At 39.0% G+C, this 72089-nt stretch overlaps 1 protein-coding gene and 1 pseudogene across 1 annotated transcript; one reads left to right on the top strand and one right to left on the bottom strand.

Moving 5' to 3' along the window:
• The first annotated feature begins 42854 nt into the window (after positions 1 to 42854).
• Positions 42855 to 51137, top strand: LOC134805512 (uncharacterized; annotated as a pseudogene).
• A 2398-nt stretch (positions 51138 to 53535) lies between these two features.
• LOC134805511 (uncharacterized) lies at positions 53536 to 57864 on the bottom strand. Its single transcript, XM_063778803.1, has 2 exons — positions 56878 to 57864; positions 53536 to 54077 (listed from the first exon to the last, which is right to left on the bottom strand). The coding sequence occupies exons 1-2, from the start codon at positions 57668 to 57670 to the stop codon at positions 54064 to 54066; spliced, it is 807 nt and encodes a 268-aa protein (XP_063634873.1). The 5' UTR covers positions 57671 to 57864; the 3' UTR covers positions 53536 to 54063.
• Positions 57865 to 72089: the final 14225 nt, after the last annotated feature.

Below are 72089 nucleotides of genomic sequence, written 5' to 3'. Positions count from 1 at the left end.
AATGACTGCGAGCGCTCAGGCGGGCGTTCGGCGGCCCTCTGTCGGTTGTATCATGGTCTAATAAAACATGGTCTTCCATTCCCAGAGTGACACGGGCCTACGTCACAATAACATTGCCACTTTATTTCAACATAACATGTTACATGGGTACATTATACCTATGGTTAATAAGTTAAAATATTTCTTTATAATTTTATAATTTTCATTTATATGTATTTTATCTTAAATTTTACAATAACACGTCATTTTTAATTACTCGTTAGCAATATCTTCCGATTAACGAAAGAAATTTCAGACTTTCGGGTAATTCTGTTTATACTACTGGCAACACAGGATAGCGCTGTGCACATTTGACAATTCGGATCTAGATAACTTCATGCCCTGACCGTCATCCTTGTCGAACGCGTGTTAATTGTTATTTCCTTCTCGCTCAGTGTCAGCAGTCGCAGTGTTTTCCAAACTTTTCACGTCGTAAGCTTGGTAATTAATGTGTAACTGTAAATCATTCAACGAAACAGAAGAAAGAAAGAACGTGTCATAAACGTCAACGTCAATAAAATTTATTTTCATTATTTTACTTCATTATATACGTATTTTCTTTGATATATATTTATAAATTTGCTAAAATACTATTCGATAATGGTTCTGTGTAGTAAATGTAGCACGGTGACCCACAGAAATTTTCTGGATTGTTGTTCCTGCCACTCCAGGTACTGCCTAGACTGTCTAGAAGAAATGGGCGTAAGTTTTAAACGGTTTACCCTTATGACCATAGAAAATAAAAGTAACTGGAAATGCCGTCACTGTAACCAAAATTATGGAAAGACGAATATCGTTAATAAAACCAAGAAGTCAATTACTCCTATACCGAATCCCAGTACTTCCAACGCTCCTTCTGTTCCTATCTACGAAGCAGATAACTCCATGTTTGGAAACATCACAACACGGCGAGAGCGGTCTCCATATGTACTAAATACTAGTGTGCAGTATTGCAATGAGACTTTCCGCGACGACATTCTTTACTTTGAAAGTATTCGATCTATTGTACGCCAGGAAATTGAAGAATCATTTAATGAACGTCTAATAGATAAAATTTGCAAGAGGGTGTCAGATGAATTAATCCCGACACTTATTAATAAGATTACTGCCGTACTACACAACAATGTTACAGGACTAAGTGAGCACAATGCTCCCATTGCAACTGCCGGTCCCGTCGCTACATCTGCCCCTACCTACACCTCCACCCCTGCTGCTCCCGTCGCTACATCTGCCCCTACCTACACCTCCACCCCTGCTGCTCCCGTCGCTACATCTGCACCTGCCTACACCTCCACCCCTGCTGCTCCCGTCGCTACATCTGCACCTGCCTACACCTCCACCCCTGCTGCTCCCGTCGCCGCTTCTGCTACCACCACCGCAACTACCAATACTTATCCATCCTACGCCGCTGCCGCCGCCGCTGTAACCACCACCACAGCACCAGCTTCTCCTATCCTACTACCAGTCCAGCCCGTTAATATTCGCTCCAGTCCCAAGGCAAGAACAAACAACGATTCCAAACCTAACAAAAACAAAGACAATCAAGTGTCTACTACTCCTGCCGCACCGCTTAAGGTACCACCATCAACATCTCGCGAAACAAATCCAACCCAAAATGGCCTATCAGAAATTAACGACCATAGAAAGTCACTAAAGGGAATCACACGGGGCTGTGCTACCACTTGCATTTCTCAACTGCAAGCGTCTGAATGGATGAGACAAATTCACCTATATTATGTGAAGTTGGGAACCCCCGATGATGTAGTTAAAAATCATTTAAAAGTTATTACAGGTTATGATTGTGACACATTTAAAGTTGAATGTCTTAAATCCCGCGGTCAATATGCTTCATTTAAGCTTACTGTGCCATCGAGTCTGTTAGATAGAATTATGATCCCTGATAACTGGCCAAAAGACGTATGTGTCAAACCTTGGAATCAGCCCTTTCGACAAAATTACGCAGACAAAAACAATACATAACAAAAACCGCTTTACTAGAATACAAATAATATACCAAAATGTTAGGGGACTACGTAGCCGAACCTCGCTCTTTTATAGAAATGCCCTCGCAAGTGCCTGTGACATATTTGCGCTCACTGAAACATTTCTAACTAGCTCGATACAAGATGCTGAGCTCTTCCCGTCGAACTACACCGTGTTCCGTAAGGATAGAGCAGGCGACGCGGGATGGGGAGGAGTTCTGCTAGCAGTGAAAGATATTTACAAACCTCAGTTAGTAATGCAAATTGATGGCTTGACACCAGACATGGAGATATTATTTGTTATACTTCATATTAAAAATAATAAAATTCTTATATGTGTAGCATACCTACCGCCAAATTATAATAGAGATCAGTATCTTCGCGTACTAACGTGTATTGAGAATGCAATTTGTACATTTTCTACCATAAAATCCATTATTATTGGCGATTTCAACCTCTCCTCATGCACAAAAACTGTAGTTGACCAATTTAACTGTTTCACCGAATTTTGCAAACTTAGGCAATTAAACAAAATTTGTAACGAATATGGAGGCATTTTGGATTTAGTTTTAACTAGTCTCAGTGACGTGTGCGTGGGTAGCGATGTCGAGCCGTTGATACCAATAGATCCATATCACCCACCTTTAGGAGTGACTGTCACCCTGCCAAGAGGACAGGCAAGACGGACCACATTATCTTCACCGTCACGTAGTGTTGAACATAGTGATGCTCCGACCGGATGGAATTTTTTTAAAGCTGATTTCCCTGCCTTGTATACAGAACTAGAGTCTATTGACTGGTCTGATGTTCTTAATTCAAATAACATTGATTCTGCGGTAGACGTTTTTTACAAAAAACTCTACGGCGTTTTCAATGTTACTGTGCCCAAACGTTTACCCAAAACTAAAGTATATACATATCCATCGTGGTACACACCGGAAATCAAAAAATATATCGAACTAAAATACTATCACTTAAAGAAATTTAAATCATTAGGCCTACAATTTAACCTCGAAATGTTTAAATACTACAGGTCTCTCGTAAAGGAGTTAATTAACAAATCTTATAAAAAATATCTTCATGATATTGAATGTAATATAAGTAAAAACCCTCAAGAATTTTGGAAACATGTAAAAAGTAAACAACAGAATAGAAACATAATATCTGAATACATATATAAAGGTAAAACAGTCGTTGATCAAGAAGCAGTCGATGCTTTTGCGTCCTTCTTCAGCTCCGTATTCCAGCCTGAAGCTCCGCAACTAGATCCCAAAAAAGCGGAACTGGAGGCTGGTAACAACAATGAATCTATGATTGCTATCCCAACTATCAGTATTTCAGAAATCAGAGCCGCTATTCGGAAACTCAAACCTAAGTCGTCAGCTGGGCCTGATGGTATACCCCCGTTTCTAGTCAAGGACTGTGTATGCTTGTTAGAACACTCGTTACTTCACATATACAACCTATCACTCAAGCTGGGCGTATATCCATCCCAATGGAAGGTCTCAAGAGTGACCCCAATTCTTAAGATAAGTAAGTCCTCCGATATCACAAACTTCAGGCCCATTGCTGTATTGTCCGTGTTTGGAAAAGTGTTTGAGACCATTCTAAACCACTGCTTACTTAATCAGATAAATCGTAAATTAGTAGATTGTCAACATGGATTCCGCGCTTCACGATCCACTACTACCAACCACATTTGCTTCTTTGATAGCGTTTTGCGCCAAATGGATACTGCACGACAAGTTGATGTTGTTTATTTCGACTTCAAGAAAGCTTTCGACTTAGTTGACAACGATACTCTCCTATGCAAACTGTCAGCCTTAGGTTTCACCCCTCAACTTCTTGTTTTCTTCTCTGACTACCTCAGGAATCGCACACAATATGTCCAATTAAATTCTTACCAATCTGAAAGGTATTACACTCGTTCCGGGGTTAGTCAAGGTAGCACTCTGGGGCCTACTCTTTTCTTAATCATGGTCAATGATCTGCCAAGTAATATATCAGGCGTGGAATCACTATTTTATGCGGATGATCTTAAAATAATTCAACCGGTCGTAAATCCATCCGACTGTACGGTACTCCAACAAACAATCAACATGGTTGACAGCTGGAGTAAAACAAACCGCTTGTACCTAAATGAATCTAAGTGCAAAGTAATAAGTTTTAGCCGGTCTGTAGATTATATCCTCCAGACATATACTCTTACTAAGAGTGACGTCACGGACGGTGACACACACTGTGACGTTCGCGGTACTTCTATTGCATATAAATAGTAAACGTGAGATTTATCTGCATTCGCAGTTAACGGTGTGTGAATCTGTGATCCCTTAAGTTGTGTGAGTGTGCGCAACAAGCGCGCGCCTGAGATAGTGAAACTGATAGCGATTGATTACTGTGCATCACTTAGTGTCTTTTTGTGTGTAGTGGGTAGGTGCCAATTTAAGAAAATACAATTGGTTGATCACTAATCTCTTATATATATATATATATTTTTTTTCCCTGAACTATACAGAATTTGGTACCATTCTTGCAAACTTTTAATAACACCAATTTAGCCCGAACGCTATCTTTTTGATAAAAATTACATAGACACTGGATTAATATTGGCGCCATCTAACGGCCCCCGTAGGAACTTTTTAAGCCACCTGTGATCGTAATCGTTAGAGCGAAATGGTTGTCTGCGCTGCGGCTTGTGGAAAACCCCTTGGGGCGACAGGTGTCGCTAAATGCGGCTGCGGGCAGTCTTACCACAAGGCCTGTGTGGGCATGGGCCAGAATGCACGCGTCGCGAGTGCTTGGGCGTGCCCGGCGTGCAAAGCTACGACCCCTCGGCGTGACAACTCCGACAATACGCCGGTGAAGCCGAGTGGGGCCAGCGAGGACGATGCGTCGCTGGAACAACAGCATGACGTCGCTGAACAGCTGCGCTTGCTTCGCGCGGACTTTGGATCTGTGCGCGACGAAGTTGCGGGCCTGCGCCAAGAGGTGGCGCACTTGAACAATCTCCTCGGTGGTCTCACTGGCCGTCTTGATGTCCTGGAGGAGAAAGTCAGGCGCTTGGAGGAGCGGCCCGTGGACTCCGCCGGCAGCGTCCTGGACGGCGGATTGCAGACAGGAGCGGCGGAAGAGCTGCAGCAGACGGTGGCGCGCCTTCAGCTAGAGCTAAATGACCGCGATCAAGACGCGTTGCTCTCCGATCTAGACATTGGCCACGTTCCTGAGGCGAAGGGAGAAAACGTTGTCCACACGGTCACCGTCCTCGCAGCCAAGCTGGGTGTCACCTTGGAGCAGCGCGACGTGGTGTTCGCCGAACGAGTCGGTGCGGCGATCCGGGGCGGGGAAGGAGCCGATGGAGAGGCCGGAGGCCGACCGCGTCGCGTCGTAGTTAGGCTTGCGCGGCGACAGCTGCGGGACGAATTGCTGCAGGCCGCCCGGGTGCGGCGAAACTTCACCTTCTCCGATGACAACCTGCCGGGCCCCCCGCGCCGGGTCTTCGTCAACGAGCGCCTCACACGCACGAACCGTCTGTTGTTCCACAAGGTTCGAGAGCTGAGTAGGGAACATCAGTGGAGGTTCTCGTGGACAAGGCGAGGCCGGATCTATGCCCGACAAGGAGAGGGAAAGCCAGCTTTCTCCATTCGCTCTGACGCAGACCTGCATCGTGTTTTTGGAGTCAGCACCGTCTGAGGTCTGGGAGGGCGTACGCAGCATAGTTAATTTTAGTGTCTGTAAAATTAAAATCAAAGTAAGCAGAGTAGTGTATTTCCACCTGTCATTGTTTGTCTTTTATGTATGGTATAGTGGCGTTGCGGTTTTTAAATCAAAGTATTTTTATTTATTTATATTCTTAATTTATTCTCTTTATTGCGGGTTGGTGGGTTTATATACAATATATATAACTAAAAAAGTTTTTACATGGCCCTGTATTCTATTTATATATACATGTCTCAACTCTTGCGTACTTTTATTTCATCATATTCAGTAAGTCGCTTAAAATAGGTTTGTTTAATGCAGGTTCCCTAGGTACTAAACACGACGACATCATCGTGGCTGTGACCCGGTCGGATGTTGATGTGCTGGCTATAAATGAGACGTGGCTTAGGGATTGTGAGGATGGGCGTGCGCCGGTGATTCCTGGGTACAGACTACGTCACATACCAAGGCCACAGGGCACTCGATCGCGCGGGGGTGGCGTAGGTTTCTACATAAAACGGAATGTAAATGCTCGCACTTGGCCTCACCCTGTCGATCCGCAACATAGTTCCATTGAACAGATGTGGATCACTCTAACCCTTAATGGCAAGAAATTGGTCATTGGTACGGCGTACCGTCCACCATGGACAGACATTGACCTATTTTTCGATGCAATTTCTGACTCTATTAGCTCTATACCTGACTTTGACCATTTGATTTTAGTAGGTGACTTTAATATAGATTTACTTAGCTACATAGACGTAAAAATCGCGAAATTAAATACTTTCCTAAATAGCTTTAACCTTTCTCAACTAGTTACTCAACCTACACACTTTACTGTGACTAGCCAGACGCTGATAGATGTGGTTTGTACTGATTTGAGAGCCAAAAATATTACTATAGAGCATGTAGGATCACTCTACGGGCACTGCCTGGTAGCCTGTGAGTTCTCAATTAAACTTGAAAAACCTAAACCATTTCACTTGACTTATAGGCCTTTCAAAAATATTGACCTTGACAAGCTGGATGTGGTCTTGCGGTGTGTGCGGTGGGACCTGGTGTCGGAATTAGATGATGTTAATGCCATGGTCGCGGCTTTTAACCAACTAGTTCTTTTGATTTTTGATTGCCATGCCCCTCTTAAATCTATAATTGTTAAAGGGTCTTCTTACCCCTGGATCACTGATACGGTCAGGCTTATGATGCGTTTGCGAGATAGTGCAGCGGCTGATTACCACAAAGACCAGACTGAGAGCAAAAAGAAGTACTACAAGGACCTTAAATCAATTGTAAACAAAGCTATATTTAATGAAAAGTCAGCATACATTAATCTAAATATAAATAATAAAATTCACAATTCTAAATTACTATGGAAATCTCTCAAATCAACCTTAATCCCAGATAAAAACAAAGACCTACCTTCTCACTTCAATGACCCTACCACTATAAATAAATATTTTTTGACATTACCAGATACTTCAAAATTGCCCATATCAGTTTTGACTTATTTTGAGTACCACAGGTTTTGTGATTCAGTTTTCCAGTTAGAACCTATCAGCTCGGAACAAATGTTAAAAATTATTAGGAATTTAAAGTCTAATGCTGAGGGTGCTGACGGTATAAACCTAAAAATGCTTCTTTTAACACTCCCACACACTACTGACTTAATTACAAAATTAATTAATACCTCCATTTTGACATGTACATTTCCCAGTGCCTGGAAGTTGGCCGTTGTGCAACCGCTGCCTAAAACCGCTAACCCATCTGAGCTCCGAGACCTTAGACCGATCAGTATATTACCCTGCATCTCTAAAATTTTGGAAAAGGCTGTGTGTTTTCAGCTCACAAAGTATCTTGAGACCAACAATATTCTACCGGATCTACAGTCGGGCTTCAGAAGGGGTAGAAGTACAACTACAGCTTTGCTGGATGTCACCGATGGTATATTGTGCTCTCAAGATAAGGGAATGTGCACTCTGCTGGTTTTACTTGATTTTTCCAGGGCTTTTGACTGCTTAAATATAGATCTACTTCTGTCTAAGCTAAGTTTTTATGGATTCGAAAGCAAAACTGTAAGATGGTTTGAAAGTTACCTCAGGATGCGCAGTCAACTTGTAAAAATAAACTGTGGTGGCTCCAACTTAACCTCTGACCCAATTAACTTAACCAGGGGCGTCCCCCAGGGCTCAATTCTCGGACCTATCCTGTATATCTTATACTCTGCCGACATTGGCTCACGCATCACTCACTGTAAGTACCACATCTATGCAGATGATGTTCAAGTGTACATTTCATGTAAGCCATCTGATGTTGACGATGCTTTAGTCAAACTCAACACTGATCTCCGTAACATAGCTTCCTGGGCTTCAGATAACTGCCTGCTGCTCAATCCGAACAAAACCAAGTACCTAGTCTTCGGTAGCAATCATCAGCTGGCTCGTATCACACCCTCTGTGAGAGTCACACTGTTGGGAGAGCCCATTGAGCAAGTTTATGAGGCTAGAAATCTGGGTCTCATGATGGACAATGGTCTCCGTTTTGAGAAGCATACTGCTGATGTAGTTAGGAGTTGTTTTTATAAGCTCAAGGTGTTATACAAAATCAGACCTTTCATTAATGAAACACTGCGCATTAGGTTAGTAGAGTCACTTGTATTATCAAAGTTAAATTATGTAGATGCGGTAATTGGGCCACGACTTCTTTGTAAAACCAAGAGACTTATACAACGTATCCAGAACGCGTGTGCTCGCTATTGCTTCTGCATTCCTTTGCGGGGCCATGTGTCACCATTCCTTAATCAGCACAATATTCTAAAAATGCTCCACCGCCGTAAGCTGCACCTTGCTTCTTTACTCTTTGGAGTAATTAACTGTCAGACACCCATTTATCTGTACGAGAAGCTGTCCATAAGCAGGCCACGCGAGGGTCGGCGGTCTGCGACCCGACTTCTTACTCCTAGGCACGCATCGGCAGCCTTCCGGGGCAGTTTTCGCTACGCGGCCAGCCGATGTTGGAACAACATCCCTCCTCCCATCAGGAACCTGCAAAGTATTAATAGTTTTAAAATAACCCTAAAAAAATTCATGCTTGAACACCAGCTTAGCGAGGAATGCCTCAAACTTGAGACAAGCTGCATTTAAATATTCATGTATGTATAAGTACTTACCATCTTTTTCTGTCCCTTCCGCAACTGCCATTCAAACTCATTTTTATTGTTTTACGTAGTTCTTAATTTAATTCTCAATATGTTTTGTCGTAGTTCTAGTAATTGTAGTTAGTATGTATTATTTTCGCTTATAAAACTTTCCAACACGTGAACTATGGCTCACGTATATTTGTTGTTTTTGCTTAACGCGTTTTAATCCTTGCTGTGTTGTAACAGATGGCGCCAACTGCTCGACACTTATGTCACAATTGGTCGCGTTCACATTTTAGTCTTTCGCCATTATTTCTTTTGGTTTTTATTTTATTTCCATAAAATGTAATTATTTTATAATATTAATGAATTACTGTTATTTATTTATTTCCAACTCGTTTGTTTTTTTGCCACTGTTCATTATTTAAATGTTGTGTACTATCCGTTTCCGTGATTCACTCGTCCATGGCCCCGACGGAAGACCAGCGTTGGCCCATCAAGGCTAACACCATGCTGAGTCGGGACCATTTCGTGGCTATTTACTTGTTCTGTTATGTAATGATATGTGTTGTAATGTTAAGTGTAAATTTTAATTTTCGTTCTTCTTTTTTTCTCGTTTGTCTGTTACCAATTTTTTATGCCACGAATAAACTATTTCTATTCTATTCTATAACATTCCCCTTGACCGAGTAACAGAAATAAAGGATCTAGGGTTAACACTCGACACTAAGCTAAACATGCACTCACACATTATAAATATTTGCAAAAGTGCCTACAAAATTTTAGGGTTCATTATTAGAACGACTTCTGAATTTCGTGACCCTAAAATCGCAATAATTATTTATAATGCCTATGTTCGCAGCAAGCTTGAGTACAATTCTATCGCATGGGACCCTCGGGAAGCAAAATATACCATAATGGTCGAGCGCGTCCAACGTAAATTTGCTAGACATCTTTACAAAAGGTATTACGGATACTACCCATACTTATTTCCGTCATCCTTTGTATTGGGAATGGTAGGGTTAGAGTCTCTCGAGCTAAGGCGTAAGCAAACGCTTGCCTTACACTATTGTCTGCTTTTAAGAAATCGTATTGACAACCCATCCGTTCTGGAGCGTATGCGTATTTTTACCCCAGACAACTACATAGCTGCAGTAGGGCGTAGCGCACGTAGAGCCAGAAACCTTTTTGCATATCCAAATGTTCGCACCTATCACGGTTCAAACGCACCCACGTACCGAGCAATAGAATTACTAAATAACTTCATAGCTACAGTCCAAAACGCAGACATATTCGCAGACAAGTGGCCGTCCCTACAACGTAGTATCAGGATTTTTTTAAACTCTACCTATGTTATTTAATATCAGATTCTTTTTTTTATCTCTATGTAACTTAGTAATACATAATATGTATGTTCAATTATAAAGATAAGTGTGTAATACAATAAGTGTACCTACTAATTTTATGATACTGACTGATACTGACAACATATATGTACCTAATTAACAGTATAAGTGCCTTGGCTGGAGCTGTAAACTTATACATAGTGTTTGAATAAAGAATAAAGAATAAACTGTGAATTAGTTTTTTAAACGTTTGTCTTGTATAGATAAATAAAGTTTAATTTAATACATTAGATTTGTTTTATTTTACTATGTTTCTACATGAATAACTTAAAATTAATGCCGTTAAAATAATTTTCACCGTTGGTTCAAATTCTCCCACATTTCAAAGTTTGAGAACCTGTAAACAGCATGATGACGTAGGCGCGTGTCAGTTAGGTCATACGCGAATCTCGGAATGGAGTACCAGGCGGAGTATATTATTATACCATGGGTTGTATCATGGTCTAATAAAGTGGCGGAGTATATTATTATACCATGGGTTGTATCGTCGACGATACGCCGAGCGGTAGGCATATAGCGCGTGGCCTTGAGCGTGTGACGGAGGCCTGGTATAATTCATGACGGCACTGTGCAATGAGGGGCAATTAATTTACTGTCGTTTAATTTTCTTGTATTATTAAATCAACATAATTATTCAATTAACTTTGTTGATATCCGTACCCTCTCTTCTAAACTTAGAGTTAATTTGGCAAAATCCTTCCTCGGTGGCTTATTCATGTCACAACGTATCAAATTCAGCGCCATCTGTTAGTTTACCACGGTACTCTATAGTGGTAGCACATATTTGGAAAAAGTTTGCCCCTCTTTCCTAAGTAGCGCCATAAGATTCAGGGGCAAACTTAAGTCAAGCGAGTGTTGTGGCTACCCCCCTTTTAGGGGTTGAATTTTTATAGCCTATAACCTGGCCGGGGATGTTCTCGATAGATTAGTAAAGTTTCCATCAAAATCCGTTCAGCCGTTTTCACGTGATGCGCGTTCAAATAAACAGACAAACAGATAAACAGATAAACAGACAAACAGACAAAAATTCTAAAAACTGTTGGAACGTGTTCTGTTATCGATTCTAAGTATCCCCAGCCAACTTTTTTTCTAATATCTTCCATGTACAGACTTTCGACCCTCTTCAGCTTTATTATATGTATAGATGTACAGTCGCCATCAGATATATCGGGGCGGATAAGGCGCTCACAAATATCTGAACACGCCTCTATTGTCAAGGCGTTAGAGTGCATGTTCAGATATTTTTGAGCATCTCGGCCGCTCCGATATATCTGATGGCGACTGTACCTACTACGAAACCAAGAGCTTTTCGCTATTTTTTACAAATTTGAACTACATTTTTATTAAAAGGTATTTCAGTGTCAAAGCATGTACCCACTGTACCCAGGTCACGAATAGAGTTTACATTTTGTAGGATTTGGCCGTTTAATGTGTAGGATCTATCAATGGTCTGAGACGTTCTTGAATATGTCATTACTGCTCATTTACTTGAGTTAAGGTGTAAACTATTAATAGCACCCCATCGATATACGCTATTAATATCCGTTTGGATGTATTCTCATATTCATCATATTAAAAAAAAATCACAGATTTCGTGCCTCACACGACTATCGAGCACATTGGAAATGAATCTACGGAATTCGAAAAAATATTGTCGCTGAGCGACGAGAAAGTCTGGATAAGGAAAAAGTTACAAAATAAAACTACAACGTTGAATGATAATTATTTTATTCTTAGACTAACACAAGTATCCTGGACATAACGCATGTGAACAAACAAATTGCAAAATTTCCACACGCGTATCCAAGTTTGAATAATTGTCGCCGTGGCGCATAAGTATAGGTACATATTTCATTTTTCGATTAATAAGCAGGATATATTAATGTTCAAAGTACAAGAAAATTATTACACGGCAAATCCGTAGTCAACTCGAGAAGTGGTGATCGGCAGCGGCCCATTTGCTGCAAGATATGAAATTTTCTTGACAGCAGTTTGACGCGACGAGAGATGACCATAACAGCGTTTGTCTATGTTGCACCAAACCTGAGTTCCAATAGGTGTACTACCAGGGTTCAGCATCAGCTATCGTGGGTAATGCTCATCATGACGAATCGGGTGTCCAAAACAGCGTGTGCCTATGTTGCACCAAACCTGAGTTCCGCTAGGTACAACCAGGGTTCAGCATCAGCTCTATCTTGGGTACTACTCTCCTAAGTGCTCATCGAGACGAGTCCGATGACCAAAACAGCGTGTTTATGTGTACTGCTCCCTCTCCCTCTCCCTCTCCCTCTCCCTCTCCCTCTCCCTCTCCCTCTCCCTCTCCCTCTCCCTCTCCCTCTCCCTCTCCCTCTCCCTCTCCCTCTCCCTCTCCCTCTCCCTCTCCCTCTCCCTCTCCCTCTCCCTCTCCCTCTCCCTCTCCCTCTCCCTCTCCCTCTCCCTCTCCCTCTCCCTCTCCCTCTCCCTCTCCCTCTCCCTCTCCCTCTCCCTCTCCCTCTCCCTCTCCCTCTCCCTCTCCCTCTCCCTCTCCCTCTCCCTCTCCCTCTCCCTCTCCCTCTCCCTCTCCCTCTCCCTCTCCCTCTCCCTCTCCCTCTCCCTCTCCCTCTCCCTCTCCCTCTCCCTCTCCCTCTCCCTCTCCCTCTCCCTCTCCCTCTCCCTCTCCCTCTCCCTCTCCCTCTCCCTCTCCCTCTCCCTCTCCCTCTCCCTCTCCCTCTCCCTCTCCCTCTCCCTCTCCCTCTCCCTCTCCCTCTCCCTCTCCCTCTCCCTCTCCCTCTCCCTCTCCCTCTCCCTCTCCCTCTCCCTCTCCCTCTCCCTCTCCCTCTCCCTCTCCCTCTCCCTCTCCCTCTCCCTCTCCCTCTCCCTCTCCCTCTCCCTCTCCCTCTCCCTCTCCCTCTCCCTCTCCCTCTCCCTCTCCCTCTCCCTCTCCCTCTCCCTCTCCCTCTCCCTCTCCCTCTCCCTCTCCCTCTCCCTCTCCCTCTCCCTCTCCCTCTCCCTCTCCCTCTCCCTCTCCCTCTCCCTCTCCCTCTCCCTCTCCCTCTCCCTCTCCCTCTCCCTCTCCCTCTCCCTCTCCCTCTCCCTCTCCCTCTCCCTCTCCCTCTCCCTCTCCCTCTCCCTCTCCCTCTCCCTCTCCCTCTCCCTCTCCCTCTCCCTCTCCCTCTCCCTCTCCCTCTCCCTCTCCCTCTCCCTCTCCCTCTCCCTCTCCCTCTCCCTCTCCCTCTCCCTCTCCCTCTCCCTCTCCCTCTCCCTCTCCCTCTCCCTCTCCCTCTCCCTCTCCCTCTCCCTCTCCCTCTCCCTCTCCCTCTCCCTCTCCCTCTCCCTCTCCCTCTCCCTCTCCCTCTCCCTCTCCCTCTCCCTCTCCCTCTCCCTCTCCCTCTCCCTCTCCCTCTGCCTCTACCTCTGCCTCTGCCTCTACCTCTACCTCTACCTCTGCCTCTACCTCTGCCTCTGCCTCTACCTCTGCCTCTATCTCTATTTCTATTTCCACCACCACAAGAATGCATAGATTGTCGAATAGTGCGTTATCTACGCCCGTCTCAAACAGGATAGATAGAGTTAGACCAAGAAAAATCTGCAGCGATTTTGAAAGCCCACGCAGTGCAAGTGTTATTCTGCCGTCATAATCCCGATAATTCATAACAAACACCGATAACGAACTCTGCGAAACATGAAGTCATAAATGTCCTGTGAAAAATGTCGTTCTGACTTTTTGACTATTTTAAGGTTAGGCTACAGGGCAAACCCTTAACCCGATCGTCTTTGTTTTAGGCTCAAATTGTAGCTGACTAAATTGTCCAGAGCCGATTTTCTCAAATTTTTGATATCATTCTTCGTTTCCAAATTATCGAGCACCAAAATCAAAAATTCGGAAAAAATTGAATTTTATTTTCACTATTTCGACCATAACTTTTTTGTTTTTGACTTTCTCGAATAATTATTTTTGCACCTTACAGCTCTCGTGATTATGCGTCTTTTGAGCATATTTTTTAATATCATATCTTCACAACTTTCCGAGATATAAGGGGATCGCACTTTTTCGTGAAATCGGACCGTATACTGGAGCGAACGAAAAGACATTTCCAATGTCAAAAATTGGTATTGACCTACTCGTAATTAGCCTATGTGTGTGTCCCACTGCTGGGCAAAGGCCTCCCCTCTCCCTTTCCAATCCTCCCTGTGCTGAGCAAGATCCCGCCAATCCTGCTGAAATCGGTCTGCCTCTGCCACGACTACCCTGGGGATGCCCTGGGATAATAAAAAAAAAATTACCTAATAATACCAACTCATTCGATTTTTGTTACTTGACATCAGCCTTTAATTTGCATAAACGGCCAATGTCATCACTATGCTTACACTATTTACGGCCCCTTGTTTCCTTGTAACAAGACATAGTAATATTTAACATGGCCCATTCGAATTCGTACGATCATAAATCCATTACGGCAGAATTCCTAACCTCAAAATCGTAGAGAAATTCCACTTTTATAATGTTCTGTGCAGTGTCTGTGAATTTCTAAGGCACGTAATTTTAACCGGTCACTGATTAATCGAATTTGGGTAGTTTAAAAAATAGAAATGGGTACTAAAATTAATAGTTTGGCAACAAAAACGGAGCCTTAAAATATATCAATATGAGTTGTATTTTAATGCCGTTACAGCTTTTGATTATTTTTAGGCAGGTACCAAGTACATATTTATTTGGCAACTGAATTATTATATTGGAAATCATTTATGAAGCACATTTTAAAAAGAAAACGGCTATACAGGTTGTCCCATATGTGACACGTCACAGTGACACTGGAGGTAGACCAGGCCAAGAGGACCCAAACCAACTTAACATGATCCCAGTAAAAGTGGCACGGTTTTCGAGTTATTGCCAAATTAAGGTTTTTCATGAATTTTGACCGTTTTGAACATTGTTAGTGCCAGTGTGCATCCAAAGAGGTCTCGAAGTTAATTTTTTTTATGTGTACGGCATCATGAATAGTTAATTAAGATAACAAAATAGGCATTTTATCGATAAACAATGTAAAATGCAAAAAAGCACTGATTTAACCTTGAATTCAATTCACGGCGAAACATTAATTGCGAGTTAGACCATCTGTCGTGAAAAAAAAATACTAGAAAAGTATTGAGCAAATAACGTCAAGTTATTAAGCATGTTATGCAGATTCAAAAATGGTATGACACATGTACCTTCCTGCAATAAAATAGGAATTATTATCATCTTTCGAAAGCCTCATAAAAAATAAGTTAAAACTAGGAAATCAGCAATCCGTTGCTACTTAGTAAAAATAACGATTTATGTTAAGATATCTAATTCTGGATAGAGAAATAAAAAAACGCCTATTTAGTATTTGCCGAATGCTTAGAAGAAAGAGATGGAAAATGATTATCTGCCTTTTTAAGGATATCATTGAGTTGATAAAGGTTCAAAGAAAATAAAATACAGCAGGTTGAAGTTTAATCGATTTATTAAAATAATTTTATTTACTATAAACGCTCGAATTGTTTTTCCCCGGCTCGTATGCACGCTTGGCACCGTCTTGTAAAATGTCAAGTTAATTTCCTTAAATGAATTTCGGATATGTTTCGTGCTGCCTCGAACATACGCCGCCGTAGTTCCTCTTGGGACCTTATAGGCTTGGAGTATACTTTATCTTTTAAGCATTTTAAGAATCCCCAATGAAAAAAATCTAATGGGTTTAGGTCCGGGGAACGCGGCGGCCATGCCACTGGTCCCAATCAGCTGATCCATCTAAGAATTTCTGTGTGAGCTGGTCGCGGACATCGCGAGCGTAGTGTTCTGGGCAGCCATCTTGCTGTGGTTCCAGCTCCAAGAAGATGGATCGGCCGACCAGTGGCATGGCCTAACGTTCCACGGACCCAAACCCATTAGATTTTTTTATTGGGGATACTTAAAAGATGAATTTTACTCCAAGCCAATAACGTCCCAAGAGGAACTACGGCGGCATGTTCGAGGCAGCACGAACCATATCCGAAATTTATTTAAGAAAATTAACTTGAAGTTTTAGAAGACGGTGCCAAGCGTGCATACGAGCCGGAGAAAAACAATTCGAGCATTTATTGTAAATAAAATTATTTTAATAAATCAATTAAACTTCAACCTGCAGTATTTTATTTTCTTTGAACCTTTATCAACTCAATGATATCCTTAAAAAGGCAGATAACCATTTTCCATCTCTTTCTTCTAAGCATTCGGCAAACACTAAATAGGCGTTTTTTTATTTCTGTATCCAGAATTAGATATCTTAACATAAATTGTTATTTTTACTAAGTAGCAACGGATTGCTGATTTCCTAGTTTTAACTTATTTTTTATGAGGCTTTCGAAAGATGATAATAATTCCTATTTTATTGCAGGAAGGTACATGTGTCATACCATTTTTGAATCTGCATAACATGCTTAACAACTAGACGGTATTTGCTCATTACTTTTCTAGTATTTTTTTTTCACGACAGATGGTCTAAGTCGCAATTAATGTTTCGCCGTGAATTTAATTCAAGGTTAAACAAGTGCTTTTTTGCATTTTACATTGTTTATCGATAAAATGCCTATTTTGTTATCTTAATTAACTATTCATGATGCCGTACACATAAAAAAAATTAACTTCGAGACCTTTTTGGGTGCACACTGGCACTAACAATGTTCAAAACGGTCAAAATTCATGAAAAACCTTAATTTGGCAATAACTCGAAAACCGTGCCACTTTTACTGGGATCATGTTAAGTTGGTTTGGGTCCTCTTGGCTTGGTCTACCTCCAGTGTTACTGTGACGTGTCACTTATGGGACACCCTGTATATTAATTATTCAAAAATGAAGTTCTTTTAAAATATTTTGTTTGGTCATTTACCTCATGTCATGCACCTATCTGTTGACTCTAGCAGAACACAGTGGTATAGTATGAATTATCTCAGATGATTTTTTCGGGCTCGGGCCCTAATCCGTTAAACAAAAGCCTTTGTTTCTTTTAAGAGCGGTCTACAGCACGTGCCAAAGCAACCATGTCGTTTAAAAAGCAACTATCGTGATAGTATTAAGGTTCAAATCAGTGTTGGGCATTCAAGAATAAAATCATTATTTGAATATGAATTCGTAGGAATAAAATCATCTCGATTTTATTCCCGTCAAAAATATTCAAATAATTTTGGTCGGGAATAATTCGTATGAGAAAAAATTGAATGAGAATAACTTATTCTTAATCAAATAAATATAATCATGATTTTTATTCGAAATAATATTCCACGAATAAAAATGTAGTCCGGGTACCGTATAGGTACATTAGGTACTAATTACTAGGTACTAATTAGTTAGGTAGATGTAATAGTGGTTAGTCTCTTGTCTAATTTATACCTATTTTATGGAATAAAATCTTACAAATTGACTGTCGCATATCGCATAGTTTCAGTAACCGTATTATTTTTAATTTACTAACCAAATCATTAGGTTCAATTTAGCTGGTCTAGGGGCCTAACCAAGATGCCAATCGTTTGCGCTCCGACAAGGAAGCGCTTTGTCTCTATCACTCTTACATATTAGTGCGATAGAGAGACGGATGTAGCGTTTCGTTGTCGTAGCGCAAATCATTGGCATGTTGGCTACGCACTCAAGGTGCCTAGCCAAGACGCCAAGTTATATTTTTATTTTTATTTTAATAACCAAATCATTTGGTAAATTTAGCTGTTCTGGGGGCCTAGCCAACATGCCAATCGCTTGCGCTCCAACATCGAAGCGCTTTCTGTCTCCATCACTCTTACATATTAGTGCGATAGAGAGATGGAGATAGCGTTTCGTTGTCGTAGCGCAAACGATTGGCATGTTGGCTATGCACCCAAGGTACCTAGTATAAACGATACACTACTATTTTATTCACTACTGGGTTACTTATTAGGCCGAACACTCATGACGGCAGAGAATACAAGAAACACTTCTTTTCAGAAAAAGGTATTTATTGTTTTTAATTTTTATAAACGACTTTCACGTTCAACCGTTCAAGAGAGAATGCTCAACCGACCCTGTCCGTTGGCCATGCTGCCAGTCATTTTTGCCGGCAAAACCCAGCTTTGCGATTGGTCCGTCGACTTTGTTGACAACCAATCACAAACCATCAAATACCAGCCTCTGATTGGTCAGCCAATCAGCGGCAAGGGATTTGACAAGTCTTCGTAGGGTTGCAGGAGCAAATAATTTACATATAAACTTTAATTCAAATGTTGCCAAATAATGAACCCTAACACTAGCCAAGATGACAATTTTTGTTTTTAATTTAATAATCAAATTTTTGGGTACAATTTAGCTGTTCTGGGGGCCTAGCCATTATGCCAATCGTTTGCGCTCCGACAACAAAGTGCTCTCTCTGCCTCTCTATCGCACTAATATGTTAGAGTGATAGAGACAGAAAACGCTTCGTGGTTGAAGCGCAAGCGATTGGCATGTTGGCTAGGTCCCCTGAACAGTTAAATTGTACCCAAAGATTTGGTTATTAAATTAAAAACAAAAATTGACATCTTGGCTAGGCACCTTGGGTGCGTAGCCAACATGCCAATCGTTTGCGCTACGACAACGAAGCGCTATCTCTGTCTCTCTATCGCACTAATATGTATGATAGAGACAAAAAGCGCTAAAAACAGCTAAATTGTACCTAACGATTTGGTTATTAAATTAAAAACAAAAATTGGCATCTTAGCTAGGCACCCAGTCGTTTGCGCTACGAGTGCTACGACAATAAAACGCTATCTGTCTCTCCATCGCACTAATATGTAAGAGTGATAGAGAGAGACTATGCGCAACTCTACGGAGCGTCAACGTTTGGCATGTTGGCTAAGCACCCTGATCGGATGATAGAACTAGATAGTGTATAGCGAAACTCTTCAATGTGTACTATACCTAAACTAAAGTGACAATTATCAAATCAATCCGACTTTTAAATAGAAGGGTGAAAATCAACTTACAAAATACAGGGTGATTTCGGGGTCGTGATCCAGAACCACTTTATCTGACTCTGTAAATGATCCACATTATCATATGGTAGTATTTGATTAAAAGATAATTACTTGAATTATTCTTATTTTTCAAGTAAAATTAATGTTAGTAAGTAATTATGGTCACCCTATGACTTTTGACATACGCTGTATGGAAAGCGACAAGACGTCACATTGAGTAGGGTCACCAAATTGTATGCAAAAATGTTTTTTCCTACTTGTCATCTGGAAAATAATCATCATTATTGGTGATAAACAATAATTAACAACATCATTAGGCTCATCTTTGGATTCTGTATGATATCTGGCTCTCTTGCTCCACGACCCCGAAATCACCCTGTATAACCAACTACAAAAATTAACTTAATTCTAAATAACATTTTAATTGAATAAAACCTTAGTTACAATAGTCCCACTTCTAGAATAATTATTCTGGTTTTTATTCCGCATTTAAAATAAAAGTCACATGATTTATTCCCCTTAATTTTATTCTAAAATAACTAGTGCAAGAATTATTCTAATTCAAATCGATTTGAATAAGAATAAAATTTCTGTTTTTATTATTATTCTTATTTAAGTTAATTTTTGCCCAACTCTGGTTCAAATTCATGTGACAGCTTATTCAGAGAACAATCAGGGTGGTCTTGTTTTTGGAGATAACAAAACGTGTTATCTCCGAATGGGCTGTTCATGAATTTGAACCATATAATTAGAATGGTAAATTTGCTTTTTAAACGGACTTGTCCCCGTTCATTATGACGGTGCATTAAGCAGTAAGCAGTGTAACCACTGCATAAAGGAAACAATACCTTTTGTTTAGAAGATTAGGGCCCGAGCCCGAAAAAAACACCTGAGATAATTCATACTATAACTACCGTGGAATGGGGTTACTTTGAATCCTGGGTTTACTTTGATAAAAACTTTACTTCGTGTTCAAACTCTAATATTACGCTTTCTGAACGCACCCTGTGGATTGTTTTTTTTACGGTTGGCAAGATTGAACGTCACTGTCAGTTAGTGATTTGTGTCCGTGAGATCAAGCATGTCGAACGATGGGAAAAAAATTAAAATATGCAAGTATCAGTTTTGTGTACTTTTAATAGCATGTATAACTTGTGTACGTAATGTACAATGTTCTATATAGCAAATACATAAATTTGATGTAATCCATTGAATCAGGCATGTATCGGCCTATAACATCGATTCTTGTTGCAAATCATAATCATGGCGGCCATTTTAGTATCTCGGTTTTTGTGGCATGGGGTGCCATTGATCGCCTATAAGGGTTTACTTTGATCACTGATCAATGACAACGGACGACATATAGTTTTTTTAGATTATTTAGATATTGAAGGTTTTTTAACTGATTTTTGTATTATTGTTTTAGAATAATGCCTGCGCATATAGGAACTACTCTGAAACAGTTTTAAACCGGGCTGTGACAGAAGTGGTCGTCGAAGGCAGGCCGTCGACACGCCAAGCATCCGTATCCGTACATCATCGTATTGTTATTACATATTGTTAATAAATTTTGATAGGTTTTTATTGTTCAATTATGCTTCTTGCTTTTATAAGTAAAATATGAGACTGTTTTGCAATAAAGTAGATTTTTTCTAAGCCAACCTTTTTTCTCTTTGTCAAAGTAACCCCAAAGGCAATAAAATCCTTATAAATCCTATACCTGCGAACAGATTTTTTTGTAATGTTTTGAAGTTTTAGTCCCTATAGGGGTTACTATCGAATTCCGTCGAAAAAAAAGGGGGGTATCAAAGTAACCCCAAATTAAGTTTAAAGTTGATCACCAATTCACCAATTTAGATTTTTTTTCAAAGGACTCATTAGTATTTAATAAAATATTATTGGTGAAATCGATAGAGGAGCAAAAACCGATATTGTCATTTTTTTAAATTATTTTTAAATTCCATATTCGGGGAGATGAATAAATATTAATTTTGAAATTGATCAAAGTACCCATTCCACGGTATTGAAATAAGTAATTAAAAATTTTAAGATCTAAATGGTATAATGGCCATTAGGCGTTTCATGATTAGAAATTTCGACCATAAGTATACTGACCATTACGTATTGGTAAATTAATTTGAGGTATTTTGTGTAAAAAGTGTCCAATTTTCATTAAATTTAACTGCTTTCGTGTTAAAGTGCTACCTAGCTGAAACGACATGCTCAGTTATGACTATAGTTGATTACTGTTCAAGACAGTAACGAGACGGCTTTTATCGTAGTCATTTTGGTGGGTACTCATTCGGGGATCTAGGATCGCAAGCCTTTCTAGTATTCAATTACTTAGGTGTGAACAACTAGATGACAACTAAATTTTATGATCGCTTTACAATATTAGTTGCCAATTTATTATTTTAGTCGCCAACCTATTAGGTACTTTAAGTTCCCTATAATTTTTTTGGGTGGCTTGATTTTGCTGCCAGTTTTTTTTAAATAATATGATGCTTATATTTGAGGCTGATATATATTTTTTGGCGGTATAATATTAATGCACAGCCAAATTATATTATCATATGCCCAATGAAAGTTCCTGTTTAATATTTTAGTTGCCCGGTTAATAATAAGCCAATTTCTAATAGCTATCGGGACTTTCATTTCATGTTTGGAGCCTAACAATATACCACCCATGTTTAGCGAGTGTTGGGCCAAACTTGTATGGGAGCGGAACATCATCCTTTCTGGACTGTTCTAGAGATCTCGAGGTTAGTCCTAATCAGATTGTGCTATAAGTCATAAAATTAATGCAAATTAGTCACATACGTGCTTCTACTGTACAAGAGTTTAACATATACAGGGTTACTTTTTTACCGGTACAATAAATTTTACCACATCATTGGTATCGATAATAGATCACATTGCACAAATAAATTTTTTTTTTTTTTTTTATTTCGCATCAATTAATTTATCCTTCGCCAATTTAGTAACTTCTGGTTGCACTAATTACAAGGTGTCAACGGTATGAGGTAAAAGGGGCGGGGCGGGGCGAGCGGCCGGCGGCGCACGATTTGACAACTGTTGGAGACTAAGAACGCAACCTCATTAGATAGGTTTTATTTTTCTGTTCTTACTGACATGTGTTGTCACGTCACTTCTTGATTTCCTTCAAAAATACGTTTGTGTTATTTGTTCCCGTTTTATTTAACTCTCACTTATCTTACAAATAACCATCAACAACAAAGCATCCGGGAAACTGCGAATGCAAAGTGCAACCCTTTGACCGATAAGACAGTGCGTTTGACGAAATTAAACGTGAAAATTACTTGGAAAGAATCGAAGCAAACGTACAAAAACGGGCACGGCTTTGTTTACAAAACCACGGACAGCATTTTGAACATTTACTTAAGTATGTGAATTAGTACGAGAAATGGACTCCATTAATTAGGTATGTAGGGTAGATTTCAATCATTGTACATAGTTGATTCCAATTTTTTAAATACGCCTCAATGAAAAATGTTGCAGACTTACTTCGTAATTTTATCAGATTTCGAGACCTTTTGTCATACTTCACACAAAGCAACATCTTCATTTTGACGGTCCTAAGCCCGTGCAAGTATGAAGGAAGAATTGGGATCAAGTAGTATTTTTTTATGTCAATACGTGTGCCGCCGCCGCTCGCTAAATCGCGCGCGATGACGTAAACAAACAGTTGCCAGTTCGTGCGTTTGCTAATTGATGCGTAAGGCATCCACATTTTCTAGTACTTTAGCGGATAAGTTCGGGCATTGGTATTTTTGTTTTTTTGTTCCCAAATAGTAGTAACAAAGAATGCTGGTATTTTTTATTATTGGCAACCATTACGTATGTTGATTTATTGTACTGGTAAAAAAGTAACCCTGTATATATATATATATATATATGTATAAATATATATATATACTTATACTAATAATATAATATATGTAATCTATTACAAAAAAACTGACTTTTTTTACTGGTTACGAAATACGTTATATTAATTAGTCACTCAGTTATTAAGTAGGAAATGGTAAAGGAACTGAAACATTTTGGCTAAAAAAATCGTGGAATAATAGTAAAATAGTTGTAGTTTTATAGTTAGTAATTATTTATTAAATAAATTCTATTTATTTAATAGAATTATGGTGACGGTACCAGTCATGACACATTTAAGAGAAATTTAAGAGTATTTGTGATATTTCACTGATACATGTACATATGTAAAAGTTTAGTCTGCTTAGTGTGTTAAAAATTTAATGTCCTATGCGTCTTTTACATTTCATGCGTGTTGTATGAAAGATACTGCCAATGATTTCTACATAGGTACATAACAAATTAAAACTGTTTTTTTCTCCAGTCATGAACACCAAAGCTCCAGTAATGGAACCCCGGTAATGGACGTGGATCCAGTAATGGGCCCCCTAAAATGGACATTACCCTATCAGTATAAAAAATTGGAATAGGGAATTAGTTTTTAGAAAAAAAAATCATTTTTGGTATAAGCTTTTATCGATGAATGTATTTTTCTTGCCACACCCAAGTAATACTCATCGACACAATCTTAACAATTTATTTCTATATTATTTAAACATGAAATTACGGCATAGCAAGCATCCTTATGTAAATTGTTCCATCATAGGGAGGTACATGCAGTTTTACCAGTGGCGTAGCTATAGTTCGTTTTTTTTAGCATTAGAAAGAACTTGCAAGAAGGTAAGAGATCTTGACATGTCTTTTAATTGAAAAACGCTTTTTAAAAATAGTAACTATTACTTATGAAGGCAAAAGAATATAAATGATCATATTAGATTCATAATTGTTACATATTTGCCGTAACTTATTTTTAAAATGTGTTTTTCAATTAAAAGACACATCAAGATTGTTTACCTTATTTCTAATGCTAAAAAAAACGAACTATAAGCGTGGGCGAAGTGGGCCGTCGCCCACGGCCTCGCGCCCCAAGGGGGGCCTCGTGCGAGGCCCTATCGGGCACAGTGAAAGAAAAAGGCCTAGCAGATGTGATTTCGCCCACGGCTAGATTAGTTCACACTACGCCACTGAGTTTTACAGCTCCTATAATGGGACTGGGCAAAATACTACTATTGTATTTACAGCTCTGGAGTCACAACATAGTGTGTTGTATACCTTTATCTCATGGTAAATGCAATTAACAAAACACATTCTAGTTTACACCGAGTACCTATAATTAATAAAAAATAAAATTAATATATTTACTCATCTAGCTCTCTTAGCAAAGTTGTTAAGAATTCTTACGTACTGGTAATGTTTTCAGTGACACGACAACTTTTGGGTTGGCACCAATGTCTTAAAAAATAATCCGAATTTAATAAAAAGTCAAACTTAAACAGCTCTGGGACTCTTATTTATGGTAAAATATTGCCAGTGTTTATAAACTACTTTTAGATAGTTATTTGTGGTTTTATGTCCCATTACCGGTCCCATGGTATAATAATATACTCACCGGTCCCACGTCCATTATAGGGGTGGCTACTATAGTAGTTAGTTATAGTAATTATTTATGTTTTGTTTTGCAATAATCATCCTTTGTTAACGCTCCATCCATGTGTGCGTGCGCGCACACATACACGCTCCATCTACGCGGTGCCGCGGCCGGCGGCAGCCGCCATTCTCCTATCCGTTACGACGCCGACACCACGTATCGCTCGGTCGCGCGTCCATACATTTTCTCATTTCCAAAAACCATGTAATTTAATCGCTCAGTACATTAAAAGTTGTAAAAGTCCAAATTGTGTCGACTACGTCATTTCACAAGAACCTGCGCCAACAGATTCGAGCCGGATGAGGCTTTGGAATCCACTATCTAAAGGAGGACAAAGGAATTCATCGGCGCGGTCGAACAAAGGAGTCGACATTTTGGACACGTGGAGATCTGGAGATTCAACCAAATTCAAGAAGATTCAGCAAGTCTATACCTGAGTCTACAATATTTAAGCGAGAATATACCAGGAAAAGGGTTTGCAGTGGCATTTGTGTGAGTCCGTTCCAATTATTTCGTTTTAATTTCACTTCACTGTGCCTTTCATACAGAGTACTGTGCTCTTTTCCATCGAAACCACTATCTAAAGGTTTCATTTCAATCTCAAATCCCAATTAGTGCTATAATTCCGTCTATTGCCTATTTTCACTAAATATTCTTTTGGAATCGAAACTTAAATCGATCTTTTATTTCTATAAACTATCAACAAAAGTAGCTTCAGTATCTTGTTTTCAGAGTTCTAGAAGGCTGTGTTGCCTCTATTTGAGCCAATACAGAACAATAATTGAAAGTTTAGCTAATTTTTATTCGAACATTCCAGAACCGGCGAGGGGTCAAAGTCCACGGTCTCACCGGCCGCCTGCCTACGTGACCGCGCGTTGTCTCGAGTAACGGGACTTTGGGCGTGGCTTGTTCGCACGTTTGCTTGACTATCCTTCTGCCTGCTTAATCACGCTTCGCATAAAATTTAAGTATATTTCCAATAGTTTTCACTCTTTTGCACAATATTTGACTTCATTTACCGCGTGTTTAATCATTATTTTTCTTACAGCTGTAGGGCAGTTTGAGATTTATTTCGTTTTCACTCTTACATAGTGTGATATTTCATAAGATTTCAAGAATAAATTATAATTATTTTGCGTGAGTTATGTTAAACTTATGGCATTCAGTGGGTAGTGATTAAAAATGTGATTTGTGTTTACCCGAATATTTGTTAATTAATCTGTGGGTAGTCGCGAAAATGACCCTTCTCTCCTACCCGCCAATTCTAATGAGGGAAAAGTATAAAATGTAACTTACCATGGGATGGGGGGATCATTCTCGCTTGGCGCTTGAACCAGTAACATGTAGCACGAAGGTTACGGCTTGTTAACTAAATATTGTTAAAGAGTGTTGAAGTAAGAAGTTGGAGTAAAATAAAAGTAATTGATTGTACGAAGGACTTTGATTCATCACAAGTCAGAAGCGGTGATCAACGGCGCCCATAAAAGGACTAGAACGTGTGAGTACCTAGTATACATATACATATTTTATATACTCAGACGTTATGGTAGTAAGTTTTAAGTGGCAATGCTTGTAATCTCAAAACCTGATTAAGAATACATGTAGATTCGCGATCATGGTCAAGTTGAAGTAACGAATGCAGACTTATTACATAATTTAGAATTCTGCTGGTAATCAAAATCGGTACAGGTATTGGGCGAGTTAACCTTATTTTTTTTACAAGAGCCATGTTTAAGATAAGACCGTGGTTACAAGTTTTCTTAGAATTTGAATACTTACTTACGATTAGTGTGTACAGTATAGATGTTTAGCCGAGCATAGGCACATACGATACGTGATCACGATTATAGTGAAATTGGATACGATTTGGATAAATATTTAATGAATCCATTAGCAATTAAGATACAAACATGTATAATTGTACGTGTACGGTTATAGGCAAGTAGGTAAGTTTATTGTCATTAAAGGAACAATATCATTTAACGCAGTGGTTTTAAATTTAAATAGCCCATATTGTGAAGAAACTCAAGAAACGTACAGAAGTGCTTTGTTGTCATGCAGATTTAGTTTAAATACTTGCTGTCGTTAAATTGAAAGTATTTACATCATGCATATTAAATATATACGTGAGTTTCGAATACTGATCTTAATCTATTCTAATAAATAGTATGAGCTAAATGATCTAATAAGTAAAGTCGTACATGATAACGCCTTTGATTGGTTTCTGAAATGAATAAAGGGCTCTATTAGGTTAATGACACGTTGTCATTAACAGTGTAGTCACCATGTAGGTGGTGTACCATCATAGTCAGACGGGTCAGACCCTAATGTCTTTGTTATACAGATTTTTATTGGTAATTTTTTCATGTCATTCAATTTTTACAAATAAAATTATTATTAACTATAATAAGTGAAAATGTTATAGTAGGTAAATAAGTAATTAATAATGGGAGGTAACCGTTAGGACTTAGAACCCTATTCAATACGATATGTTGGAATCAATGATCGTTTTGCATAGATAATATAGATTCCTCAATTGAGTAATAAGCGTGTTCTAGAAGTAATGATTTCAGTTTTTGTTGAATGTTGTCACTTTTTGATTCCTTTATGTCAGTCTGCACTGAATTACAAAGTGTTGGTCCATGATCTTGAAGAAAGGCTTCGTCAGCAAACATAACGCAGGTTGTGTCTGTGTTAAGTATTTTTGGCAGGTCATGAAATAGTAGGCATCCACAAACGCTTCCCTGAAATATTGACATAATTGAATAAACAATATGACGCGATTTTGATGTCACGGTCTTTAGTTCCTCGCGGTCCTTATCAAAGTGTTCTACTTGTACGCACTGTTTACGGTCTCCGAGGTACGATTTGATTTGAACCAAATATACAGAGTGCCGCGTATGCCCATCCCGTACAATTTACAGAGTAAGATTTCGTGTGATACTTTTTTATACGCTTTTGTCATGTCCACCAAAAATCCTAAACTATGTGTTCTGTTGTCTTTATGACCTAAGATGTTCTGTATGTATAAATAAAATGTAAATGATAAAATACCTCTCGCTGTCAAAGCCGTGGTAGCAATGTCTCGGACGCGTATGTGTCTCATTAGCTGGCCGGTTCGCATCGCTTATCGCGAGCCGGGTGACGTAGTCCTTTGTATTCGCATCTAGTTTTACCTAATAGCAAATGCAGTCGTCAATTCTGTTTGTTCGTAGATTTATTTTGTATATATTAGTTTTCAAGGTTTTTGTGTATATTTTTTTAGATAATAAGTATGAAATGTGTATTATAGTAGTTTATAGTTATATTTAGGTTTAAGTTTATTTCTTATTTTGTAGAATTTTAATTGGAAATAACGGTAAACCGTTACATACTTTAGGAAAAAGTCGGATAAGAGTGCGATAGGTCGATATTGGTTTGGATGGATTACGTCACCGTTTGTAAATATGGGTTTAATAATGGATATTAAGTAAGTCCTGGAATATTCCTTGATTAAATGATTGGTTAATCAGTTTTGTCAGTGGCTGTGCTAACTTTACAAGAACGGGCGGCATTTCGTCGACTCCAAGACTATTTTTATTTTTATTTTTTGAGTTGTTTTACAATTTTTATTGTTTCGGTCACCGGCTGAATGAATATTGAGTTGATGGCGGGGTATGCACACGGCGCGCGCGGTCCGTTATCGCTCCTGCTTTATTAAATATGAGAACTACATGTTCTGGCGCTGATTGATAAATTGTTGAACTATGGGGAAGCTACATATTGTTAAATCTGGCGTAAAGGAAACTATGATGAGTCCATATGAAGAGTATATTGTCAAGGAATTAGGCACTGATACAAATTTAGTCTGGTTAGCAGCAAGGCCGAAACGAATGTGACGGCATCACGCACGCGAACAAAAGCTGTATATTTATTCAAACATTTAAACTTGTTCCACGTGCGTTTATGCAGTTACCTATAAAACAAGATTCTTTAAGTTTACGAAGACACTTTCCAACACTGGCCCTTAAACCAAAGCAATCTTGTTTAAACACACAAACACAAAACTTAAATAGTGACTTACACTTCACTATAACATTAAATTAACAAAAACATATGCACTGAACTTTCGCTACACCTTATTAACAAAGTTCAGTTATTCACATTATGAATTGTTATTCAATAAATGTTTATAAAATAAACAAGTCATTTAATTTCATGTAATCACTATCATGTTTGACTAAACCAACAAATAACCATGATGGTAATTACACAATTATTACATAGAATACATAGTTAAATGTATTTACCTATGACAGTAATGTGAGCTGTCTCACAAACTTACTGTGTTTAACTTTACACAACGCTTTCGTCAGTATATCTGTTAGCGGCTTTCCAAAAATAAGAGTAATAATACCGCATTCTTATTTACTTGTGTTCATTTATAAAAAGTAAGGTGATTGAACTTCCCAATTTTACTTTAGTTAAAATAATTAAACAATTGTGACGTCACTACCGGTCAGCCCACCTCACCTGACGAACAGGTGGAAGTGGTCGAGATTGGAGGGGCGATGGTCTAATAAAAGGCCTTGCACCTCATTAAAGCGACCATTATTATCTGAGCAACCTTAGGAGTAAGACCTTAACAGCCTATGCTGACAAAAAGTGTCCTAAAAGTGTATTATTGTCATTTATTGTACGATGGTGCTACTAATATTACTGTAAATAGCTAAAGTGCTGATAGTTTAAAAAGTGTGCTGTGTAAAGTTATAAATAAACGATAAATATGAGTATTTTACAACGAAGTTTCTTTTCTACAACGAAGACCTCAGCCTTCCTACTACGAGTTACCACGATTAGCGCTCAAAAGGAAGCCGAGCCCTAACATCAGAAGTGCGCAAGAGAACCTGAAACGCCATGTGGATTGGATGAGCAACAAGTTATATTTGCTGCATACATTAAAACACAATTCAACAACCGAAGAAGAATCAACGTGTTGCCAATTATCGGTGGCCAATTTACGACACGAGCAGTAACTCATTTGGTTAACGTTTTAGTAAATGTTGTTGTACACAATATTATCTGGTAAGACGCTTTCATTTTGACAAATTTTAAGTTTGAATTGATTTATTTTAGAAGAAAAATAATGCATGTGCGATGAGCGTTGTGATTAAATATACATCTTAATACTTATCTATACAAAGAAAACTTACTAAAATCATCGCCAGTGGTTGTTATTCTGGTAATGCATTCTAAATTCCGTATAAACACAATAAGTCACACAGTAATCGAGTAATAAAAGCAATCAAAATCTTTCACAACAAAGCAAAAACTAATGATAAAAAGAGATAATGTAACTTTATATCACTACATCGCCAGCCACTCACATTTAAGTAAACATTTAACATGGAATTATGAAGGCACATAGCTCAAACAAGTTATCTACCCACATAATCCTAGAATTGCTAACTTGAATGATAATAGTAAAGTAATACCTATTCAATCTTATTTGTAACCGTGATTACAAGCTTTTTGATTTTTTTTTTATGAATGACATTAAGATAATTTAACGGACAACTTTTAAACATTTATTTCGAAACCAGTTTTAGAATACATTAAATATGTGGGCGATAAAGGGCTGATATTATGATGAGGGTGATGAAGAAATTAAACATATTTTCTTGTTAATAAATATCATTTATTCTATACAACGCTAACAAAATATTTATTCTACGTGAATTAATATATTACGTTTATTAGTAATTCGCCATACTTTACGAGCGAAATCGTTGCATAATTATCAAATTTTTATCGCATATTTTCGAATCAATTTATTAAGTATGAATTTTGAAAATTAATCCACAATAAGTAACATAATATCAAATTACATAACTTATGCACATTTAGTATACCGCGTAAATCAATATCTCTCAGTAAAATCCATCAGAATACAGCTTGAAAGTCAAACGTTTAAATAAAACGGTACAACCAAAACGTACGTAGAAATGTCAAAATTCTGCTTATTTTATTTTGCTCAACTACGATCCATTTCACGGTGTAAGTAGCTGTACTGTTGTTAAAAGTTATCACCTCCAAATACATTTACTTTAATATATGGCAATGTTATGAATATCATTATGCATTTCATTCATATATATAAACAAAATTAAAAAAATATATATAGGTACATGTGATCAGTATTAATCATACTTTATTTGTATGTACTGTAATAACATTAGTTGTACGTTAAGCAAATAATTAATATTTTATTAATAGAAATAACATGTGTGATAAATAGTAGCCTCAGATTGCTGTGTTTTGTTGTAGAAGTACGTGTTGTTGTGGCGCCGCCCTGCTTTTGGATTCTAACACACATCAGGATTTACAACAGGAGGAAATCGATTTAAATACAAAGATGCAAAAGAGACATTAATTTACGAGTGTTTAAACTTAACGTTATGTAAGTACGTATTTAAGTAGCAATGATTCAAGTGATCAGAGGAGACATAATGATATGTTGTAGGTACTTGTGATTTATGATTACTTATCTCGTATTAGTCAACTACACTAGGTACTAGTTACAATAGTAGTAGTTACTTATCAAGTTACAAATTATCATGAAGCCAATCCAAATCTGACAGATGTCCTTTACATGGTAACACAAAATGACAAATCATAAATCGATTCATTAAGGACAAAGTACAAAACCACAATATTGTCATCTCTTTAAAACAGCCAATATTTTGCTATAATGATACTTATTACAAAAAAAAATGTAGAGACCATTTAATGAAGAATACCGTTTATTTTTGGAAAAACCCTTTAGCATGCCATAGGTAATATTCAGTCATGAATGAAAATATGAAAATTCCACACAAGATAAAAATCCGAACAGAGTGATTGAGTAAATATCGCTTTTTGAACTTTTACTATTGTATAATTTTTGCAAATTCAATTTAAGATCCTACGTGAACAACTGTCTATAAAAACAACCACGTTAAGTAATGTGTGTGCCACTTACTTAGATTCATCAGAAGGATCTAGTCTAGTAACTGGGCTATTGAAAGATTTGAAAGTATAAACAGTTGCCACTTATATGGATGGTTCAGAGGGATTAATCCAATAACTGGGCCGTTCAATAAATGGGAACCATAGTCTGCCGGCCACTTGCTGTAACGAATCTGAAGGGCTTCAGTTACTGGGCCGTCCAACTAACTGGTTCCCTAAGCTCAGACTTTATTTTATCTGCCACTTGTTTGGATCGGTCATACAGATTTAGTACAACAACTGGGCTGGTAAATTAACTGAGCATTCCTTATTTTTTAACCGATTACTCGAGCACGAGTTTCGGCTCATCAATTGATCCTTCTCATCCTAAATTCAAGTTAATCTTTGTTTAGCAACGTTCAAGACAGGTTCAACTTCGTGTTTGGTCTTCATGTGTAATATGAGTTAAGAAATAAAGTACAGAAATTTAAATAGTATAAACAATAATACAAACAATTTATCATTCCAAACATCAAAGAAATACTATAGCTTTAATTTGAACTTAAACAAATTAATAACAGCTTCTATTAGAAAATATTTAAAATAGCTTTTATGATAATATAATATTAAATTAAAAACACTTAAACTACCCCATCGTGCAAATCCATTGTGTAGTGTTGTGTTTCTCTTCTTATTTTTTAAATTGATCATTAACGCTTTTTGGATGAGGTGGAGACTTTAAACCACAGTTTTTTTTAGTATTCTCATCTTATGTAAAGCTTATGATGCTTACTTAGTCTTTGTTTAGAAGCGTTAAACTTCATGGTTGGTTCTCATATATTAATGAGTTATATTGAATCAATAAATTCCATAAACAAATTATGATCATTTAATCACTTTAGATACCAAAGAACTAATTTTAATAGAATTTCACTTACCTTTAGTAAATAGGAAGTATGCTGCGTAGTGTCACTAAATATAACTAAACCCAAGATTTACAATTCAGCAAATTTAATCAATCGTAATAATCGGTATTAACCGACAAAAGATGTCAAAAAAAACTACACTTAGGTACATAAAAACTTAACTAAATGCATTATAAAAGAAGGCAACCGGGAGGTTTTTCTTGGCGCTTCTTTTCCACCAGAGCCTTTCCGAAGCGTCGGTAAACTCATTTTTCCTTTGGCAAAAATAAAAACATACAAAAAAATATTAAAAATAAAAAACCAACATTAATTTAAAGGTACAAGCAAGTAAATTTCTTTTTTAAAGTACTTGTGAATTAAAATGGATTGAAAATAATTAAAACATTCAAACCCCTAGGATCAATTCTATTATTGAATTATCACTTGATGTCAGAATGACCGAAGCAAAAGTCATAAATAGCCGTGTTAGCGGGAACTAAACAATAATTTTATTACACTGTTTAAAATACATTTAATTTTTATTTCCAAGTGTAATTCATTTACAGTTAAATGTAACATTAATCTAAAATTATAAGAAAAAATCATGATCGTACATAAGACAGAAACATTAATTATGTTGAATCTTTGTTAACATAAGTTAAAATAATCGATAGTTCATAAAAAAAAAAATAACAATATGATACCTGCTGTATCTGACATACAAATCAAGCAGTAAACTCAATGAGCCGTTGTAATTGTTTTAAATCAATCTGTACTTTTACTAGTTACAACTTAATTAATACGAACACTAAGTGTCTCTGAGCACGAGCCACTGGTCAGTATGGCCGTGTTAGCGGCTTTCCAAAAATAAGAGTAATAATACCGCATTCTTATTTACTTGTGTTCATTTATAAAAAGTAAGGTGATTGAACTTCCCAATTTTACTTTAGTTAAAATAATTAAACAATTGTGACGTCACTACCGGTCAGCCCACCTCACCTGACGAACAGGTGGAAGTGGTCGAGATTGGAGGGGCGATGGTCTAATAAAAGGCCTTGCACCTCATTAAAGCGACCATTATTATCTGAGCAACCTTAGGAGTAAGACCTTAACAGCCTATGCTGACAAAAAGTGTCCTAAAAGTGTATTATTGTCATTTATTGTACGATGGTGCTACTAATATTACTGTAAATAGCTAAAGTGCTGATAGTTTAAAAAGTGTGCTGTGTAAAGTTATAAATAAACGATAAATATGAGTATTTTACAACGAAGTTTCTTTTCTACAACGAAGACCTCAGCCTTCCTACTACGAGTTACCACGATTAGCGCTCAAAAGGAAGCCGAGCCCTAACATATCTGCCAACATATCATTAGTATTTAGATACTCAATAGTAATCTTATTACTATTGACAAGTTCTCTAATAAAATGATGCCGTATATCGATATGTTTGGTCCTAGCATGATGTAAAGAGCTCCTACACAATTTTAGCGCTGACTGATTGTCATTGAAAATTGTCGGTACAATTTCTTTATTTATAATTTCTTTCAGAAATGTACTAATAAACAAACCCTCTTTACAAGAATTAGACAAAGAGTAGTATTCGGCTTCGGTAGAGCTAAGGCTAACTGTTTTTTGCTTGCGACTTTCCCAAGTAACTACTGACTCACCTATTTTAAAAACATAGCCCGTGTACGACCGGCGGTCTACGTCGTCACTGCCCCAGTCTGCATCCGCATATCCGGTGATGTCCAGCTGCTGCTTGCCTTTCTTAAAAGTCAAACGGAGATCCAAAGTACCTTTCAAGTAGCGCAGGACTCTTTTGGCTGCTTTCCAGTGGGTCTCTGTAAATGATTCATTAAATTGACTCAAGTAACTAACTGCGTATGCGATGTCTGGTCGGGTACAGATAGCAATATACATAAGAGAACCTACAAGACCTCTATAATCATAGGTATCATCTCTTTGATTGCCCCTAGGTAACTTAAGTCCAGTTTCCATGGGAGTAGGCGAACACTTACACTCTTCCATTTTATATTTCTTCAGCACCATCGCGATATAACTCGATTGATCGAGAGTAATTTTGTTTTCATCTCTACACAATCTCATACCTAACACCTGATGAGCTGGCCCTAGATCTGTCATATCAAATTCCTTCATTAATTTGACTTTGACATCTAGCTTATCACGTTCATCACCTGTCGAAAACAATATTATATCATCAACATACAGAGCAATACTCATAAACGACCCCTTCAGTCGCTGAAAATAAACACAAGGCTCAGATGATGACTTATTGAACTTCAACTTACTGCATAGAACATGATCAATCTTCTCGTACCATGCCTTTGAGGCTTGTTTCAACCCGTAAATAGCTTTATTTAATTTGTAGACCTTACTTTCTTGACCTTTAACTATAAAGCCTTCCGGTTGTTCCATGAACACAGTTTCCTTCAAGTCACCGTTGAGAAATGCTGTTTTTACATCAAGATGTTCAATCTTCATACCGTACTCAACCGCTAAGGCTAACAAAGTACGTATAGTGGAATATCTGACAACCGGTGAATACGTCTCCTCATAGTCTATTCCATATTGCTGCGTGAAGCCTTTAGCTACCAGGCGTGCCCTATATTTGAGTAGTTCACCGTTCAATCCACGTTTCACTTTGAACACCCACTTGCATTTGACAGGTTTTTGTGACTCTCGTCGATCTGTCAGTGTCCAACACTCGTTCTTAATAAATGAGTTGTACTCACAAGACATTGCTTCCCTCCAATTGTCAGCATCTGGACCACTCAGTGCTTCTCGTACAGTCCGTGGAGCATCTGGATCGCACGTGCCCGCTAGGAATCCAAAATGTGGTGAACCCGATGAACTGTCATATTCCGAAGTATCCGTACTCTCCTCCTCTGGAATATAAGTTGCATCGGCCGGATCATCACATTCACTAGAGCTAGACGAATCATTTATTGTGATCGTACTCGTTCGATCGGTCGTACTCTGAGAATTTTGTGTCAAATTGGCATCATCAGACGTACCGCTCACTACCGATATCGCTGGTTGTACAGAAGTTGGGTTCGACAATTCGATTACAACATTTTTATTTCCATTATTTTCAATTTGTGGAAATATTTCAATTGACTCAATGACATTGTCAATGTCATCGCTTGATACTTTTTTAATGAACTGGCTTTGATGCATTTTGTTGGTTGTTCCGGGTCCAAGAGTCTATAACCCTTTGTATGCTCACAATACCCAACAAAAATGTACTTTTTGCATTTCGGATCTAATTTCGAACGCTTCAAAGTCATCGCATAAGCCACAGAACCAAAGATACGTAAATGACTTAGAGATACCTTTTTGCCACTCCACTTTTCTTCAGGAGTGCTCCCCAGTACAGCTTTCGTAGGACAGCGGTTTTTGACGTAGACGGCCGTGTTAACAGCCTCCGCCCAGAATTCGTTGCTTAGGCCCGCATCTTGCAGCATGCATCTTGCAGCCTGCATCACGGTCCTGTTCGCGCGTTCTGCGACCCCGTTCTGAGCAGCGGAGCCAGGAACAGTGGTTTGATGCACGATGCCATTGCTCTTGAGATACGCCTGAAAAGCAGAACTTGTGAATTCTCCTCCGTTGTCGCTACGTAGCGATTTTATCTTTTTACCTGTCTGGTTCTCCACTAAAGCCTTAAATTCTTTGAACCTATCAAATACTTCACCTTTTTTAGTTAAAAAGTACACAAACGTCTTTCTAGAATAGTCATCTATGAAAAGCAAGAAATACCTTGCACCGCTGAATGAGGGAGATGGTAGCGGCCCACAGACGTCTGTATGTACTAAACTCAGGACCTCTTTAGCCCTGTTGTGAGATTTCTTAGGAAAGGGGACCCTACTTGCCTTACCTTGTACACACGCTACACACGTTTCAAAATCTCTACTATCATATGATATACCAGAAGCCATACCTTTTTTCAAAAGTTCCATGCTTCTTCTGTTAAGATGCGATAGACGACGATGCCAAACCTTCTCTGAAGCTACAGATACAGTTTCGTCGCTAGTAGCCGCACGCTTCTCCTCCACTGCTGCATTCGCCATCTGTTTGTTCTGTAAAAGAACATTAGAACACGCCCCCACAGTGTCAAGGACATAAACATCATTTTTCAAAGTAGCTGTCGCTGCAATAACCCCATTATCTAATATTTCGCAACTATCGGATTCGAATACTATCTTAAAGCCTTTCTTTGCCATGGCGCTTACCGACAATAAGTTAGCTACTAAATTAGGTACATAATACACATCACTTATAGTCTTTACAGTGCCATTACGTTGTTCCACTTGAACATTACCTCGTCCGGCCGTAAATAGTTTGTCTCCGTTAGCTACAGTCACTTGCAACGATTTCTCTGACTTCATGTCACTCATCATGTTCACATCTCGACAAAGATGACTCGCCGATCCACTGTCCACGTACCAAAGATCACTTTCCACGTTCACCGACAGCGCTGTGAGTAGAGCCTTTGCCGACGACGTTTCTTTGCTACTTTTCTTTTTGTTCAACATCGGACAATCTTTCTTGAAATGTCCGGTCCTCTTACATACATAACACCTGGGCAGCTTTCTCGCGGCCGCCAGAGCCGTAACTCCGTCTCCGTCGCGCTTGCTGTCCTCACGTCGCATCCTCTCCTGTAGCAGCTTCGCCGATACAACTTCGCTAGATAATTTGGCAGTTGACGAGTTCTCAATAGCCATGATTAGCGGGTCGTAGTCCTCAGGAAGTCCGCTCAGCATGATGACCGCAACAAAGTCATCCTCCAACCCAGCACCAATATCCTGAAGTTGTTGTGCGACATCCGTGATTTTGTTTATGTATTTCTCCATACTCTGACAATCCGTTAACTTTGTGCTAAACAAAGTTCGCAACAGGCCTAGTCTCCGACATAATCCCTTATCTTCATATGCTTTCTGAAGACTCGTCCATGCTTTGTGTGCCGAGGTCACGTTCCTTATGTGTACGAAGGCCGTCGATTGCACGGACAATGCAATGCGTGCGAGCGCTTTCTGGCCCTTTTTCACATCTTCCGGTTTTTTATCGTCAACCTCTTTTTCCACAAAATCCCAAAGATCTTCATGAACTAACACCATCTTCATCATAAACTTCCACGATGAATAGTTTTCCATTCCTTTTAGTTTTTCCATCACGAGTGGAGATGAGGAACTTGTACTGGACGCCATTACTGCCGGCAACCGTATTAACTATTTTCGCTTTTTACGCTCGAAATCCGTTTTGATTTTTATTGAAAACGCGCAGGCCCATGACCTGCTAAATCTGGCGTAAAGGAAACTATGATGAGTCCATATGAAGAGTATATTGTCGAGGAATTAGGCACTGATACAAATTTAGTCTGGTTAGCAGCAAGGTCGAAACGAATGTGACGGCATCACGCACGCGAACAAAAGCTGTATATTTATTCAAACATTTAAACTTGTTCCACGTGCGTTTATGCAGTTACCTATAAAACAAGATTCTTTAAGTTTACGAAGACACTTTCCAACACATATCGTAACATATCATGTAGGCGGTACCCTATAACCAGATTTAATGGTTAATTACCTATGTAGGTTGTTATGGTGTAGTTAGTTAGCTTGTAAGTGCTATGTTGCTCGTGGACCCGATGTTCCATTACCTGAGTACGCGAAGAACGATCTAGTTGCCACGTTATTACCTACATATATTTAATATTATACTACGTACACAAGAGCTTGATCCTATGATTAGTGGTTTGAATATATATGTTTTGATAGTATCATTGGGTACAGGACAAACAAACCACATGAGATCTGTTATTGAGTTCACTGCAAATGGATATTAAGACTACTATATTACGGGTACCATTTAGGTTTGGAGGTGGTATGTTATAGCTAGACCCAACGTCTAATGAGCCAGTTATGTGTGATCGCTTTGATTATTTAGTTGAATTATTTTGAACCATGTAGGCGAGCTGTTTAGGAGTGCAGCTGTTTATGACTGCAGCCATCTATTAGGTGTGCTACCAGAAAGTCTACAGCCATGTAGATGTGCTGTTTATGAGTGCGGTTATGTAGTGCTCAGCTAGAAAGTCGATAGTCATGTAGATGTGCTGTTCATGGGCGAGGCCATGTAGGTGTGCTGCTAGAGTCTACAGCCATGTAGATGTGTTGTTTATGAGTGCGGCCATGTAGTGTGCTGCTGGAGTCTACAGCCAAGTAGATGTGCTGTTTATGAGTGAGGCCATGTAGTGTGCTGCTGGAGTCTACAGCCAAGTAGATGTGCTGTTTATGAGTGCGGCCATGTAGTGTGCTGCTAGAGTCTACGGCCATGTAGATGTGTTGTTTATGAGTGCGGCCGTGTAGTGTGCTGCTAGAGTCTACAGCCATGTAGCTGTGCTGTTTATGAGTGTGGCCATGTAGTGTGCTGCCAGAGAGTCCATAGATGTGGTATTTAGTACGGGTTTGCCGTTACAGTCGAAAGTCAGAGTTAGGATCTGAAGAGTTAAAGTGTAAAGAGTTAAAGAGTTAAAGTTGAATTGAGTTAAATAGTTAAAGCGTTAAAGTTCAATTGAGTTAAAGAGTTAAAGTTGAATTGAGTTAAAGAGTTTGATTGAGTTAGAGAGTTGAACTGAGTTAGAGAGTTGAACTGAGTTAGAGAGTTGAACTGAGAGAGTTGAACTGAGGTAGAGAGTTGAACTGAGGTAGAGAGTTGAACTGAGGTAGAGAGTTGAACTGAGGTAGAGAGTTGAACTGAGTTAGAGAGTTGAACTGAGGTAGAGAGTTGAACTGAGTTAGAGAGTTGAACTGAGTTAGAGAGTTGAACTGAGATAGAGAGTTGAACTGAGTTAGAGAGTTGAACTGAGGTAGAGAGTTGAACTGAGGTAGAGAGTTGAACTGAGGTAGAGAGTTGAACTGAGTTAGAGAGTTGAACTGAGTTAGAGAGTTGAACTGAGTTAGAGAGTTGAACTGAGTTAGAGAGTTGAACTGAGTTAGAGAGTTGAACTGAGTTAGAGAGTTGAACTGAGTTAGAGAGTTGAACTGAGTTAGAGAGGTGAACTGAGTTAGAGAGTTGAACTGAGTTAGAGAGTTGAACTGAGTTAGAGTTGAATCGTGTTAGAGAGTTGAATCGAGTTGGAGAGTTGAATCGAGTTGGAGAGTTGAATCGAGTTGGAGAGTTGAATCGAGTTAGAGAGTTGGATCGAGTTAGAGAGTTCGTTTCGAGTTAAAGAGTTCGTTTCGAGTTAAAGAGTTCGTTTCGAGTTAAAGAGTTCGTTTCGAATTAAAGAGTTCGTTTCGAGTTAAAGAGTTCAATTTGAGTTAAAGAGTTCGTTTCGAGTTAAAGAGTTCGTTTCGAGTTAAAGACTTCGTTTCGAGTTAAAGACTTCGTTTCGAGTTAAAGAGTTCGTTTTGAGTTAAAGAGTTCGTTTTGAGTTAAATACTGTCTGTTTTGAGTTAAAAACTGTTTGTTTTGAGTTAAACTGTTTGTTTTGAGTTAAACTGTTTGTTTTGAGTTAAACTATTTGTTTTGAGTTAAACTGTTTGTTTTGAGTTAAACTGTTTGTTTTGAGTTAAACTGTTTGTTTTGAGTTAAACTGTTTGTTTTGAGTTAAACTGTTTGTTTTGAGTTAAACTGTTTGTTTTGAGTTAAACTGTTTGTTTTGAGTTAAACTGTTTGTTTTGAGTTAAACTGTTTGTTTTGAGTTAAACTGTTTGTTTTGAGTTAAAGTGTTTGTTTTGAGTTAAACTGTTTGTTTGAGTTAAACTGTTTGTTTGAGTTAAACTGTTTGTTTTGAGTTAAACTGTTTGTTTTGAGTTAAACTGTTTGTTTTGAGTTAAACTGTTTGTTTTGAGTTAAACTGTTTGTTTTGAGTTAAACTGTTTGTTTTGAGTTAAGCTGTTTGTTTTGAGTTAAGCTGTTTGTTTTGAGTTAAACTGTTTGTTTTGAGTTAAACTGTTTGTTTTGAGTTAAACTGTTTGTTTTGAGTTAAACTGTTTGTTTTGAGTTAAACTGTTTGTTTTGAGTTAAACTGTTTGTTTTGAGTTAAACTGTTTGTTTTGAGTTAAACTGTTTGTTTTGAGTTAAACTGTTTGTTTTGAGTTAAACTGTTTGTTCTGAGCTAAACTGCTTGTTCTGAGCTAAACTGCTTGTTCTGAGTTAAACTGCTTGTTTTGAGTTAAACTGTTTGTTTTGAGTTAAACTGTTTGTTTTGAGTTAAACTGTTTGTTTTGAGTTAAACTGTTTGTTTTGAGTTAAACTGTTTGTTTTGAGTTAAACTGTTTGTTATGAGTTAAACTGTTTGTTTTGAGTTAAACTGTTTGTTTTGAGTTAAACTGTTTGTTTTGAGTTAAACTGTTTGTTTTGAGTTAAACTGTTTGTTTTGAGTTAAACTGTTTGTTTTGAGTTAAACTGTTTGTTTTGAGTTAAACTGTTTGTTTTGAGTTAAACTGTTTGTTTTGAGTTAAACTGTTTGTTTTGAGTTAAACTGTTTGTTTTGAGTTAAACTGTTTGTTTTGAGTTAAACTGTTTGTTTTGAGTTCAACTGTTTATTTTGAGTTCAATTGTTTATTTTGAGTTGAACAGTTTATTTTGAGTTTAAAGAGTTTAACAACTCGCTGGCGTAGGGTGATAACAAAGTTTAACAACCAATCATGCAGCGCACTGAAATTTAATTACAGGGTAAAATGGATTCCGATATTGACACCCCGAGATCACCTAGACTGTCGTCACGAGCACGACGGATGCAGAGTCGCGAGCGGTAGACGCTGAAAATCAGCGACGGTGAATCTACCACAGAGGACGCTGTGGACTGCGACAGCCGAGCGGGGAGGTGCCTGAAGACAGATGCCGTCACCACAGCAGGCGCTGACGACGGGGCCTCTCTCAGATGACCAGTACGAAGAAGGCGACGCTCAAGAGGGACTTACAGTGGAGGACGTCATCAAGTTTGTAACTAAAGTATTGTAATTTGAAAAAAAAATAAAAATATCTGAATTCAGAGAAAAAAATCATTAGATAATTGCATCTGTTAATTACAAACCTGAGTAAGCCGTTAATGTAATCACGTAGCTTCCCCAAAACATTATTTCCATAAACAGTTCCTACATTTACTATGGAAGGTCTAAAAATTCGATTATTGATGTCAATTATTATCGCTCATGCTGTGGTAGTTGTTTCTTTCTTCTTATTCTAATATATCAGGCAAAATTTTATTGCTCGCGTCATGTTTGTTATACTTAAGTAGAACTTAATTGAAAATAAGTATGTTACAGTACTAAAATCAATGCAATGAAATTTGGGCTTATATTCTATAAGCACGTGCCGATAATAATGTGTCTATAACCCTGCGTGTAATTAGGTAAAATAACTTATCGTATGGGGATGTAAATTTTAGTAAAAGTAAAGGGGTTGACAGTGTGGACGATGTATTTCGTGAACCTTTACATGATTAGTAGTAAAAGTAGGTATTTAAATATCCCTTTTTATGTAACAATAATACTAGTCTGAAGAATAAATACCGTTTACATCTGCAATACCTGCTACCATGAGTAAATTAAATAATTTGAAGTTTACCTCTACTTGAGTTGCTGTAATTCTTTGTATTATTTTATTGTATTCTGGTGTACAATGAAGAGTATTGGTATTGTATAAACAGACTACTTTTAACTAATAGAATTGAAAAGGCAATAGGCAACACGGCCGAGTGTGATATTATTTGTTGATCGTGCACCGGAGGTAGCACGCAGTCGGATGGCCGAGTGTGATATTTCATAAGATTTCAAGAATAAATTATAATTATTTTGCGTGAGTTATGTTAAACTTATGGCATTCAGTGGGTAGTGATTAAAAATGTGTTTTGTGTTTACCCGAATATTTGTTAATTAATCTGTGGGTAGTCGCGAAAATGACCCTTCTCTCCTACCCGCCAATTCTAATGAGGGAAAAGTATAAAATGTAACTTACCATGGGATGGGGGGATCATTCTCGCTTGGCGCTTGAACCAGTAACATGTAGCACGAAGGTTACGGCTTGTTAACTAAATATTGTTAAAGAGTGTTGAAGTAAGAAGTTGGAGTAAAATAAAAGTAATTGATTGTACGAAGGATTCATCACAATAGTAAATAGCATTTTAACGCAAGCTTCAATAATTGCAATATTTTTCGTTCAATTAATTAACTTTTTTCTTCATTTAAACTTCATAATGGGACAATTTAAAATCACTAAAGAAAAGCCGAGCAAGCTTCAAAGCAAAGCTGACTATTTTCAAAGATTATTTATATGCTTTGCTACCTAGCAGTGAGCTTAATAGCGTATAAATGCATGAGCTTACCATGCGACATGCCAAAATGTCAGAAATGTATAACGATTTCGATTCCATACAAAATGATATAGAAAGCTTGACGGAAATTCCAGATGAGGAGTACGCAGAGCGGACTTCCTTCGAAGCCCGGTACTTCGGCGCCATGGCTGCTGCGCAAGACCTGCTCAGCAAGCATGCCGCGCCCGCCGAACCTGCCTCTGCGGTGCACGACAGTGGATCGGTGGCGGGATCAGGTGATGCTGTATTCTCAAGTAAGCCAAACATTAAACTTCCAACAATTCATCTCCCGGCTTTCTCTGGTCGATATCAGGATTGGCTAGAGTACCATGACAGTTATAAATCACTAATACACGATAACACATCCATACCTAAAATTCATAAGTTCCACTATCTAAGGAACTCTTTAAAAGACAGTGCGTCGTTAATCATTAAATCACTAGAGTTTTCAACTGAGAATTATGATGTTGCTTGGGACTTGCTGTGCGAGCGTTTCAATAACAATCGCATTTTAGTAAATAACCATATTCAAGCTTTGTTCAGTATAAAGCCAGTGACTCAAGAGTCTTCTAAAGCCTTGCGTAGTATGATAGACTGGGTAAATAAAAACCTAAGAGCCTTAAAAACATTAAAATTACCTACTGAACACTGGGATATTCTAATTATCCATATGATGTCTAGTAAGCTTGATTCAGTCTCAATGCGCGATTGGGAAACCGAACGTAACAAAATTGTAGGTATTCCCACGTTTAGTGATTTCACAAATTTCTTGAAGGGTCGTGCGGCCCTCCTTGAAACCATGGAAGAGGCTCAGAATCAATCAAAGGTTCCTCGTAGGCATAGTGACGTCACGCACAACCGCCCAAGAACATTTGTCGTAAATGAGTCTTTTAAACAAAAACAACATAAATGCCCTGTATGCGCAAACTATCACACTATATACCAATGCCCTAAATTCAAAGCTATGCCTATAGAATCTCGCATCGAAAAAATAAACCAGTTAAGTCTTTGTACTAATTGTCTTCGCGCAGGGCACGACGAACAACGCTGTCGACTTAGTTCATGTCGTTTGTGTACCAAACGTCACAACACTCTGTTACACATTAACACTCAATCCACAGAACCACTGGCTAGCAAATCATCTACTAAAAGTGACGGTGTCTTACCTGGCGTGCAGGACCAATCTAAACCTGCACAAGACAACATCACACTATCTTCTATACATCGCAGCCAAGCTCTTCTTTCCACTGCTATAATCAATGTTCAAGACCACTCTGGTCAAACACACAAGGTCCGTATTATGCTAGACAACGGATCAACGATCTCATTCATCACAGAATCTTTACAAAAACAATTAGGGATACCCAGTTATTCCACATTTACCTCAGTTAACCTACTGGAGGACAAAACAACAAAAGCCACTAAAAAATGTGACGTCACTATATCGTCACTATACGATCGCAATTATACAACCGATGTTGATTGCTACGTTTTATCTCGGATCTCCGATCTCATACCTACTAATCCAATTAATTGCAATGCTTTCGAAATTCCCTCTCACATCCACCTCGCGGACCCATCATTCTCGGAACCGTCAGAGGTGCAGATGCTGCTGAGCGCTGACATATTTTGGGATGTACTTTGTCTAAATAAGATATCCCTAGGCAAGAATCTACCATTACTAGTCGAATCAAAACTAGGGTGGCTAGTAGTTAAATTACAAAACTCAAACAAAACAAAACAAAATACAGTCCACTGCCATTTCTCTAATACAGAGCTAGATCACAAACTAAACGATTTTTTTGATAATCTGATAGCGAGTGTGAACGAATCTTTACAAGTACTACCACGCGCCACTCGGATGGGAAATTTATTGTAACGGTACCACTTAAAGAATCCCCCGAGGTGTTAGGTAACTCTAAAGAACAAGCTTTGACAAGATTTCATTCATTAGAGCGCAAATTCAAACGGGAACCGGAATTCAAAGAGCAATATACTAAATTTATGAAGGAATATTTACAATTAGGTCATATGTCAGAAAATATAGACTCTCAAAACGATACATTCTCTTATTTTCTTCCACATCATGGAATTTTGCGCGAGGGGAGCCTCACAATAAAATTAAGATCTGTTTTTGATGGATCAGCTGTCACAAGCTCAGGGAAGTCATACAATGACATTCAACACATAGGCCCGGTTGTCCAAGATGATTTATTGAGCATTCTCATTCGATTCCGACAACATAGATTTGTTGCAACTTCTGATGTAGCTAAAATGTATAGACAGATTTATGTAAGGGAAGATCAACGAAGTTTGCAGCAAATCCTATGGCGGCCTGATCCCACACAACCAATTAAACAGTACAAACTAAACACGGTCACATACGGCACGGCCTCAGCTCCCTGGTTAGCGACAAGAACACTAAAACAATTAGGTATCGATTGCAAGGACGAACTTGCACGTGAAACGATTTTGCATGACTTTTACGTTGATGATTACATCACTGGTCATGATGATGAACAAACACTCATACATACATGTCAAAATGTCATTAGCGAGCTAGAACCCGCTCATTTCATGTTACGAAAATGGCGGTCTAACAAACCGTCCATTCTAACTCAAATTGTAAATGAAAACAATGATGATGATTTTCTAAATCTAAACAACGATGAATATGCCAAAACTTTAGGCCTACTTTGGGCTTGTAAACGAGACACATTATTGTTTTCATTGCCACACACAATTAAAACACCTAAAACAAAACGCACTATTTTGTCCACTATAGCACAAGTGTTTGACCCACTGGGCTTAATAAACCCTTGCATGTTACAGGCAAAACTCATACTCCAGTCACTTTGGTCTCAAAATATTCCATGGGACTCCCAGTTACCAGCCGAGGTTGACTCACAGTGGGACCAGTTTGTCAAATACTTGCCAGATATTTCCAAAATCGAAATTCCTCGCAGAGCACTTTGTGATGATTTCGTAACTGTTTAATTACACGCATTTAGTGACGCATCAATGAAAGCTTACGCTGCCTGCGTATACATACGCACAGTGTCTATAAGCGGTAACGTAAATGTACATTTGCTCGTTGCAAAAAGCAAACTGGCCCCACTGAGGCAACGACTAACAATTCCAAAATTAGAATTGTGTGGCAGTCTCCTAGCTACACAACTAACGAAAAAGGTTGTAAATTCATTACGCCTGAAAGTAGACTCAATATATTTTCACTGCGACTCAACCATTGTGCTCGGCTGGCTAAAAACTTGTAAAAAACAGCTTAAACAAATTGTCCATAACAGAGTCACTGAGATTACTAACGCCTTTGACCCATCAGCATGGCACTATGTCCCAACAGATATGAACCCTGCTGACATAGGGTCTAGAGGTCAAAATGCTTTACAGCTCAAAAATTCAACTTTGTGGTTCCAAGGCCCACATTTTTTACACCAAAAAGACATTCAATGGCCTTTGCAGCCTCAAAGTGTGGATGTTTCTGATTTGTCTGAAATCAAAACTCGTTGTAATTTTTCAGCATCTGCAGATATACATGAAAACGATTTCACTGAAAGGTTCTCAAACTTTAGCAAAATGCAGCGCGTTGTAGCTTACATGTATAGATTTAAACACAATTGTCAAAATACAAACAAACGAGTTGGTCCATTACGCATTTCAGAATTAAAATTAGCATTGTTTTCCTTATGTAAAAAGGTACAATCAGAAATATTCAACAAACAACTTTCATTGCTCATTAAGGGCGCACTGACACCAAAAGATAAAATAATAAAACTAAATCCATTTATTGACCAGGACAACCTTATCAGAGTTGGAGGACGATTATCCAACTCAAACTACGATTATGATACTAAACATCCTATCTTGCTACATGCATCTCACCATATAACAAAAACATTGGTACAACATTATTATAGAATACTTTTACATGCAGGACCCCAATTGCTGTTATCCATGTTACGTCATAAGTTCTGGATAATAAACGGTCGCAACCTTTGTCGGAAGATAACACATGATTGTTTAACTTGTCTTCGTTTCTCAGGTCGTACTTACCAGCCTATCATGAGTTCACTTCCTGCACAGAGGTTGCACGCTGATCACCCTTTCACACATACAGCCACAGATTATGCTGGTCCTATCCTGATATTGAACAGAAAGGGTCGCGGCGCTCAACTAATAAAGGCATACATAGTTGTGTTCGTCTGTCTGGCAGTGAGAGCAGTACACCTCGAGCTCGTCACCGATCTGACGTCTCAAGGCTTCATTGCCGCTTTAAATCGATTTATTGCCCGCAGAGGTAAGCCGGCAATATTATTTTCAGATAACGGTACTCAGTACACTGAAAAAAAAACCTGGTACTGGTAACCAGAATCTGGTTAGCTGTACTATATTATCTTGTTGTATATGTGACGACAGGACACTTTGTAAACATAACCAGACCATTCTTTTTAAATTAAATTTGTTAATTCTATGAAGTGTATAGTAGTGGGTATAAGACTTTTAGTAAACCCAACTAGCCGGTCTGTTAATGGTTACTAAATAATAAAGTAACATATACGTTCCTGTCCTGTTGTTATAACAAGGTACACTGAGAGAAAAATCATCACCAGGAATTAATAAACAGTTCTGTACTGGGGGAAAATATGAAGTTTTAGTAGTAATCATGAAAGTTTCACTATTTCTGTAAAATTTATTTATTTCTACAAACAGCTCAGTAATACTAAATCTAATTTCAGCAAACAGACTTTAGTAAATGGAGCATTAAACAAAGTTCAGTATTTGTTACAATCCATTTTTATTACTACTAAAATTCTCCGATTTTTACTAGTAAAGTTTGTGATTTTTGGAAAAAAGCAACTGTGATTTCAAGTTATGATTTTAGTAAATGTCTCACTTACATAGTTTTGTAATATCTAAAAAACGAGTTCGCGGGAATAATATTACCCCATTTAAAATAACAATTCAGTTGTTACTATAGCGACATTACAAAGTTTACTGGTATTTAGTAGATATACTTGTTGGTGTTTATGTTCACTGTTGTACCAATCACTAAACGAGTTTTGTAATACCAACACAGCGAAACGAATGTTAGTGATTTTAGTAAAATTTACTACTTGCTACGTTCATTTGGTTAGAGTTAGTATTGTGTCGGATGTCGGGCGGGCGTGTCTCGTGTCTTCTTTGTTTAAAACATACTTAAGTTAAATAATAAATTTAGGATATATTGTGGGCCATGGACATATTAACCCGCGACCTACTGTGTAGTTGGGGTCTACAGGAATATATTGTTCTGCAACTTCGAGCTAGCTGTTGTTATTCTAGTGATAATGACATCATAGGTAAATCTAAACTGTTTGCAATTCCAACCTCCCTAGCACAGGTGCGCCGCGAGAGCATGTTGCGCGCGTAATAACTACTAGTCTCTTTCTGAATGTATGAATAAGAAAGGAATGGGTAGAATATCTCGACAGGCTTTTATAGTGCCTCTTTAGTACAGAGATATACTACCAAATGCTTTTTTATTCATACAGACAGAAATAGAGACAGGTAGCTACCACGCGCGCGACATGCTCTCGCGGCGCCCGTTTGCTAGGGGCGGAGGAATTGCAAACAGTTTAGTTTTTGCCTGTGACGTCATTATCTCTAGAATAACAACAGCTAGCTTGGAATCGCAGTACAGTTTAGTAAAACCTATAACGTCATCGTCTCCGATATTGCTAAAGCGCGCTTAGAATTACAAAACGGTTAGTTTTCACCCATGACGTCATCACCTCCGATATTGCTAAAGCACCTCTCGGAATAACAAAACCAAATTTCTGAAATTACTCTAGCATACTTCAAATTACAAATATAGAAGTTGTATTACCTACTAAATGGAAATTGCAAAAGTCAATTTGTTCCTATTATAGTTGACTCTCCTTGTCCCCGGATTAAGTTTTATTTTTGTAATTCTAAGTGTGTTTTTGTTAGTTTTTTGTCTCAGTGTATTCAGTATATGTAACTGAACGATTTGTGCGGTGTACTGGTTTTATATTGTTCACGTTACCAGAACGCACTGTGCTAATGGGGCTTCTAAACGAGCCATATGTTCACTGCAATATGTGGCCGGCAACTATTGGTGTCCTCTTACTCACATGTTAGAGAGGGACACTAATAGTTGCCGGCCACATATTGCAGTGAACATATGGCCCGTTTAGAAGTCCCTTCAGCACAGTGGGTTCTGGTTACGTGAACAATATATAACCAGTACACTGCTCTTCTAGTAAATACAGACAAGTTTTTAAGCACACTTATTTTTTTTTATTTTATTGATCAAATAACTAACACAGCATTACAGTAAAACCAAGGCACTGTGACACTACAAATGGAAAAAACGTTTTGTCTCCACAAAGAAAACAATAGACATAAAAATGACATACAAATTAAACATTGGATTTGGGCGACGACGTAACAGCGTGGCTACGTAGCGTCGTCTGACTCGGCGTAGGATTCGGCAGGTTGCCCCGGAACCGCCGAAACACCACACCCTTCGGCCAGAAGGCCGCGCTTGCGATGGTGTCCTGCAGAGGCCGCGGCACGCGCACTACAAATGAACTGAACTGAATAGTGACGCGACTGTAGCTGGTGCACCCTCAGCGTGTAGCCAGTCTTCCGGCGGACGTACTCCACCACCTCGTCGGCCCCGGCGGAGTAATGCAGGCGAGACACGTAGAGCGCCTTACTGGTGTCGCAGCTCGTAGGCCAGAATTAACCGGCTCCGCAGTGCCACACAGAGTTTTACGAGGCGCCCTGCGCGCCTTGCGTTTCCTTTCCACCAGTGTGAATCCCTCCTTATCCACATCGGTGCGGGAGGACTTTTCCTTAATCGGAGCCCGCACATTTCACTGTGTCAGCAACACGCACTTATACTATACACTTGTACTAGTTTACAATAAAATTATGGACAGGATCTACGAAAATAAAAACATCGACCGGCCGTAACGTAAGACGCTGGCGTAATGGCTGCCGTTCTGTGATTTGCGCAATTCCTTTCTCCGCCCCCCGCCACCCGCGCATACACCGTGGTGTTGGCACAACTGTTTGATTCGTTCAGACTACAATGCATTATAGTAACCACAACATAATAACTTGTAACGTGTACACTCGTATCTTTATTTTTATATATCAATAGTTAGTGTTACGATGCATATATTAAACGAGACAAACGTTTAATATTTACAACACTTGCATCTTTACATATACAACGAAATTGTAAGCAGTACTAAATTGCATTTAACTAGAATTAAACAGTGATGTTTAAAAAACAAGTTTTACACGATACAACATTTTTTGTTATTACTACCGGATTTTAGTAGGTATAACTATATTTTTAATTACTATACGTTCTGGTAGTATTGTAGAAAATTATTTTTTTCGGTGTACGTAGGATCATGTAATGAACTAGCTAAAATTTTAAAGGAAACCAGTAATCACATAACGGCTTACTCTGCAGAAAACGAAATAAAATTCAAATTCGCCCCAGCTTACAGTCCAAATTTCAACGGTTTGGCGGAAGGATCAGTCAAGTCTGTAAAATATCACTTGAAACGCGTTCTATCTATGACTAATTTAGACTACGAACATATGAATTCGGTATTGGTTCATATAGAGGGGATACTTAACTCTAGGCCTCTCACTCCTCTTTCTTCTGATCCTTCAGATCTCGTTCCTTTATGTCCAGCACATTTCTTAATTGGGCGAACGATCACATTGCCACCTGCACCCCAGGTGGAAGAAACTCGACCACTTACGACTCTCTCCAAATACATGCGAGTTCAACAGCTCAAGGCTCATTTTTGGAGAAGATACTCAAAAGAATATATTTCAGAGCTCCAGTCCCGCAGCAAGTGGCGCACTCAGGGTGCGCATCCACAGCTGGGCGAGATGGTCATCATCAAGGATGACCGCTTACCACCCTACCGATGGCTGCTCGGACGAGTCACAGCCCTCCACCCGGGCAGCGACGGCGTCAACCGCGTCGCCGACGTCCTCACCACTACGGGGACCCTGCGCAGGGCATACAATCGGCTCTGCCCACTTCCATCGACGTTGGATCAGGCAGCTCCTGACCCAAGGGGGGCAGCCTGTTAACGCTCCATCCATGTGTGCGTGCGCGCACACATACACGCTCCATCTACGCGGTGCCGCGGCCGGCGGCAGCCGCCATTCTCCTATCCGTTACGACGCCGACACCACATATCGCTCGGTCGCGCGTCCATACATTTTCTCATTTCCAAAAACCATGTAATTTAATCGCTCAGTACATTAAAAGTTGTAAAAGTCCAAATTGTGTCGACTACGTCATTTCACAACAACCTGCGCCAACATCCTTATTAAATATAAACTAAGATTAATAACTGAACTCTGTAGGGCACAAGCGGTTGATTTCGACCGGTATAACTTCTTTAAGTTTAATTTAAAGGAAATAAATTCGACTACTGGTTATTCAGCACCGAATGTTTACTTACCTACCGTAAAACGGGGTGAATAGACACGATTTTCAACTTCAAGGACGATTTTCCAAATGATAAAATTGATATTATATTATATAATTTTGATATCATTTTGAGAGTCTTGGTTAGTTCTTCAATTTTGCACTTGTGCAATAAATTTTTACCTACCCAATTCAGAGAAAATCAAAGAAAACTACCTGTTTTCTCCATATGCTTAAAACGGGGTCGATAGACACAAGAAAGGGGTGAATAGAAATATTAAGTTTTAGCTATCATAGGCATCGAATTTGGTCATTATTATGTGGATACTATATTGGCAAATGGTATATATATCTGTTAAACAGTTATTTGACACAAAATTATTTTTTCGTGTCTTTTAACCCCCAAGGCGTGTCTTTACACCCATTTGTTGTATCTAATCACCCCCTATGGCGTAACTGTTCACCCCATATGCGTGTCCATTGACCCCTTTATCACGTAAATTTGCTTGTTATTGGTTTTTAGAGAAAATTAGTGATATTATTTATTATTTAGGTACTACAGATACTATATTACCAGGTTAGCTAACTTTTACTTAGTTAATGTCAAAACACTTACCGTTAGAACAAAATTCAGACAGGCTTCATTTCTTACCTCGGCGAGACCTTACTTTAGAGTCAAAAAAATCTAACTTTTAGGCAGTTTGATTAAGTTCTTTTGGTATCAATGTAGAGAATATATAGCCTACTTTATACGCATTCCAAAAAATCTAATTTTAGAGATGTACTTTTTTAAATATAACAACTTGAAAGAAAAAGTTCAATATTTCTCTATTCACCCCGCGATTTCTGTTCACCCCGTTTTACGGTACCGATCTCGGGCTATGGGGCGTTTGCACAATGGAGGCTAATTCGCCAGACCCTTCAGAGAAGCAGATGAATGCACGCACAACAGCAAGGATTTGCCTTATTCGCGATGAGAGCATTTACCGTGTGTGTTCGAAACCTTAACCCTTTAAACGCTTTACATTATAAACAAAAACGTCACTCACACGCCAAGTTTACGGGCGCTAACGAATTTGGTTTTCAGTTTCAACAAATTTACTGATTTGTGAACACTGCTTTCTATTGGTTAAGTAAGATTTAATCCAATCATTTGCCTGGCCCCTAATTCCATAGGCATCTAATTTATTGAGAAGTTTTGCATGATAGACTAAGTCAAAAGCTTTTGTCATGTCAAGGAAAATTGACATGATCGGAGATTCCCCAATCCGCATTGGGCTAGCGTGGGGACTATAGCCCAAGCCCTCTCGCGCATGAGAGGAGGCCTGTGCCCAGCAGTGGGACGTATATAGGCTGAAATGATGATGATGACGGAGATTTATTATTAATCTTTTCAGTCACGTATTTAATAAATTCAAAACCCGCCAACTCTCTATTTAATCCTTTATGAAATCCAAATTGGTCAGGGAGTAAAATATTATGCTTTGTTAGGAAGTTATTGGTCATTGGAAATGTCTTTTCGTTCGCTCCAGTATAGGGTCCGATTTCACGAAAAAGTGCGATCCCCTTATATCTCGGAAAGTTGTGAAGATATGATATTAAAAAATAGGCTCAAAAGACGCATAATCACGAGAGCTGTAAGGTGCAAAAATAATTATTCGAGAAAGTCAAAAACCAAAAAAGTTATGGTCGAAATAGTGAAAATAAAATTAATTTTTTTCCGAATTTTTGATTTTGGTGCTCGATAATTTGGAAACGAAAAATGATATCAAAAATTTGAGAAAAACGGCTCTGGACAATTTAAACAGCTACAATTTGAGCCTAAAACAAAGACGATCGGGTTAAGGGTTTGCCCTGTAGCCTAACTGTTAGATCTGCGCAAGGGGGTGCTACGGGAGGGTGCACGACCATCAAACAAGCGAGCTAGTTTAACACTGATTTATTATACTTATTGCATTCGAGAACAGGTTACAAACACAGCGGCGCGCACTCACACATGCATACATATCTAACATCCCTCCCACTTATAGCTAGAAATATACCTTAATACTATTACAATGATCTTAACCTAAAACTAATTCACTCGGTGTCGTAACCAGAGTGCACTTGCGAGGGAGTGGCGAACTGAGGGCTGATCGCCTGTCGTCGCCTAGCGACGTAGTCGACAGTTGGCGTTGTCGGACCTCCGGTCTGGGCCGGGTCTGGGTCTACTGATCTGGCAGTTACATCCAGTCTCTCTCCCTCTTCTGGCTGTGATGGTGACTGCTCGGCAGCAGCAGGCGGTGCAGCGCAAAAGCTCGTGGTCGCGGGCGCGACAGTAGCGGCCAGCGCGACGGCTTCAGACGACGACGACGGTATGTCCGGCACAACGTCGGGATCCCACTGCGAGTTATCGCTATGTATGGGGAATGGATGAGCTCTTAGTTGGTCAATGTGTCTGGTCACCTCGCAGTCCAGTTGTGGTATATAAATTTGGTACATCACTTTCCCAAGCTGTTTTTTTACGATACCTTCCATCCAAGTGATTTTTTTATTACTATTGTTTGTGTATTTAGTTAACCACACGTTATCATTAATTTTAAAATTGGGTCGCTGAACTCCTTTATAATATTTAGCCTGTAAGGACTGGTGTTGTTCCACATTTTCAATGAGGTCTGTGGACGAAGGAGACGGTGCGAACGGATTAATCAAATCTAGCCTCGTTCGTAACTCCCGGCCGTATACCTACTAACTCGGCGGGTGATTTACCCGTGGTACTGTTTTTGGAGTTCCTATAGTCAAATAAAAATTTGCATATTTTTCCCTGTATAAGTTTATTATTTTGACTGCTTAATATAATACCTTTAAGGCCCTTTTTTACTATTTTAACAAAAGACTCCGCTTGCCCATTACTCGATGGATGGTAAACAGGAGATAACACATGTTTTATACCGTTAACGGCGCAAAACAATTTAAAGTCTTGCGAAGTAAAAGAAGTGCCATTGTCGCTCACAAGGGTGTGAGGTATGCCAAATCGTGACATGAAATCACATAACCGTTCAATAACCGCTTTCGACCCGTACGACGAAACCATATTGTAACATTCAACCCATTTGCTATACGCGTCAACAACAACTAGGTAAACGTGATTATTGAACGGCCCCAAAAAATCAATATGAAGTCGGTAAAATGGGTGCGGGGGCACCGGCCAGCTCGCCAGCGGCGCCCGCCAGCCGCTCCAGCGCGGCGTCTACGCCAGGGAACCACAGTCTCTTACGCGCCTCGGCTTTCATCTTCACTATGCCGAAGTGAGAGCTGTGTAATTCATTACAAATACCAACCCTTAATGACGAAGGAATGACAATCTTATGCCCTCGCATTAAACATCCATTTTCATACGATAACTGTGATCGACAATAATAATATGGTTTTAATTCTTTATCATTTGTCTTCCTAGGCCACCCATTCATAACGTAATGCTTGACCGTGCTAAGTACCTTATCGCGGCCAGTTTCGCGCTGCAGGTCGGCCAGCGTCACGGGCAAGCTACCCTCAACTACAAAATTGACGTAAGCGGTTCTTAACTCACATTCCTCAGTCTCGGCCTGCCCCGCCTCCCCTGCTTCCCCCGCCCCTGCCACCGTCCGCGTCGGAAGGCACGCTCGCGATAGATAATCAACACTATTTTGTTTACTACTTATATACTCAATAGTATAATTATAGGCTGATAAAAATATCGCATAGCGTTGCAGTCTGTTAGCGGATATTTCGGGGATGCCTTTATGCGGACCAAATATTGAGAGTAGTGGCTTGTGGTCCGTTCGCAACACAAATGGAATTGACCGACCATACAAGTACTGGTGGAACTGCCTAATTCCAAAAATAATGGCAGTGGCTTCCTTCTGAATTTGCGCATACTTTTTTTCTGCTGACGTAAGCGTTCGGGAAGCGTAAGATATGGGTCTTTCCACTCCGTCGGAACCCAGTTGTGAAAGAATGGACCCCAAGCCCACTGGTGACGCGTCTACTGTCAAAATTAAAGTAGCGTTAGGGTCAAAATGGGCTAAAGTACTATCAGAGGCAAGAATAGTTTTTACCTTATTAAACGCGTTATCGTGGATAGAAGTCCAGTCCCATTTTGTATCCTTTTTTAATAAATCGTACAATGGGCTTAAAATTGAGGATGCCGACGGTACAAAATTTCGGTAATAATTGGCTAGACCCAAGAAAGATTGTAGCTGAGCTACGTTCAAGGGTTTAGGCGCCTCTAAAATAGCCTTAACCTTATCCGGCGATTTCCTTACCCCGTGTTTATCTATGACGTGACCTAGATAAGCAACTTCGTCCTTGAAGAATTCGCACTTGCTCATCTGTACAGTTAACTGTGCGTCTTCTAAACGCTGCAACACCGCGGTTAACCTTTCTTTATGCTGAGTTTTATTTGTGCCCGTAATTAAAATATCATCTAATAAAAAAAATATTCCATCTATTCCTGCAAGTACACACTCCATAGCGCGCTGGAATATAGCCGGTGCACACGCTAACCCGAAAACTAACCTGGTATATTTAAATAACCCCCGGTGTGTGTTAATACATGTCAGATTTTGCGATTTTTCCCCAAGGACGAATTGATTGTACGCCATAGATAAGTCAATCTTACTAAATTGGACGCCTCCGTGTAGTTTAGATAACAAATCGTTAACCGAAGGCAAAGGATATTGATCTATTAATAACTGTTTATTAATAGTGACGGAGTAGTCGGCACATAACCTTATGCTACCGTCTTTCTTCAAAGCTGGTACTATCGGTGACGCATAGTCTGAGTGTTGAATGGGTTCTAAAATACCTAACCCAATTAACCTATCTAACTCGTTATCTATCTTTTCCTTTAAAGCATAAGGCACCTGTCTAGCTTTGAAGAAGATCGGCTTAGCGTCCGGTTTTAGGTGCAAATCGACGGTATACTTATTAAATTTCCCTAGATTGCCTGAAAAGACCTGCGGGAACTTTAAAGACAATTCATCAATAATGTTTTCGTCACAATGTTGCTCGGTGTGCCCGGGCGGCGCGGTTACGGCGTTCACACCGTGCACGGCGCGGTTCGCCGGCGCCAGCTCCAAGTTAAATTCGCGAATAAAATTCCTGCCAAGAATAGGCGGCCCCCCTTTCCTAACCACATATATGGATATCAAATGGGTTTCTTCGTTATACGAAATAGGTACAGTAATGACACCTAACGTTGTAATAACCTGGAGCGAATAATTATATAATTTTTTGCTTGGGTTCGACAATGGCAATTCTTTAAAATGGGAATTATAAAAACTTTTGGTAATAACGCTTACCGCTGCCCCACTATCTATTTCGAACTCCAAAAACAGATCACCGATCCGGACCCGCTCCGTCATGGGCTTGCCCTTTACGCACCGAATATTGTAAAATTGCTTACCGTCGTCTCCTTCGTCCTCATACCCTTCTTCGACGAATTTCACTGTGTCCTTGAACGTGCACATCTTACGCAAATGTCCTTTTCTATTACATTTTTTGCACTTATAGTTTTTGTAGCCGCATTGATTAGATTTATGATTGGTAAACCCGCAAACATTGCACTTTTCTTTTTTGGAGATGTTGAACACGGAGTCCGGGCCCGCTGCCGCCGCGTCAGCGCCGGCGCCCGTTGCGCTCGCCCCCGGAGCCTGCGCGGCGGTGGCGCGGCGCGCGCACCGTACGCTCTCTGCCAAGTCGATAGCCTTGGCCAGGGTCAGCTCCAGTTGATTCTGTGCGAACAGCTTATCCTTTTCGTGTCCCGCCACCATGCCCATGATAAATTTATCCAGCAAAGCTTCTTCCAAATTCTTAAATCCGCAATGTGCCGCCAATCCTCTAATCCTGGCTGCCCACTGAGTGTGACTTTCACCTGGCCGTTGCGTTGCCGAATAGAAGGTAGACTTCTCCGCGAAGCCGAGTCGCTTTGGAGTGAAGTGATCGTCGAGGATTTTGATTAATTTTACGTACTCCAATTCTTCCACCTTACTGGGCAATGCCAGGTCACTAGCTAACTTAAACGACGATTCGCTTAATGCACTTAATAAGATCGCTCTTCGCTTGACCGCGGACTTATCGGTTTGCTCATTTATGTCGTTGGCAATAAACCACTGACTTAGCCGAGATTTATAGCTGACCCAGTCCTGCGAAGTGTGATCAAAGGTCGACAGAACGCCAAACGTTGCTCCCGTGGCCATAATTATATTTTAAACGCGAGTCCGAACGTCGCCACGTGTTAGATCTGCGCAAGGGGGTGCTACGGGAGGGTGCACGACCATCAAACAAGCGAGCTAGTTTAACACTGATTTATTATACTTATTGCATTCGAGAACAGGTTACAAACACAGCGGCGCGCACTCACACATGCATACATATCTAACAGTCAAAAAGTCAGAACGATATTTTTCACATGACATTTATGACTTCATGTTTCGCAGAGTTCGTTATCGGTGTTTGTTGTAAATTATCGGGATTATGACGGCAGAATAACACTTGCACTGCGTGGGCTATCAAAATCGCTGCAGATTTTTCTTGGTCTAACTCTATCTATCCTGTTTGAGACGGTCGTAGATAACGCACTATTCGACAATCTATGCATTCTTGTGGTGGTGGAAATAGAAATAGAGGTAGAGGTAGAGGTAGAGGTAGAGGTAGAGGTAGAGGTAGAGGTAGAGGTAGAGGTAGAGGTAGAGGTAGAGGTAGAGGTAGAGGTAGAGGTAGAGGTAGAGGTAGAGGTAGAGGTAGAGGTAGAGGTAGAGGTAGAGGTAGAGGTAGAGGTAGAGGTAGAGGTAGAGGTAGAGGTAGAGGTAGAGGTAGAGGTAGAGGTAGAGGTAGAGGTAGAGGTAGAGGTAGAGGTAGAGGTAGAGGTAGAGGTAGAGGTAGAGGTAGAGGTAGAGGTAGAGGTAGAGGTAGAGGTAGAGGTAGAGGTAGAGGTAGAGGTAGAGGTAGAGGTAGAGGTAGAGGTAGAGGTAGAGGTAGAGGTAGAGGTAGAGGTAGAGGTAGAGGTAGAGGTAGAGGTAGAGGTAGAGGTAGAGGTAGAGGTAGAGGTAGAGGTAGAGGTAGAGGTAGAGGTAGAGGTAGAGGTAGAGGTAGAGGTACAGGTAGAGGTAGAGGTAGAGGTAGAGGTAGAGGTAGAGGTAGAGGTAGAGGTAGAGGTAGAGGTAGAGGTAGAGGTAGAGGTAGAGGTAGAGGTAGAGGTAGAGGTAGAGGTAGAGGTAGAGGTAGAGGTAGAGGTAGAGGTAGAGGTAGAAATAGAAATAGAAATAATTTTATTCGTGAGCACAAACACAAAATAAAAACTTATACAGAGAAACATAAAAAAGAAAAAGTGCCACGAAATGGTCTCACCTCAGCATGTTGCTGGCGGCTGCTAGCAGATAGCTGATGCTGAACCCTGGCAGTACCTAGTGGAGCTCGGGTTTAATACAACATAAGCACACGCTGTTTTGGTCATCGGACTCGTCTCGATGAGCACTTAGGAGAGTAGTACCCAAGATAGAGCTGATGCTGAACCCTGGCTGTACCTAAAGGAACTCAGGTTTGTTGCAACATAGGCACACGCTGTTTTGGTCATCCGACTCGTCTTGATGATGATCGTGAAGTTGACCGCCCCATATCGAGTGCCCGCAAATGGCATATCTATATCGTTAGTTCATCGTTAGTTCACGTTAGTTCAGTATATTAAATCGTTAGGATCCGACTACAACATCGATTTTTTTTAAAAACAAAAGTGGGGAGGTCAACTTCACGCTACCGCCCCAAAATCGATTTTATGGTTTTTATCAATTAGAATCGATAGATAATCGTTAGTTCACGTTAGTTCAGTATATTAAATCGTTAGGATCCGATTCTAAGTATTTTTTTTTTTCAATTTTGTGGGGCGGTCAACTTCACGTGAAGTTGACCGCCCCATATCGAGTGCCCGCAAATGGCATATCTATATCGTTAGTTCATCGTTAGTTCACGTTAGTTCAGTATATCAAATCGTTAGGATCCGACGCAAACTTGTGTACGAATTTTTTTTTTAAGTAGGGGAGCGCCAACACTGTCTTCCGCTCCAAAACTGTATTTATGGTTCCAATCAATTGGAATCGATATGTAGTCGTTAGTTCATCGTTAGTTAATGTTAGTTCAGCATGTGAAATCGTTAGGATCCGACTACATTACGTATTTAAAAAAAATAACATAAGTGGGGAGGTCAACTTCACGCTACCGCCCCAAAACCGATTTTATGGATTCTTTCAATTAGAATCGTTAGTTCATCGTTAGTTCACGTTAGTTCAGTATTTTAAATCGTTAGGATCCGACTAAAACATGTTTTTTTTTTAAAAACGAAAGTGGGGAGGTCAACTTCACGTGAAGTTGACCGCCCCATATCGAGTGCCCGCAAATGGCATATCTATATCGTTAGTTCATCGTTAGTTCACGTTAGTTCAGTATATCAAATCGTTAGGATCCGACGCATAACTTGTGTACGAATTTTTTTTTAAAGTAGGGGAGCGCCAACACCGTCTTCCGCTCCAAAACTGTATTTATGGTTCCAATCAATTGGAATCGATATGTAGTCGTTAGTTCATCGTTAGTTCATGTTAGTTCAGCATGTGAAATCGTTAGGATCTGACTACATTACGTATTTAAAAAAAATAACATAAGTGGGGCGGTCAACTTCACGCTACCGCCCCAAAACCGATTTTATGGATTCTTTCAATTAGAATCGTTAGTTCATCGTTAGTTCACGTTAGTTCAGTATTTTAAATCGTTAGGATCCGACTAAAAGATGGTTTTTTTTTAAAAACGAAAGTGGGGAGGTCAACTTCACGTGAAGTTGACCGCCCCATATCGAGTGCCCGCAAATGGCATATCTATATCGTTAGTTCATCGTTAGTTCACGTTAGTTCAGTATATCAAATCGTTAGGATCCGACGCATAACTTGTGTACGAATTTTTTTTTAAAGTAGGGGAGCGCCAACACCGTCTTCCGCTCCAAAACTGTAATTATGGTTCCAATCAATTGGAATCGATATGTAGTCGTTAGTTCATCGTTAGTTCATGTTAGTTCAGCATGTGAAATCGTTAGGATCCGACTACATTACGTATTTAAAAAAATAACATAAGTGGGGCGGTCAACTTCACGCTACCGCCCCAAAACCGATTTTATGGATTCTGTCAATTAGAATCGTTAGTTCATCGTTAGTTCACGTTAGTTCAGTATTTTAAATCGTTAGGATCCGACTAAAAGATGTTTTTTTTTTTTAAACGAAAGTGGGGAGGTCAACTTCACGTGAAGTTGACCGCCCCATATCGAGTGCCCGCAAATGGCATATCTATATCGTTAGTTCATCGTTAGTTCACGTTAGTTCAGTATATCAAATCGTTAGGATCCGACGCATAACTTGTGTACGAATTTTTTTTAAAGTAGGGGAGCGCCAACACCGTCTTCCGCTCCAAAACTGTATTTATGGTTCCAATCAATTGGAATCGATATGTAGTCGTTAGTTCATCGTTAGTTCATGTTAGTTCAGCATGTGAAATCGTTAGGATCCGACTACATTACGTATTTAAAAAAAATAACATAAGTGGGGCGGTCAACTTCACGCTACCGCCCCAAAACCGATTTTATGGATTCTTTCAATTAGAATCGTTAGTTCATCGTTAGTTCACGTTAGTTCAGTATTTTAAATCGTTAGGATCCGACTAAAACATGTTTTTTTTTTAAAAACGAAAGTGGGGAGGTCAACTTCACGTGAAGTTGACCGCCCCATATCGAGTGCCCGCAAATGGCATATCTATATCGTTAGTTCATCGTTAGTTCACGTTAGTTCAGTATATCAAATCGTTAGGATCCGACGCATAACTTGTGTACGAATTTTTTTTTAAAGTAGGGGAGCGCCAACACCGTCTTCCGCTCCAAAACTGTATTTATGGTTCCAATCAATTGGAATCGATATGTAGTCGTTAGTTCATCGTTAGTTCATGTTAGTTCAGCATGTGAAATCGTTAGGATCTGACTACATTACGTATTTAAAAAAAATAACATAAGTGGGGCGGTCAACTTCACGCTACCGCCCCAAAACCGATTTTATGGATTCTTTCAATTAGAATCGTTAGTTCATCGTTAGTTCACGTTAGTTCAGTATTTTAAATCGTTAGGATCCGACTAAAAGATGGTTTTTTTTTAAAAACGAAAGTGGGGAGGTCAACTTCACGTGAAGTTGACCGCCCCATATCGAGTGCCCGCAAATGGCATATCTATATCGTTAGTTCATCGTTAGTTCACGTTAGTTCAGTATATCAAATCGTTAGGATCCGACGCATAACTTGTGTACGAATTTTTTTTAAAGTAGGGGATCGCCAACATCGCTTTCCGCTCCAAAACTGTATTTATGGTTCCAATCAATTGGAATCGATATGTAGTCGTTAGTTCATCGTTAGTTCATGTTAGTTCAGCATGTGATATCGTTAGGATCCGACTACATTACGTATTTAAAAAAAATAACATAAGTGGGGCGGTCAACTTCACGCTACCGCCCCAAAACCGATTTTATGGATTCTTTCAATTAGAATCGTTAGTTCATCGTTAGTTCACGTTAGTTCAGTATTTTAAATCGTTAGGATCCGACTAAAAGATGTTTTTTTTTTTAAAACGAAAGTGGGGAGGTCAACTTCACGTGAAGTTGACCGCCCCATATCGAGTGCCCGCAAATGGCATATCTATATCGTTAGTTCATCGTTAGTTCACGTTAGTTCAGTATATCAAATCGTTAGGATCCGACGCATAACTTGTGTACGAATTTTTTTTAAAGTAGGGGAGCGCCAACACCGTCTTCCGCTCCAAAACTGTATTTATGGTTCCAATCAATTGGAATCGATATGTAGTCGTTAGTTCATGTTAGTTCAGCATGTGAAATCGTTAGGATCCGACTACATTACGTATTTAAAAAAAATAACATAAGTGGGGCGGTCAACTTCACGCTACCGCCCCAAAACCGATTTTATGGATTCTTTCAATTAGAATCGTTAGTTCATCGTTAGTTCACGTTAGTTCAGTATTTTAAATCGTTAGGATCCGACTAAAAGATGTTTTTTTTTTTAAAACGAAAGTGGGGAGGTCAACTTCACGTGAAGTTGACCGCCCCATATCGAGTGCCCGCAAATGGCATATCTATATCGTTAGTTCATCGTTAGTTCACGTTAGTTCAGTATATCAAATCGTTAGGATCCGACGCATAACTTGTGTACGAATTTTTTTTAAAGTAGGGGAGCGCCAACATCGCTTTCCGCTCCAAAACTGTATTTATGGTTCCAATCAATTGGAATCGATATGTAGTCGTTAGTTCATCGTTAGTTCATGTTAGTTCAGCATGTGAAATCGTTAGGATCCGACTACATTACGTATTTAAAAAAAATAACATAAGTGGGGCGGTCAACTTCACGCTACCGCCCCAAAACCGATTTTATGGATTCTGTCAATTAGAATCGTTAGTTCATCGTTAGTTCACGTTAGTTCAGTATTTTAAATCGTTAGGATCCGACTAAAAGATGTTTTTTTTTTTTAAACGAAAGTGGGGAGGTCAACTTCACGTGAAGTTGACCGCCCCATATCGAGTGCCCGCAAATGGCATATCTATATCGTTAGTTCATCGTTAGTTCACGTTAGTTCAGTATATCAAATCGTTAGGATCCGACGCATAACTTGTGTGCGAATTTTTTTAAAGTAGGGGATAGCGCCAACACCGTCTTCCACTCCAAAACTGTATTTATGGTTCCTATCAATTGGAATCGATATGTAGTCGTTAGTTCATCGTTAGTTCATGTTAGTAGCATGTGAAATCGTTAGGATCCGACTACATTACGTATTAAAAAAAAAACTTAAGTGGCCCCACTTAATGGTCAACTTCACGCTACCGCCCCATAACCGATTTTATGGTTTCTATCAATTAGATTCGATAGATAATCGTTAGTTCACGTTAGTTCAGTATATCAAACCGTTAGGATCCGACGCGTAACTTGTGTGCGGATTTTTTTTAAAGTGTACGCCAGCGTACCTACAAAAAAAACGGTCACCCATCCAAGTACTGACCCCGCCCGACGTTGCTTAACTTCGGTCAAAAATCGCGTTTGTTGTATGGGAGCCCCACTTAAATCTTTATTTTATTCTGTTTATAGTATTTGTTGTTATAGCGGCAACAGAAATACATCATCTGTGAAAATTTCAGCTGTCTAGCTATCACAGATCACGAGATACAGCCTGGACAGACGGACGGACGGACGGACGGACAACGGAGTCTTAGTAATAGCATGCCCTCCCATCCCGAAGGCGTTATAATTATTTTCAAATGGATATCATAGTGTGTGTATCATAATCGGCCATTACGAAATTTTTATCGTACAGATTAAGATGGATTAAGAGATATTTAAAGCGTCATAAATTAAAAACGTTATAAATGAAATACAAACATTAATAACAACACGAATTCAATGCATTAATTTACGAAATTTGAAACCACAATTATATTGCAACTGACTACGTTATGAGCAACAGCGCACGACAATTATTTCAAGCTGTCGAAGTAATATTGAATATTGACACTAGATGGAGCCACCACGATTCTAGTATGTTTTACGTCATTCGAAAACGGAACGAGTGTGGGTTTCTTTTCCTGAGTTTTGTTTTTCGTTTTAAGACATGATGTGAAGTTTGATTTAGAATAATTATTAATTACAATCGAGTTTTAAATTACGGAATTTAGGTACATACCTAATCTAAATGAGTAATCTATTTTAAAGTAGGCCTGACGTTAAAATACAAATTAAAGAACTCATAGGGCGATGTCTTTCAAAACACATGAATGCTTTGTTTCTAAACAAAATGCATGTTTTGATTTCGCTTGGTGTCCATGTCCAAGTCAAACGCGCATTTTACTCCTTTATTGACCGAAGCGTTTGCGAAGGTCTCCGTTTTATCTCGGGCCAAAATCGTATGTCCGGACGTTCTCCTCGGTTCAATTCTCAACCGATTCTTATCAAATTTTATGACCAGATTCTAGAAATAAAATAGTTTTTTTTCGATCCGAATATTAGATTTTTTTTTCAAAATGGCGGAAAGAAATAGTCGTATTAATATCATAGGAGTTTTTTTTTCTTTTTGAGATATATTTACAGTGCTTGTCAAAAATGTACTAATTTAGTAACGCTGGTACATAAGCCGTCTAGGAGGTATTTAGATATATCATTGTATGTCGATTTTTACTTGAGATTAAGTAGCCAAATTTCGTCACTTTAAGTAAGTGCTATGATGGCGCAGTTTGCAAACACTTGCTTTGATGCATGGAGGTGCCTAGTTCGATCCCCAGTAAAGTGTAACTTTTTGTAAATTTTAAATTTTGTATTTTTGATTGATCAAGCGAGTGCAATCTTTTATTTAACTTTTCGTTAATTTAGTTTTTCCAAATTATTCTAAAAGGCGTAGCCTTACATTTTTTATTCAGTTTTAAGCTATGCTCGCGAGGTCTACAGAGGGTCTACCGCGAACGACGTTGCCACAACTGTTGCCACAGCGCCACTGGTTTATTAATTTCCTTAAATTGTAAACGACGATCTGCTTTAACCGCGAAAATCGAAGTTTGTAAGACTTCGAGAGTTAGACCAAGCTAAATTGACAGGGATTTTGATGGTACAGACAGACTGTACAAGTGTTTTTTTTTTAAATTTCATAATTTAATAGAAGTTTGACGTTTAAAATAACACTAATGAAATAGCTTGGTATGACTCATGCAACTATCTCTGTCACTCTAATTACGACTTAATTTGACTAAAAGAGAAAGATGCCCACACTTTGCAATATTCGATCGCGGGGCATGCCTGCCTCTGGCATTCAGGCGAACTTTTTTGTTGACGGACGGACTCCGACAATTACTGCACTCATTACTGCGACGGGGAGTACGGGCCGATTTATTAATTTTAAGCACAAAAGTCTGTTGAAAACGATATATAGATAGGACACCATTTTACAAATTGACCAAGTCAACTCCCACAGTAAGCTCAATAAGGCTTCTATCTATCTATCTTTTTCAATATATAAATATGTTTTTATAAATACTGTACCTAATATGTGTGTGTGAACCTAGCATATCAAGTGCTAGCATCTCAAACTTTTATGAGAGTTCTAGTAGCATCCCTAATAGTTCTACAGTTCTAGATGGTTTTTTTAAATAGTTATGCTCATTTTCGCGAAAAAAATGAAATTTTAAAATGAGATGCTAACTTCACATTTTGACACTCCAGCATCCCAGCCATTACCCACTCCACAGCCTCGAAATAGCATTTAAATGAAAGATACTAACATTTCTAGACGATATATAATGAGTTCTAGTCAAAACTGTAAAAAAACTTTTTTTCATATATGTATGGGACACGAACATGAAAAATAATTATAGGTAAATTCTGATTAATGCTAAGTTTGAGCAAAAATCCCAGTTTGGACAACCAGCATCTCAGCAGTTCTGGATAGCCAGCTCCCACGTGCACTAGAATAACCACAGTTCTACCTTCTAGAAGGAAATTTGACAGAGTTTTGATAGACTATGTCCGAAAATAGTCTCGAAATCGAGTAAATGCTAAGTTCTGAGCGTAGCATCCCAGCCAATGCAAGTCTGATACCCAGCATCTCAGCAGTTCTGGATAGTCAGCTCCCTAGAGCACTAGAATAACCATAGTTCTATCTTCTAGAACGAAATTTGACAGAGTTTTGATAGACTATCTCCGAAAATAGTATCGAAGTCTCGAAATCGAGAAATAGCTAAGTTCTGAGCTAGCATCCCAGCCAATGCGGGTCAGACACCCAGCATCTCAGCAGTTCTGGATAGCCAGCTCCAAAGTGCACTAGAATAACCACAGTTCTATCTTCTAGAAGGAAATTTGACAGAGTTTTGATAGACTATCTCCGAAAATAGTCTCGAAATCGAGTAAATGCTAAGTTCGGAGCGAAGCATCCCAGCCAATGCGGGTCAGACACCCAGCATCTCAGCAGTTCTGGGTAGCCAGCTCCCTAGAGCACTAGAATAACCACAGTTCTATCGTCTAGAAGCAAATTTGACAGAGTTTTGATAGACTATGAGTATAACATGAATAAAGCCTTTGTTATACAAAAGCGAGCCAGGAATATTTCATAAATCTTAAAATACTAATTGTCCCGTGTCTGTACATCCTTCTGCTCCTCACTGACCTGGTCAAAAGTCTAAAGGAGTACGAGACCAATGAAGAGAGGGGGACAGCTCTACAACAAGCTTCCCAGTGAGTGGAGGAACATCGATAGCCTTGTTATCTTTAAAAATAAATTAAAAACACTGCTGCTGAAAGAATGCTTTTATTTTATAGTGGAGTTTACGACCTACTTTAGTAATTTGTCTACGTAATGTTGGTAGTAATTATTTTAGATAAATACGTCTGATATTGTTCTGCATGTTAGATTTTATAATTCTTAGATTTAAGAAGGACCTAGATTTAAGGAACTTAGTATGTAGTTATATTAAAATACAATTGTCATATTGTTCATGAATAAATAAATATTAATAAATAAAAAAAATTGCCCTGTACGCTTGCCTCTTGCTCACACTATGTTGGTGCGAGCGAGACGGACTGCGAGTGAGTTAACGTGATCACTGAAATTTAGGTCCGCCTTCGACTCAAATAAGGGTATACAAGGAGGGCCTGTCGCTACATTAGGAAGTCAGCTGCCTCTATCGCACTTGCATAATGGAGCGATAGAGACGCAGATAACAAACTTCGATTTTGTGATTCTCGATTTTTCGCGGTGGGCCAGTTAAATCTGATTGAATTTGCTTATCACCCAGTTGCAATGTAGGTATTTTTCAAGTAAATTTAAAATAGTCAAATTTGGCATCAGTTTAGACACATAAGGAGTTTTTTTATAAACCATAGTGACAAATACTAGTAGGTTGAGTAAGGTCATTTTGCATGCACTTTGGTCTCAGGCGATGCCGCTTGGCACGATTGTTCCTTAGGTCAAACAAAGCTGATTTGCCCCGGTAGCCGGGAGATCGTACCATGCAGACCCCCCAAAAAGGGGGGGGGGGGGATGAAAGGGTCGGCACCCCAGGTCCAATCTATGCTATATTCCTTCCTTCTAGCAACTAGGGCAAGTTGTATATCATTTTCGTATAATTAAGGGACGGGGAATTCATTTTCGAAATAATTATTGTACCATTCCATACAAAAAAAATATTTTTGTACAAAAATGAAAATGGTATGTAATTTTTTATGACAATTTGGATGTTACAATCACAGTGTGGCGATTTGCACTCAATAAAAAATTGGACGATGTATCCCATGTATTCCTTATTCAGAAAAATATCACTTTATAGTAGGCACTTATACATTTTTTCGTAATAAAAAAATAATTTATAGAGCGTGGCGGTAACGATTTCCATACAAATGGAACTATGCCCAAAGTCAAAGATTAAAAATGTTTACTAAAACACTGAATTTGGCATTTTAAAAGTTTAAATAATTTTTCTATGCGGTTTTGCCCTTTTTTGGGACAAATTTGTTGTTTTTATTTTTCTTTCATACAAACTTTCTCCCCCCCATTCCCCCCCCCCCCTTAAGGGTTGATATTTTTAAATTTGTTTTTATAACTAACTTATACCTTTTGTAATTAATCGATGTTCAAACTTTCAGGTTAAAATGTTCAGTAGTTTAGGATCTACATGTGTTTGATCTAAAGACATTTTATTTCATAATATCCCATACATTATAATATCTAACAAAACTCTGCTTACTTCCAGACATCATACAATCTAAACCGCTGAAAATATGAAGCTGAAATTTTCAACATCAATTAAATGCGACAGGTCTAAGTTTAAGATAAAATAAAATTTTATAAAATCAACCCTTAAGGGGGGGGAATGGGGGGGAGAAAGTTTGTATGGAAGAAAAATAAAAACAACAAATTTGTCCCAAATAAGGGCAAAAACGCATAGAAAAATTATTAAAACATTATATTTCAACTTGTTATTTTTCTAAAAGGTATAATAATTATTTCGAAAATGATATATAACTTGCCCTAGTTGCTAAGACTAGGAAGGAATATAGCATAGATTGGACCTGGGGAGCCGACCCTTTCACCCCCCCCCCTTTTTGAGGGGTCTGCATGGTACGATCTCCCGGCTACAGGGCCAGGTCAACTTTGTTTGACCTAAGGAACAATCGTGCCAAGCGGCATCGCCTGAGACTAAAGTGCATGCTGTTCCATACATTTGTGTTCCTTACTAAACCTACTAATACAAATGTGTTAAGTACTTTACACTCTCTACAGGACAAGCCAAAACTAATAATATGAGCCCAGGATCGAGGCATTTATGCGCCCGAACTCGCATGCGATTTTAGTTACATTGCGGACTGTTGGTCACGTCCAATTCATCCGACCGATCAAAAACTGCAATGTAATGAAACTCGCATGCGAGTTCTCGCATCGTGTAAATGGGCCCCCGTAATAGATATTTGCTGACAGGGTCGAATAAATTTTCCCGAGTTTGAAGTTAAGCCGCAAGTTAAGCACGGCCAAACTTGAAAAAATCAATCAGTAAAAGCGAAATAACTACAGTTACAGATACACTTTCTGAAGAAAGGGAAGTGTATCTGTATCTACTTTTAAGCAATTTTTTGCTCATGTTACAGGCCACACTTGGTATAGTATGCTACATAGTAAACGTTGCCAAAAAATTTAACTTCTTATACCGGGTGTCTCTTGCAAAATCAAAAGATTATGTTTCTTTAGTTTTTGTCTTATTCATACAGTTTAAATATTAGTTTCAATGAACGCTATAATCACTTAATTGACGTCATTTGTGGCTCTTTAAACAACAAAATTCGCAATACATTGCGTCTTAAAAAAACATTTTTAAAATCAAATCCTAATAGTCCGGTGGCCGGCTGCATGAAACAAACCTCATCAAAAAATAGAATATACCTACCCTGTAGAGGTACCTGACATTTAGTAGCTTCCAACGCACTTGGTCGGCCTAGGCTTAACCTGGCAGATTTTGTACAAATGGCAAAAACGTTGGACAAAAATTCATCAAAAAAAACCTCATCGAAAAATAGAATGAAACTTGTATGGTAGTATACCTGACCTTGAGGACAGTAAAAAAAAAGTGGTCGGCCTCACCTTAGCCTGGCAGTTTTTGCAGTCCGACCAGATTTATTGGGTCACGTGAGAGCTACAATTTACCTCATCGAAAAATAGAATGAAACAAACGGATTATAATAGCTAAAATAAGCCTGTTTACGTATGTCTTGGTCGGCCTCACCTTAACCTGGCAGTTTTTGCAGTCCGACCAAATTTATAAAAAAATCATCAAAAATTTTTTATCGAAAAATCGTATGAAACTGGTATGGTACGATGGCTGCCTTTGAGGACAGTAAAAAAAAAGTGGTCGGCCAAATCCTGTGTTGGCAGGTTCCTGTGTCCGACCAATTTTGTGGTACCACGTGAGAGCTACAATTTTACCTCATTGAAAAATAGAATGAAACAAACGGATTATAATAGCTAAAATAAGCCTGTTGACGTATGTCTTGGTCGGCCTCACCTTAACCTGGCAGTTTTTGCAGTCCGACCAAATTTATAAAAAAAACATCAAAAAATTTTTATCGAAAAATCGTATGAAACTTGTATGGTACGATAGCTGCCTTTGAGGACAGTAAAAAAAAAGTGGTTGGCCAAATCCTGTGTTGGCAGGTTCCTGTGTCCGACCAATTTTGTGGTACCACGTGAGAACTACAATTTACCTCATCGAAAAATAGAATGAAACAAACGGATTATAATAGCTAAAATAAGCCTGTTGACGTATGTCTTGGTCGGCCTCACCTTAACCTGGCAGTTTTTGCAGTCCGACCAAATTTATACAAAAATCATCAAAAATTTTTTATCGCAAAATCGTATGAAACTTGTATGGTACAATAGCTGCCTTTGAGGACAGTAAAAAAAAAGTGGTCGGCCAAATCCTGTGTTGGCAGGTTCCTGTGTCCGACCAATTTTGTGGTACCACGTGAGAGCTACAATTTACCTCATCGAAAAATAGAATGAAACAAACGGATTATAATAGCTAAAATAAGCCTGTTGACGTATGTCTTGGTCGGCCTCACCTTAGCCAGGCAGTTTTTGCAGTCCGACCACATTTATAAAGAATAATAATTTCTATATTGAAAATATGGTTTCTTCGCAGCTTGAACTTAACTTAATAATGCTAACTGAAAAAAGTCATAAGTAAATGAGTCCATGGAGGTCTTAGAGGGCTTTAAAAAAAAAGAAAACATTCTGTTCAAATTTTATTCATAAATCTATCTAATATCTAAATAACGTTTTCTAACTACTGACGTGGTTTCAGAGTAACACTTACGTTGAGATGATGTCTCACAGATGTCAAAAATAAAAAGGTTTTCATCGATTTTTGACAAGTTTTGAATCGTATATCCTACTTTTCCACTACAGATAGAATGAGGAGGCATAACTGACATTTTATCACGCCAGGTGGCGCCTCCATAGTGGAGTTGCTGTCACTGTCAAATCACATACATTGTTTCCAATAAATTGTAAACATTCTCCTTTTTAACCGACTTCCAAATCCCAAAGGAGGAGGTTATCAATTCGGTTGTATGTTTTTTTTTCTCCACAATACTGCAATAGTGTGCGACAAATTGTGGAAATATACCTATAGGATCTCCCTTTTTTTCCCAAGGACCCGATATGCATAAATCGGTGAGAAAAAGCTTTGAGTACCAAAAACTAAGGCAAATGACAAAGACCGTTTGTGTAGGCTGCATTTTAAGGAAGATAAATATTTTGGAAAGAGTAAATACACAGGTAAGCTAAGATTGAACGAAGTAGTACATAATTTAGGGCATAATGGCTTGGCCACACATGCTGTATTCCATACGCATCATGACTTTGTGTACCTATCTGATGGGCGGGCGTATATGAAACGCCTTCTTGTACATGCAGGTGATCCAGGTATACACCAAAGCTTAGTTTTCAATCGAACACTTGTAATATAAGAGGAAAAACTGCACGTGAGCCTTCCAACATTTTAATAAACGGTAAAATACACAAGATAACCTCACATATATTAAGTGATTATCTTTGCATCAAATCAGCCTTTTTTCCATCAACTGTAGCATTTCTCCTTCGAAGCTCGGTTTGTAGAAAAGAAATTCCCACCTTTTACCAGTGGTAACTACTGGGAATAAAAATTCCCAGTAGGTACCACCAAACCGAGTTGGTGGTAACTACTAGGAATTTTTTTTCCCAGTAGTTACCAGTGGTAAAAGGTGGGAAAATAATTCCCAGTAGTTACCACTGATAAGAACTTGGTGGTAACTAGTGGGAATAACCCTTTTATTGTTAATAATTACTGTTAATCATAATCATCTTCGGAGTCGAAGTCTGACGAACTTTCCCCAGACTCCGACTTATCTATTGTTATTTCTTCGACTCGCAAAGGCGTTATGTGTCCTTCAAACCATTTGATCTTATACATTTCATCTCTTAATGTCCAGCCACAATGTGTTGCATCAAATTTGATGCAAGTGGATTCTGCC

This window comes from Cydia splendana, unplaced genomic scaffold, assembly GCF_910591565.1.
Source record: "Cydia splendana unplaced genomic scaffold, ilCydSple1.2 scaffold_131_ctg1, whole genome shotgun sequence".
In the NCBI taxonomy this organism is placed as follows: Eukaryota; Metazoa; Arthropoda; class Insecta; order Lepidoptera; family Tortricidae; genus Cydia; species Cydia splendana.
This window is presented reverse-complemented; position numbering and strand designations above follow the sequence as displayed.

Coding starts and splice junctions, on each gene's coding strand:
- LOC134805511 (XM_063778803.1), bottom strand. CDS start 57,670: ATGGCCACGGGAGCAACGTTTGGCGTTCTGTCGACCTTTGATCACACT.